The sequence below is a fragment of the Bufo gargarizans genome, chromosome 6, assembly GCF_014858855.1.
Source record: "Bufo gargarizans isolate SCDJY-AF-19 chromosome 6, ASM1485885v1, whole genome shotgun sequence".
NCBI lineage: Eukaryota > Metazoa > Chordata > Amphibia > Anura > Bufonidae > Bufo > Bufo gargarizans.
The window spans coordinates 13,425,380-13,486,327 of NC_058085.1; the positions used below are offsets into that span (position 1 = coordinate 13,425,380).

The window sequence follows — 60,948 nt, forward strand, 5'->3', positions numbered from 1 at the left end:
ACCTTAATCATTTTGTGGTCAGAAACCCCAGACAACAAATGCTGACAGTTTTTAATCTTAACCCCTTCAGATAACAGCACTAGGTCTAATCTAGATTTCACTGTACCATTCTCTGAAATAAAGGAAAATCTATCAGATTTATCCACCATCAAACCAGCATCTTGGTAATGTAAGTCTTGAATTATTTGATTCAGAACCTTAGAAGTACTATCTAACTTACTCTCTGCCACACCATCTCTATCTGCAATAAATCTGATGCAATTGAAATCCCCTGCCACTATGGTAGGTATTCTCGCTGGCAAATGAAATTTAAAAAACTAAAAAAAATTAACACAATCTTTTTTTACGGCTGGTGCATATATATTACAAATCCGCAAACTCTGTCCTAGAAAATCTACATCTAAGATAATAAATCTACCTGGGACTACAATTTTGAAATCTCTAACGATAATGTTGTTATTTTTTTATCAAGAAACCCACCCCAGGGAGACCAAAAAGAATCACCATATTCCCATTCAGTTTTCATAGGAGCACATTCCTGCAGACAGAATAAATCACAATTAATTTTCCCTAATTTATCAAAAATACCAGCTCTTCTCTCAGAACTTCCAATACTCCTCACATTCCAAGAAGTCATCATCAAAGTCATAGTGACTTATGAAAAAAACTTACAATCCATCATTAATTCTTAAGATATCACTTAAACTGACTTGTTCTCATAAAATTATCCACATCCTCATTCTCCAAATATCCTTTTACAGGCAAACCCTGAAAGACTGTGTCATACTCCTATCACGATCGGCGTAACTGTCACATACGTGACACGGAGGGAGGAACAGAGGGAGGCCCTGCCCTAGTGAGAGGGAAGGTGGTGACCCCTGACTCACCTTGCGTCTGGCACCTGGCTGCCCTGTCGTCCCTAGACGGGTTCCTCACCCGTACGCCGATCACGTGCCTAAAACCCTGGCTTTCCCTAGGATGAGCCCTAGATAGTGAACAGGGCGGTGGGAACACTAGTCCGCACCACTAGCTCTAGAGGAAAACACCAAGGGGAGGACAGACAATACAAACTAAACATATAATCCCAGGTGGGCAACAACAGGAGACAACAAAAGCCCAACAGGGATCCGGAGGATAGCACTCTGGAACAACAACCAGATTCTCAGCTCCAGTGGGTCAGTATAGATGTCCAGGCAGGAAGCTCTATAACTGGCAACAAGAGAAGTGTGAGAGGCGAATATAAGGAGTTTGGGAGTGGCAGACAAGAAACAGCTGAGGAGGAGAAGCTACGGATCCCTGAGTGAGACAAAAAGGATAGCAAGGCAAACACAGAAAACAAACACTAAGAAACACCGTGATCTTTAGGCATAGAGCGCGCAGCCACCCGCTGCGACTTCCTGACCCCGGGTATAACGGAGTCAGACGTGGCTCTTGACACCCTCGTGACAGTACCCCCCCTTTCACGAGGGGCCTCCGGACACTCAGGACCAGGTCTCTCCGGATGAGAGACATGGAAAGCCTGAATCAACCTGTTGGCGTTTACCTCTGACGCTGGAACCCACATTCTTTCCTCGGGACCGTAACCCCTCCAATGCACCAGATACTGAAGAGAGCGGCGGACCCGACGAGAATCAACAATTCTGGATATTTGAAACTCCAGATTACCATCCACAACAACAGGAGGAGGTGGCAGCGGTGATGGTTCTAGAGGTGGAACATACTTCTTGAGCAACGACTTATGGAAGACGTTATGGATCTTAAAAGTCTGAGGTAGCTCCAGGCGAAAAGCCACAGGGTTAATGACGGCTACAATTTTATAAGGACCAATGAACCTAGGACCCAGTTTCCAAGAGGGAACCTTCAACTTAATATTCCTAGTAGACAACCACACATAGTCATTCACTCCTAGGTCCGGACCTGGCGACCGTTTCTTATCGGCCATGCATTTGTATTTACCACTCATATTTTTCAAGTTAGCTTGCACCTTCTGCCATACCGATGAAAGAGATGAAGAAAACCGTTCCTCTTCGGGAACCCCAGAAGACCCCCCCTCTTTGAAAGTACAAAATTGGGGATGAAAACCGTATGCACCAAGAAATGGTGACTTGCCAGTGGATTCCTGACGGCGATTATTTATGGCAAACTCGGCTAACGGTAAATATGATGACCACACCTCTTGGTTTTCAGACGCAAAACACCTTAAATATGTTTCTAGGTTTTGGTTGGTACGCTCAGTCTGTCCATTCGACTGAGGATGGAAAGCTGAGGAAAAGGATAAGTGTACCCCTAAACGGGTACAAAAAGCTTTCCAAAACTTAGAAATAAACTGGGTTCCCCGATCCGAAACCACATCGGAAGGGACCCCGTGAAGCTTCACGATTTCACTGATAAACACCTGAGCAAGAGTCTTAGCATTAGGAAGTGCGGGTAGCGCAATAAAGTGTACCATTTTGCTAAACCTGTCTACTACTACCAAGATAACTGTTTTACCCGCAGACAAAGGTAAGTCAGTGATGAAATCCATTGATAGATGTGTCCATGGTCTATTGGGGATGAAAAGTGGCAATAAAGACCCTGCTGGACGTGTATGAGAGACTTTCGCGCGTGCACAAGTAGAACAAGTAGACACGAAATCTATTACATCCTGACGCAACCTTGGCCACCAAAAACGACGAGACAATAGCTCCAAGGTTGCTTTACTACCTGGGTGCCCAGCAAGTGCCGAATTATGATGTTCCTTCAATAACTCAAGACGCAGGTTTAACGGTACAAACAATTTCTCTGAGGGGCAAGAGGCCGGGGCGTCCCCCTGGGCCTCTAACACCTTTCCCTCTAGAACAGAGTGTACAGCCGAGACAACCACTCCTCTTTGTAAAATAGGTACCGGATCACTAACATTACCCCCTCCAGGGAAACTACGAGACAATGCGTCTGCCTTGGTATTTTTTGCCCCAGGACGATAGGTGATTACAAAGTTAAATCTGGTAAAGAATAGCGACCACCTAGCTTGTCTAGGGGTGAGACGCTTAGCCGATTCTAGGTACAGAAGGTTTTTGTGATCCGTAATTACCGTGACGGGGTGGATTGCTCCCTCTAAGAAGTGACGCCACTCTTCAAACGCCAGTTTAATCGCCAACAGTTCCCTATTTCCAATATCATAGTTCCTTTCTGCTGCAGATAATTTTTTGGAAAAGAAAGCGCAAGGACGCCATTTGCCAGGAGACGGACCCTGAGACAATACAGCCCCCACTCCCACCTCCGACGCATCAACTTCAACAATAAAAGGCTGGGAGACATCAGGTTGAATTAGAACAGGTGCCGAGGTAAATCTCTCTTTTAGAGAGGAAAATGCAATTTTAGCGGCGTCAGACCATTTAGAAAAATCAGTCCCCTTCCTAGTCATGTCAGTAAGGGGTTTAACGATCACTGAATAATTTTTAATAAACTTTCTGTAGAAATTTGCGAAACCCAAAAACCGTTGTAGAGCTTTAAGGTTCTCAGGAAGATCCCAATCTAAAATTGCCTGGACCTTCCCAGGATCCATACGGAAACCTGAAGCAGATAATAGATATCCCAGGAATTGTATTTCCTGAACGGCGAAGACACATTTTTCAATTTTCGCATATAATTTATTAGTCCGTAGGACCTGCAGTACTTGCCTGACATGTACTTCATGTGTTTTCAGATCAGCCGAATAAATTAAGATATCATCTAGGTATATGACTACAAACCTGCCGATGAGATGACTAAAAATATCATTAACGAAATGTTGGAAGACAGCAGGGGCATTGGTCAGACCGAAAGGCATGACTAAATTTTCGTAATGCCCCTCAGGGGTGTTAAAAGCTGTCTTCCACTCATCCCCTTCCTTGATACGAATCAGATTGTAGGCCCCCCTAAGATCAAGTTTGGAGAACCACCTAGCACCCGCAATCTGATTAAACAGGTCAGGAATGAGAGGAAGAGGGTATGGGTCTCGGACGGTTATCCGGTTTAGCTCACGGAAATCTAGGCAAGGACGCAGGCCCCCATCTTTCTTTTTAACAAAGAAAAACCCTGCAGCCACGGGTGAAGAAGAGGGTCTGATGTGTCCCTTGGCCAGACTCTCGGAGATATAATCTTTCATGGCTTGTCTCTCGGGACCCGAAAGATTATACAACCTGGACTTGGGTAATTTTGCACCGGGAATCAGGTTAACCGGGCAATCATAAGGACGATGAGGTGGTAGCTTCTGACAACCCTTTTCAGAAAAAACGTCCTCAAAGTCCGAAATAAATGTAGGTAGGGAAGCTATGGAGGCGATTAAGCAATTGTTATTTAAGCAATTCTCTCTGCAATGCTCACTCCACTCCAATATCTCCCTGGCCTGCCAATCCACCACTGGATTGTGCGCTACCAACCAGGGAAGACCCAATACCACAGGAGAGGGAAGGCCCTCCAGAACGTAACATGAAAGACGCTCCTTATGGTGGTCCCCTACCCGAAGATGTAAGTTATGGACAACGTGAGTGAGGTTTCTCTGAGACAGAGGAGCAGAGTCAATAGCGAATATGGGAATGGGTCTCTGCAGCGTACAGAGAGACAAACCCATAGTGCGGGCAAAATGGGCATCTATCAAATTTACCCCTGCACCACTGTCTAGAAAAAAAGAAATAGACTCCGTCTTAACACCAAAAACAATAACCGCTGGCAACACAAATTGAGATGTTCGTATGGAGGAAACGTATACCCCCCGGCTGACATCCTCCGCACAGCCTGGGGTTAGTAGTTCCGACGGTCTTTTGTTTTTGGGAAAGGAGGGACAGACATTAATGAAATGACCCTTCCCCCCACAGAAAAAACAAGCCCCCCACCTACGGCGAACCTCAGGAGGACGGACCTGACGAGAAGTTCCTCCTAGCTGCATAGGCTCATCCAAGTCCGTACAGACTAACTGCTGCTTGGGAGAGGTTACCGATTGCTCAGGAATTTTCGATCTCTCCCTAAGACGTCTATCTATCCTGATAGAGAGGGACATAACAGCATCAAGGGAAAGGGGAGTCTCATACAGCGCCAGCGCATCCTTAACCCTTTCAGATAGCCCAGAGCAGAACTGACTCCTGAGAGCCGGGTCGTTCCACTGAGTATCCGTAGCCCACCTGCGGAACTCTGAGCAATATTCCTCTGCTGGCCGATCTCCTTGTAGGAGTCTCCGTAACTTCGACTCAGCCAGGGCGACACGGTCAGGGTCATCATATATGAGACCCAAAGCCCCAAAAAATCCCTCCACTGACCGGAGAGCCTGGGAACCAGGGGGTAACGAGAACGCCCAGGATTGCGGGTCCCCCTGAAGCAGGGAAATAACAATCCCCACCCGCTGTTCTTCATTACCTGAGGAGTAAGGGCGCAGCTTAAAATATAATTTGCAGGCCTCACGGAACAACACAAATTTGTCCCTTCCCCCAGAGAATCTGTCAGGAAGAACAACCTTGGGTTCTGTAACAACCTGGTTACCCATAGCAACCGCTGGGCTTACGGTCTGCTGCATTTGCTGCTGCTGTTGGAGGACAGACGCCTTCAATCCTGCCACCTCCAAAGACAGGCCTTGAAGCTGTTTTGCCAAAGCAGCAATAGGATCCATATTGGATTCTAAGTAGAGAAAAAAAAATTAAATAATTTTTTTTTTTATTTTTTTTTTTTCTCAAAAAATAAGGGCCAGTTATAATATCACGATCGGCGTAACTGTCACATACGTGACACGGAGGGAGGAACAGAGGGAGGCCCTGCCCTAGTGAGAGGGAAGGTGGTGACCCCTGACTCACCTTGCGTCTGGCACCTGGCTGCCCTGTCGTCCCTAGACGGGTTCCTCACCCGTACGCCGATCACGTGCCTAAAACCCTGGCTTTCCCTAGGATGAGCCCTAGATAGTGAACAGGGCGGTGGGAACACTAGTCCGCACCACTAGCTCTAGAGGAAAACACCAAGGGGAGGACAGACAATACAAACTAAACATATAATCCCAGGTGGGCAACAACAGGAGACAACAAAAGCCCAACAGGGATCCGGAGGATAGCACTCTGGAACAACAACCAGATTCTCAGCTCCAGTGGGTCAGTATAGATGTCCAGGCAGGAAGCTCTATAACTGGCAACAAGAGAAGTGTGAGAGGCGAATATAAGGAGTTTGGGAGTGGCAGACAAGAAACAGCTGAGGAGGAGAAGCTACGGATCCCTGAGTGAGACAAAAAGGATAGCAAGGCAAACACAGAAAACAAACACTAAGAAACACCGTGATCTTTAGGCATAGAGCGCGCAGCCACCCGCTGCGACTTCCTGACCCCGGGTATAACGGAGTCAGACGTGGCTCTTGACACCCTCGTGACAACTCCTCAGGGAGACCAGACAAAGCATCAAACCTATTCTCATGTTCAAATTTTAATTTCTTATGCACAGCTCCTCCTGACCACTCCCCTTCCTCCTCCCCTGCAGACTTAGAAATGCTTCTTTGCCCAGGTGTTATCCCATCCTCTGAATCAATACCACAGAAAGTAGATGGGCTAACCGGGCTAACCATATTCAAATCTCCCTAAGTCATTGCCCCTAAAATCTCCTGAATCATTATTTCTACCCCATCATCCACCTCTTACAGCTCATCATTATGATGGGGATCTGTTCCAAGATCCATATGGACACCATCCTCACTATTTAGAGGAGTTTCCATCACCGCATCACCCCCCTTTTATCTACCAGAGGGAGAGGGGCTCCAGCATTACACCGATCTGCGGAGCTACCCTCCTCTGCATCAATCCGTAACATTTCGCACGCCAATTCCTTTCTCCTCATACCTTCTTTCACCTTTACCTTTAGCACAAGATCTCGCCATGTGTCCTGCTCCGTCACACACTCGTTCCTTTATGCAATCAATGACTTGTGCCCTGCTTTCCCACAATTTTTACACACAACTCCTTTATCACAAAGGTCTTTTGTATGTCCATATTGGTTACAATTCCGGCAGTATGAGCTTTGCCCCTCAAAAAAACAGTAACCTCTTTCACCACCAATAGTAAAGTTAGCAGGAGGACAAATATAACCTTCTAAACCAGCAGAGTCCTTTTTGAAGACAACAAGAAATTTCCACTTGCCATTATGCATCCCCCACTTGTTTAGCATTTTATCTCCACCATCGACAGTCTCACAGAATCTATAGAGATATGCTTTAACTATGTCTATGTTGATTCTGGGGTTGTACATATGCACTATTAACTTTCTCCGAAATTGTTTGAAGCAAGGCTCCACGTCAACCTTCTGTAGAATGGGATCTCTACTTGCCAAGATTTTGCTTACTGCGATCAAACAATCAGCTTTAGAGTACAAAGTTAAGTCATATATCCCCTGGGAGGGAAAATCCTGCAAACATTCAACATCCTTTGCTTTCAATTGCAGTACCTTGAAAATTATGTCCTGCACAATCATCTTCAGGGATATCTCTTTCTTGTAATCAGGCTTCACCTGGAATCGGATAGTATCCTGTCCGCCCCAAAAAGATGCCATCTTGCCGCTTGTAAAGGTATCCCAACCCGGAAAAACATCCAGGGGCCCCTCCCGAAAGGAGGACCCTATGAAGACACCCTCTGACCAGACCAAGCAAGGTACTCCCCTAACTGATCTAGCCAAAAGGCCGAGAAGCGATAACCCGCTCGGCCTCGACAACGGGGCCGCTTATCCCAAATGTAGAGCACTTCTCAAGGCAACAGCCTATAGGCCCCAGCCACAGACACAGTACGGGAGGCTTCTTTCTCTCAAAAACCAGGGAAAACGTGCGTCCTACGCTCAGGAATCACCAGCATGCTCCTCTTCAAGTTCACCATCTGCATAGCTCCGCCCACCACTTTTGGTCACGCCTTTTCTTCGCACGCAATTCCTGGTAACAAAGCACGCCAAGCAGAAAAACTGATGAGGAATGAATGGAGAAGTAAAAGTGAGTGAGAAAAAAAAAAAAAAAAAATTTGCATTGTTGATTGTGATTAGAGTTGAGCGAACACCTGGATGTTCGGGTTCGAGAAGTTTGGCCGAACTTCCCGGAAATGTTCGGGTTTGGGATCCGAACCCAACCCGAACTTCGTCCCGAACCCGAACCCCTTTGAAGTCAATGGGGACCCGAACTTTTCGGCACTGAAAAGGCTGTAAAACTGCCCAGGAAAGGGCTAGAGGGCTGCAAAAGGCAGCAAAACGTAGTTAAATCCCTTGCAAACAAATGTGAATAGGGAAATGAATAAAAATAAAAAATTAACCAATATCAATTGGAGAGAGGTCCCATAGCAGAGAATCTGGCTTTATGTCAGCAGAGAATCAGGCTTCATGTCATAGCAGAGAATCAGGCTTCACGTCACCCAACACTGGAACAGTCCATTGTCATATATTTAGGCCCCGGCACCCGGACAGAGGAGAGAGGTCCCATAACAGAGATTCAGGCTTCATGTCATAGCAGAGAATCATGCTTCACGTCACCCAAAACTGGAACAGTCCATTGTCATATATTTAGGCCCCGGCACCCAGACAGAGGAGAGAGGTCCCATAACAGAGAATCAGTCTTCATGTCATAGCAGAGAATCAGGCTTCACGTCAGCCAACACTGGAACAGGCCACTGATGTAGGCAGTGACAGACATGACCTTCGTCAGGCCACCATCTCAACACCTAAGAATGGGACATATCCATGCCTTCAGTGCATACACTGCTCCAGTGCCATTAAAGGAGAACACTTCACTCATCCATATACAGGGGAAAAATTTAAAATAAATGGCTTTTTTACCTGTAACAGCAACTTCGTGGTCTATCTCTTGAAGTGCCCCTGTGGACTTGTGTATGTCGGTGAAACGTCCATGAGGATGAAAGATCTTTTCTGCAAACATAAATCCACTATTAGAACGAAAAATGTATTACTTCCCATCCCATATCATTTTGAGAAACACCGACATGCCATCTCCCAGCTGCGCTTCCAGATAATAGAGCACGTATCCCTCCCCAGGAGAGGAGGAGACCGGTGTAAAATGCTCAAAAAACGAGAAGCCTATTGGATTCACCGCCTGCAAACCCTAGAACCAAAAGGATTAAACCGTGATTATGATTTAAATAGTTTTTTGTAAGATACAGTGTGCAGTAACCCTTTCAACATGTTCCCTTTCTCTTTCTTCCACAGAGAACTTGATTCCTATCCCATGTCATTTAGTGCTTTAACAGGGCGTAAGTTTGACCACGCAATATTGTAGTATTATTGCATGTAGTATTTTGCATCAGAGCACTGAGAATTCATGATGCTCTATTTTTCTTCCTCTTTTCTTTATTAGTTTGTTACAGTTGGTAACATTCAGCATTTAAGAATATGTTACTATATAACTCCTTACAGCAGCATGCAACACTACATAGCATGGTTCCTTGTTAACTAATGATAGCCACTTATTCGTCTATCTGTTAAGCCATTATCTCTGCATTGTTGTGTTCTTTGTTTACGACGCTGCCATGGTTACCTACGCCACTTCCGGCTCCATCGCGGGCTATTTAAATTTGTTTGTAACCTGTATCCATTATGTTTGACAAAGGCTATCAGTAGCCGAAACGCGTCACTTACATGTATGTGACCATTAAATTCATTTGAAACTACTACTAGAGAGAGTGCTGGTCCTTCTCTATACAAGGAACAGGCCACTGTCAGATATTTTTAGGCCCCGGCACCCAGACAGAGGAGAGGTTCATTCAACTTTGGGTCGCCCCGCAATATAATGGTAAAATGAAAATAAAAATAGGATTGAATGAGGAAGTGCCCTGGAGTACAATAATATATGGTTAAGGTGAGGTAGTTAATGTCTAATCTGCACAAGGGATGGACAGGCCCTGTGGGATCCATGCCTGGTTTATTTTTATGAACGTCAGCTTGTCCACTTTGGCTGTAGACAGGCAGCTGCGTTTGTCTGTAATGACGCCCCCTGCCGTGCTGAATACACGTTCAGACAAAACGCTGGCCGCCGGGCAGGCTAGCTCTGGCCACGTGGACAATTTGGAGACCCAGAAGTTGAATAGGGCCGAACCATCAGTCAGTACGTAGAGGGGTGTGCACACGAACTGTTCCATCATGTTAGTGAAATGTTGCCTCCTGCTAACACGTTGCGTATCAGGTGGTGGTGCAGTTAGCTGTGGCGTGTTGACAAAACTATTCCACATCTCTGCCATGCTAACCCTGCCCTCAGAGGAGCTGGCCGTGACACAGCTGCATTGGCGACCTCTTGCTCCTCCTCTGCCTTCGCCTTGGGCTTCCACTTGTTCCCCTGTGACATTTGGGAATGCTCTCAGTAGCGTGTCTACCAATGTGCGCTTGTACTCGCGCATCTTCCTATCACGCTCCAGTGCAGGAAGTTAGGTGGGCACATTGTCTTTGTACCGTGGATCCAGCAGGGTGGCAACCCAGTAGTCCGCACACGTTAAAATGTGGGCAACTCTGCTGTCGTTGCCAGGCACTGCAGCATGTAGTCGCTCATGTGTGCCAGGCTGCCCAGAGGTAAGGACAAGCTGTCCTCTGTGGCAGGTGTATCGTCATCGTCCTGCGTTGGGCCCGAGCTGCGTTGGGTGCCACCCCGCTGTGACCATGCTTCATCCTCATCCTCCTCCACCTCCTCCTCATCCTTGTCCTCCTCGTCCTCCTCGTCCTCCAGTAGTGGGCCCTGGCTGGTCACATTTGTACCTGGCCTCTGCTGTTGCAAAAAACCTCCCTCTGAGTCATTTCGAAGAGACCAGCCTGAAAGTGCTAAAAATGACCCCTCTTCCTCCTCCTCCTGGGCCACCTCCTCTTCCATCATCGCCCTAAGTGTTTTCTCAAGGAGACAAAGAAGTGGTATTGTAACGCTGATAACGGCGTCATCGCCACTGGCCATGTTGGTGGAGTACTCGAAACAGCGCAACAGGGCACACAGGTCTCGCATGGAGGCCCAGTCATTGGTGGTGAAGTGGTGCTGTTCCGCAGTGCGACTGACCCGTGTGTGCTGCAGCTGAAACTCCACTATGGCCTGCTGCTGCTCGCACAGTCTGTCCAGCATGTGCAAGGTGGAGTTCCACCTGGTGGGTACGTCGCATATGAGGCGGTGAGCGGGAAGGCTGAAATTACGCTGTAGCGCAGACAGGCGAGCAGCGGCAGGATGTGAACGCCGGAAGTGCAAACAGACGGCCCGCACTTTATGCAGCAGCTCTGAAATGTCGGGGTAGTTGTGAATGAACTTCTGCACCACCAAATTCAGCACATGCACCAGTCAAACCGGCTAGTCCCAGAGCTGCAACGAGATTTCGCCCATTATCGCACACCACCAGGCCGGGCTTGAGACTCACCGGCAGCAACCACTCGTCGGTCTGTTGTTCTATTTTATTATTATTTATTATTTAAGCGCCATTCATTCCATAGCGCTGTACATATGATAAGCGGTGCACATACATAACAGACAATTGTACTAATCATAAACAAAATGAGTTACAAACTGGTACAGAAGGATAGAGGGCCCTGCCCGTGAGGGCTTACAATCTACATGGTATGGGAGAAGGACACAGTAGGTGCGGGTTAAGTTGGTCATGGCGGTATAGAGGCAGCAGGGTCATTGGTTGTAGGCTTGTCTGAAGAGGTGGGTTTTCAGGTTTCTTTTGAAGGATTCCACTGTAGGTGAGAGTCTGATACGTTGGGGTAGCGAGTTCCAGAGTATGGGGGATGCACGGGAGAAATCTTGGAGTCGATTGTGGGAAGAGGCGATAAGAGGAGAGGAGAGAAGGAGGTCTTGTGAGGATCGGAAAGTGCGTGTGGGGATGTATCGGGAAAGTAGCTCAGAGATGTAGGGAGGGGACAGGTTATGGACGGCCTTGTATGCGTTTGTCAATACTTTGAAGTGGATTTGTTGGGCAATGGGGAGCCAGTGAAGGGATTGGCAGAGGGGAGAGGCAGAGGAGTAATAAGATGAGAGGTGGATTAGTCGGGCAGCAGAGTTGAGGATAGATTGGAGGGGTGCGAGGGTGCTAGATGGAAGGCCACAGAGGAGAATGTTGCAGTAGTCTAGGTGGGAGATAATGAGGGCATGTACGAGCATTTTCGCAGATTCGAAGTTAAGGAAAGCACGGATGCGGGAGATGTTTTTGAGTTGGAGGCGGCAGGTGGTGGAAAGGGCTTGGATGTGCGGTCGGAAGGAAAGGGCAGAATCTAAGGTCACTCCAAGGCAGCGGGCTTTGTTGACTGGGGATAATGTGCAGCCATTGATCGTGATAGATAGGTCTGTTGGGGGGTTGAACAAGATGGGGGAAAGATTATGAATTCTGTCTTATCCATGTTAAGTTTAAGAAAGCGAGAGGCGAAGAAGGATGATATAGAAGATAGACATTGTGGTATTCTTGATAGTAAGGTGGTGATGTCTGGATCAGAGAGGTAGATTTGTGTGTCATCAGCATAGGAGTGATACTGAAAGCCATGGGACTCTATGAGCTGTCCCAGGCCAAAAGTGTAGATTGAGAAGAGCAGGGGTCCTAGGACAGAGCCTTGCGGGACACCAACAGAGAGGGCATGAGACGAGGAGGTGGTGCGGGAGTGGGAGACGCTAAACGTCCGGTCTGTGAGGTATGATATGATCCAGGAGAGAGCCAGGTCAGTGATGCCAAGAGATGAGAGAGTGGTCAACCGCGTCGAAGGCAGAGGACAGGTCAAGGAGAAGGTGGACAGAGTATTGTTTCTTGGTTTTGGCTGTCAGTAGGTCATTGGTGACTTTGGTAAGGGTAGTCTTGGTCGAGTGGTGGGTTCGGAAGCCGGATTGTAGGCGGTCAAAGAGGGAGCAGGAGGAGAGGTGGGAGGACAGTTCTGAATGTACATATTGTTCAAGTAGCTTTGAGGCATACAGAAGAAATGATATGGGGCGATAACTGGACAAGGAAGATGGGTCAAGTGAAGGCTTTTTGAGGATGGGTGTAATGGTAGCATGTTTAAAAGCAGAGGGGAAGACACCAGAGTTTAGTGATAGATTGAAGAGATGGGTTAGGGCTGGGATAAACACTGCGGTGAGGTTAGGGATGAGGTGGGATGGGATCGGGTCAAGTGCACAGGTGGTGAGATGTGATCTGGAGAGTAGAGTGGAGAGTTTTTCTTCTGTAATGGTGGAGAAGCGGGTTTTGGGGGGAGAGGACCGAGCAGTTGTGTAGAGGGTCTGTGGGGACTGTGTAGTAAAGCTTTCTCTGATGTGGACTTTCTTTTGTTTGAAATATTTGGCAAAGTCCTCAGCTGAGAAGAAAGGAGAGGGTGGGGGTGCTGGGGGACGGAGAAGGGAGTTAAAAGTGCTAAAAAGTTGTTTAGGGCTGTGTGACAGGGAAGATATGAGAGATGAGAAGTAGGCCTGTTTTGCATCAGCGAGTGAGGATTTGAATATGAGAAGGGATTGCTTGTATGCAGTGAAATTATCTATAGAAGGGGATTTTTTCCATTGTCGCTCAGCAGCCCTGGAAGCTTGTCTGAGTTTCTTGGTCAGGTTGGTGTGCCAGGGTTGTCTGTTGATTTTCTGGATTTTGTTATGTGTGAGGGGGGCAACAGTGTCCAGAGCTGTACTTATTGTGGTGTTGTATAGGGAGGTAGCAGCTTCTGGGTCTTGGAGGCAGCAGATGGTAGAGAGTGGGAGAAGAGAGTCAGAAAGCAAGTGAAAGTCGAGATGTTTAAGGTTCCTGCGGGGGTGTGCTGGTGTGTGGATCGGGGGGGCTACAGAAGAGAAGGTGAGTAGGTTGTGGTCGGATAGGGGGAGAGGCGAGTTAGAAAGGTTAGATAGGGAGCAAAAGCGGGAAAAGATCAGATCCAGAGAGTGACCATCTCTGTGGGTAGGAGCTGAAGACCACTGTGATAGGCCGAAGGAGGAAGAGAGTGACAGGAGTTTAGAGGTGGCCGAGTAGCAGGTGTCAATAGGGATGTTGAAGTCACCCATGATGATAGTGGGGATGTCGGCAGAAAGAAAGTGTAGTAGCCAGGTGTTGAAGTGGTCAAGAAAGATGGTGGCTGGGCCTGGAGGGCGGTAAATGACAGCTACTTGAAGGTTGGAGGGAGAGTAGATGCGAACAGAGTGTACTTCAAATGAGGTGAGCGTAATGGAGGGTGGCAGTGGAGTTGGGCTGTAGGAGCAGGTGTCTGATAGGAGAATACCAACTCCTCCACCATGTTTGCAGCCGGGGCGGGGGGTGTGAGTTAATTGCAATCCACTATAAGAGAGTGCAGCAGGGGAGGAGGTGTCTGAGGGTGTCAGCCATGTTTCTGTGAGACCCAGAAAGGAAAGGTTTTGAGAGATAAGCAGTTCGTGAATGTACGACAGTTTGTTACGGACAGAGCGCGCGTTCCATAATGCTCCTGCAAGAGGAGCTAAAGGGGCAGGGGTCAGAGGAATGGTAATTAGGTTTAAGGGGTTGCAGGAATTTGAAGAAAGAGATTTGTAGTGGGACATGAGGATTTGGAGAGATATCACCAGCAGTAAGGAGAAGCAGAGAAAGTGTTAATAGGTGAGAATAAGAGAGGGCATGAGGTGTCTGTGTGTGTTTTGGAAGGAAGTGTTTTATGTTTGCAAACAGGTTTGTGCAAGCTATCAGATAAGAAGGTAAGATGGAAGAAGAGATGAATAGTTCCTTGCTAGGTGAATGGATGTGGGGGTATTTCAGGAGGTTGTGGAAAAGTAGGAGGACTAAGAGGAAAAATTTAAACATTGTTCGCATTGACTATGTCTAATTACCGGTGGTCCCCTCTGGTCCAATTCTGGTATAATTCAGTCTGTGCACTCAAGAGTTGCACTTTAGAGATGTTGCATGTACCACAACTCCTGTGCGGTGTGGGGCCTGTCCCCCAAACATATGAGTTTCAGAATGGCCTGCTGACGTTTACCCCGGGCTGTGCTGAAGTTGGTGGTGAAGGTGTGTGGCTGACTGGATGAGCAGGTGGAAGAAGAGGAGGAGGAAGCCGAGTAGGAGGAGGAGGCAAAGAATGTTGCCCTGCGATCCTTGGCGGTGGAAGGACGTGCGCCAAACAGCTCTCCGACTGGGGCCCAGCCGCCACTACATTTACCCAGTGTGCAGTTAGGGAGATATAGCGTCCCTGGCCGTGCTTACTGGTCCACGTATCTGTGGTTAGGTGGACATTGCCACAGATGGCGTTGCGCAGTGTACACTTGATTTTATCGGATACTTGGTTGTGCAGGGAAGTTCGGCTCTCTTGGAGAAGTAGTGGCGGCTGGAACAACATACTGTGGGACAGCAAGCGACATGAGCTGTTTGAAGCTGTCTGTGTCCACCAGCCTGAATGACAGCATTTCATAGGCCAGTAGTTTAGAAATGCTGGCATTCAGGGCCAGGGATCGAGGGTGGCTAGGTGGGAATTTACACTTTCTCTCAAATGTTTGTGAGATGGAGAGCTGAACGCTGGCGTGTGACATGGTTGAGATGCTTGGTGACGGAGGTGGTGGTGTTGGTGGTACATCCCCTGTTTGCTGGGCGGCAGGTGCCAATGTTCCTCCAGAAGCGGAGGAAGAGGCCGAGGCGGCAGCAGCAGAAGAGGTAGCAGGGGGAGCCTGAGTGACTTCCTTGTTTTTAAGGTGTTTACTCCACTGCAGTTCATGCTTTTCATGCAGGTGCCTGGTCATGCAGGTTGTGATAAGGTTCAGAACGTTAATGCCTCGCTTTTGGCTCTGGCACAGCGTGCAAACCACTCGGGTCTTGTCGTCAGCACACTGTTTGAAGAAGTGCCATGCCAGGGAACTCCTTGAAGCTGCCTTTGGGGTGCTCGGTCCCAGATGGCGGCGGTCAGTAGCAGGCGGAGTCTCTTGGCGGCAGGTGTTCTGCTTTTGCCCACTGCTCCCTCTTTTGCTACGCTGTTGGCTCGGTCTCACCACTGCCTCTTCCTCTGAACTGTGAAAGTCAGTGGCACGACCTTCATTCCATGTGGGGGTCTAGGACCTCATCGTCCCCTGCATCGTCTTCCACCCAGTCTTCCTCCCTGACCTCCTGTTCAGTCTGCACACTGCAGAAAGACGCAGCAGTTGGCACCTGTGTTTCGTCATCATCAGAGACATGCTGAGGTGGTATTCCCATGTCCTCATCATCAGGAAACATAAGTGGTTGTGCGTCAGTGCATTCTATGTCTTCCACCGCTGGGGAAGGGCTAGGTGGATGCCCTTGGGAAACCCTGCCAGCGGAGTCTTCAAACAGCATAATAGACTGCTGCATAACTTGAGGCTCAGACAGTTTCCCTGATTTCCAATGGGGCTGGATGTGACAGACTGATGGGCTTGGTTTTCAGGCGCCATCTGTACGCTTTCTGCAGAAGACTGGGTGGGAGATAATGTGAACGTGCTGGATCCACTGTCAGCCACCCAATTGACTAATGCCTGTACCTGCTCAGGCCTTACCATCCTTAGAACGGCATTGGGCCCCACCAAATATCGCTGTAAATTCTGGCGGCTACTGGGACCTGAGGTAGTTGGTACACTAGGACATGTGGCTGTGGCAGAACGGCCACGTCCTTTCCCAGCACTAGAGGGTCCACTAACACCACCACGTCCGCGTCCCTTACTAGATGTTTTCCTCATTGTTACCGTTCACCACAATAAGAAAAAAATTATTTGGCCCAATGTATTGAATTCAAATTCAGGCCTTTTTTTTACAGACACCTATCTGGCTATCTATTTAGGTACCATATTACACTAATACAGGCACAGCAGTAACAACAGATTTAGCTGAATATAAATTGTAGGCGTAGTATTTAGGCGCTGGATGACAGGTATACAGGTATACGACAGAATTAGACTTGGAAATGCACGGTAGCATGTGAAGTTATTGAGAATGACCCTATCCGCACCTTCAATCTAATATACCCTTTTATGGATAGATTTAAAGTAGGCCTGATACAGCAGAAACCACTGATTTAGGGAATTGCTAAGTTGGGAATTGTATTTCAACCCAGAACAAAAATTGTGCTTTGACGGACACTAAATAACTTGACCAGCTATAGCAATAACCACAGATTTAGCTGAATATAAATTTGAGGCTTATTATTTAGGCGCTGGGTGACATGTATACGTTTACGGACAGAATTAGACTTGGAAATGCACGGTAGCGTGTGAAGTTATTGAGAATGACCCTATCCGCACCTTCAATCTAATATACCCTTTTATGGATAGATTTAAAGTAGGCCTGATACAGCAGAAACCACTGATTTAGGGAATTGCTAAGTTGGGAATTGTATTTCAACCCAGAACAAAAATTGTGCTTTGACGGACACTAAATAACTTGACCAGCTATAGCAATAACCACAGATTTAGCTGAATATAAATTTGAGGCTTATTATTTAGGCGCTGGGTGACATGTATACGTTTACGGACAGAATTAGACTTGGAAATGCACGGTAGCGTGTGAAGTTATTGAGAATGACCCTATCCGCACCTTCAATCTAATATACCCTTTTATGGATAGATTTAAAGTAGGCCTGATACAGCAGAAACCACTGATTTAGGGAATTGCTTAGTTGGGAATTGTATTTCAACCCAGAACAAAAATATATCCTTTGCCAGACAGCAGACAGTATTACAATTGGCTGGCCACAGCTGAAACACCAGATTTAGGGTACTGCTATTTTGGCAATTGTATTTCATCCTCAATAAAATAGCAAGCCCAGCCAAGCACCTGATGTAGGATATAGCAAAAAAATAACCATACTATTGATGGTTAAATGGACTTGGTGGCAGCTTGTGCTGGCGCACCACAAGACACAAAATGGCCGCCGATCACCCCAGAAAAAAGTGATTGAAAATCGCTCTGGGCAGCCTAAAAACCGTGAGCAATTAAATAGCAGAAGTTCAATGATCCACAGCTGTAGATCGATCACTGAATTAAGTGTTTTTGATGAGTTAATCAGCCTAATCTCGCCCTAACAGTCGCAGCTGCAACCTCTCCCTACACTGATCAGAGCAGAGTGACGTGCAGCGCTACGTGACACCAGCTAAAATAGAGGCTGGGTCACATGCTGCACTGGCCAATCACAGCCATGCCAATAGTAGGCATGGCTGTAACTGCCTCTTGGGGCAAGTAGTATGACTCTTGTTGATTGGCTGCTTTGCAGCCTTTCAAAAAGCGCCATGAAAGCGATGAACACTGAACCCGAACCCGAACCCAGACTTTTACAAAAATGTTCGGGTTCGGGTCCGTTTCACGGACACCCCAAAATTCGGTACGAACCCGAACTATACAGTTCGGGTTCGCTCATCCCTAATTGTGATGTCACGGCCCCATTGTTGAGTATTCCATCAGGGCCCTTGTGATGTCATCCACTGACCTGACCTTACTTGACCTCTGACCTGACAAGCCTCTTGTGACACGTGCAGTGTTCCGTCCATTGGCCAGACAAGGTAGGTCCAGCTGTTGCTGATACATAGGAAGTGCTGGAGTACTTTTTAGCCTCCATGCCTGATATTCCTCCATACTATCGATTTTTTTCTTTTAAGGCCTTTTCTAGCCAAGGATGCACTTGATAATTAGATTTGAAAATCTCTGTTTCTTTTGCATAATTTGCTATGACGATATTTCGTACCTTAACTCTCTCTTCTGCAGTATATTCTGTATCCAGAACTTTCCTTTCCTTTTCCAATTCTGCAGATTTCATTATTTTTTCTAATGTTATTTCCTCCTCCATCTTATTTTCATCTTCAGAGGCTGATATATCTAACCCCATTTCCTCTAGTACTTTTTTTTATTTTCTTCTTGGCTGGTTCCCTCTCGACTGGATCCTTCTTGACTGGTTTCTTGTTCCTTCTTCCTTCTTTTCTTTTTCTTTCTCTTTCCCTAATGTTTTATACTCTTTTTTTTTTTTCTTCTTCTGACAGTTGCGGGCAAAATGTCCACTTTCTTTGTAGAGGAAACAAAGGAGTTGCACTCTCCAGGCCTATGATCTTCTTTTCCACATAATACACATAACTCTTTTTCGCAAGCTTCTTTTCTATGTACGTGCATCTTACATCTTGTGCAGAAACTCATCATTCCATTATAGAATAAATCCCCAGTCACTCGTCCAATTTTAAATCTTGCATCTGGAAAAATGAACTTTCCTGTTCCTTTTTCTACTTCTTTTAAGGAAACATTAAACCTCCACTTGGAAGTCCAATAACCGTATTGGTTGTAGATCTTCCCCAAAGAGACTACTTGATCACAAGAGTTATTTAAAAAAAACAATAATCTTGTCTTCCTCGATATATGGGGAGTACATATTTACAACAATAATTTTTACGTTGCTCTGGAAGTGAGTCTTTACTCCTCCCATCTCCATAGGAAACTTGAATACAGCTCATCACTATGCAGAACGACGTTGTGACACCCTCTTTTTGGATAATCCATCATGGCAAGCACATCGTCTTTCCCAATTTTCGGGATTTCTCCCAATAGAATTTTAAATTTTTATTTTCTTAAGCCCGAAAAGCGTGCTTTCTACACCCGTGCAACAAAATCGTACAGCGTGCCACACAAAAATCGTGCTCAGGTCGCGGTCTATCGCAGGCCCTCTCCGAAGAGAAGAGCCCCCCACAAACCATTCCCAATCCCTCCGGGGCCGTTAAGCTCCTGCAAGGGACAGAGACAAGTGGCAACCCTCAGCCGAAGCCGAGGGTATGCCCATCTATGCTCCCGGCTTTCGCCTAGGCTGCCACCCAGGGCGTCAGCCAGGAGCTCTACAAAGGTCTGGACTCTCCCCGGAGGGAGAGCCCAAGGGGTTTGGCAGGGGGGTGAGGAACCAATATGGCCACACACACACCCTCAGACCTCAAGGAGGGGGTACCCGTAAGGGCGCCACAACCCTGAAAATCCTGAACAAACAAACGTGTAAAAGTGCACATAAAAATAAATAAGTGAATGAGTGCCATTAAGGCCCGGACATTCGGACGGAAATATAAAAATTTCTCTCTTGTCAGGGCCGAAGCCGAGCCAAGAAGAGTGTTATGCTAAAATGTGAGAAAGGGAAGTGCGTGCAAATGTGCCATCACTCAAAGGGATCCCACCCTCTGTGAGTTCCGGCACCCTAGGGTCACTACTCCTGGGGCACTATTGCGCTTCGGGCTTCCAAACAACTCATCCCTCTGGCTTCGATCCAGCAGAGCCCTTAGTCACCTAGCAAGGGTAGCTTAAAACCCAAGCCGTACACGCTAGGGATGCTGTGTGGTTCACTGCTCTCCTCCATACCGTACTGCAAGCCCTCAGGTATGCCCTGTACGGATGGAGTTTACAGGCTCGACCGGACTGATAAGAACAGATTTTTTTTATGTTTTTTTAGAAAACTTAAGCAATACAATAAATCAAACAATCATATTCCACAGATGAATATTCCACATACTACAAGCTTTCTTAATACCAAACTTTTTCTTATCAAGCAAATAGTACATATAAATTTCACTTAGGAACAACTTAACACAATTTTTCCCATCTATACAATCTTTTTTGAAAACAAGGATATTTCTCACTTTCCTTTCCAAAGCACACTTTTGGCACAATTAATTAGAATATTCTTTATTTTTCTTTTGCAAGGCTATTATTCTTACCATACAAAACAACTTCATGGTCTAAAAAGTTTAACCCTGTAACAAACTTTAATAAAGAACCAATATCTCTCCAAAATGATCTTGCATAAGCACAGTTCCAGAATAAGTGCAGAATTACCTCATCGCTACCACACCCTGCTCTTGGGCAAACAGATACTTGACTCATACCTCTTCTATACTGAAAGTCTCTGACAGGAAGGCATTTGTGTACTATCATCCAAGATAGGTCCTTGTGTTCATTTAATAGATATGTTTTATTCACCATCTTCCATATTTGCAAGCATCGAGTAGAAGTAAAGTTTGATATACTGCACACTTGTTCTTTTTTCCCTAAAAAACCCAATAGCTTTCGCAGATCTTTTAACACGGCAATACCTATATTGTTAAGCTTATACATTTTTCCAAAGTTACATATTGTTTAGGTGGCACTAGTATTACAGGCGCAGTAAGAGGGATACGTAACCACCCTCTTCTTCGAAACACATGCCCTGCAGCATATCTAAGAAAAAAAGACCACTTATTATTTAAAGAAATACGCTTAATACACATACTAAAAAAATCTAAGGTAAAGACATTTTTTAATATTCGGAACTTGCTTTCCTCCATTTCCTGCTGCTTTATACAAGTATTCCCTTTTCAACTTTTCAGCTTTAGATCCCCATATGAACTCATAAAATTTCCTTTGAATTTGTTTACAAATTAAATCCTTAGGAGGAAAAACTGCGCTCAAGTATAACAAAATTGGAATTAACACAGACTTAATAATTAGCACCTTACCTTCTAGAGTAAGTTTCCTCATGGACCAAAAGTTTATCTTTTTTTGCACTTTTTCTTTGACTATCTCCCAACTCTCATTACCTTCATTTACTATATCAAAAATAACCCCCAATATTTTAATTTTATCACTCTGAATCTTTAGGTTAGGAACTCTGATCTCTTTCCACTCACCAATACAGAAACATTCACACTTAAGTAAGTTTAACTTAAAGGCTGAGCCTTCACAAAATAATTCTGTGATTCTAACAGCTCTCTCCAGGGATCTTGAATCTTCACAAAATATCGTGACATCATCCATATAGCCGCAGGTTTTAAATCTAATACTACTACCTGGCACTTGAACACCTCTAACCACCTTATCCCTGCGCAGAGATGCAAGTAATGGCTCAATTGAACATATAAACAATATAGGCGACAAGGGGCAACCCTGCTTAACCCCTGACCTCAAGACAACTTCCTCTGATAGTGCTCCATTAACTAATATCCTACTAACAGAACCTTTGTACAGTAAAATAATCTTTTGAATGAGCGACTCTGGCAATCCCAACTCTTTAAACACCATCCACAGGTATGTATGTGACACTCGATCATATGCTTTCTGAAAGTCGAGAGAAAGTATAGCTAAATTTTGACCCCTATCTTGGTGATACCATATAATATCTCTAATGACATTTAGTAGTTCATTCACGCTTCGACCAGGCACGCTGCATACTTGATCCATCTGAATTATTTTATGCAAAACAGGCTTTAGACGATTTACTATTATTTTTGCTATAATTTTATAGTCTATATTCAGCAGCGTGATCGGCCTCCAATTCTCTAATTTTTTTAGATCACCTTTTTTTGGGATTAGAGACACTACCCCACTTCTCCAAGATACCGGTAACAAGTCACAACTAAAGGCTTCTTTAAATATTGCAAATAAGTCTTCTTTAAGAATATCATAGAACACTCTATAAAACTCTATTGGGAGCCCATCTGAACCAGCCGATTTATAGCCAGAAAAACTGTCTAAAGCCACTTTAACCTCATTTGGCTCTAGTTCTTTACAAAGCACCTCCTGATCCCTCCTATCTAACTTATTTTCCAAGACACTCAACACATCACCTGTAAGGGAAATATCAATTAGTTTATCAATGAAAAGCTCCTGATAGAATCTCCTTGCTTCATTAAGCATACCTTCATTGGTTTTTTCACCTTCCAGTTCATACACCGGTGTTTTCCTCTCTACCACCTTTTTAAAAAAGAACCACGTACATTTTTCACCTTTTTCCATGTGCTCTATTTTAGAGTTATAAATAATTTCTTTACCCTTCTCATCAATAGTCTCCTGTATTTTGTTTTTTAGTTCAGCTATTAAGTCATCCATATCAATACCAGCTTCCCTGAGTTTAAGATAGGCCTGAAGCTTAATGTTTAAATCTTTGAACCATTTTTGTTTCTTTCTAGCCTTTTGGACTCCAATTTTAATAAATAATTTTTTAACCTCAACCATGCAACATTCCCACCATTCTAATATTGAAAGGAAATCTTCTTTTCTACCTTGCAGTTTTTTGAACAAAACAACAAAATCCCTCTTAACCTTGTCATCCTCTAAGAGGGAGGTATTCAACTTCCAAAACCCCTTTGCTTTGCACAACCCAGGCAAATTTATACTCACAATTAACATTTTATGATCTGAAAATATGTTTGACTCAAGTTTTACATTTTCATACTGTATACTATTCAAAACAAAAACAAAGTCTATCTGTGATTTGTATAGTGCATTCTCCCAGGTATACCCCGGATCATTGCTGTGGATACCTTTCCATACATCTTTCATACTAAAGTCCACAACCAAATCACTTAATTGTTTCTCTGTCTTTTCCTTTCTTGCAGTGGTGCTCCCAAATCTTGCTTCTTCAGGTAATACACAGTTAAAGTCCCCCGCCATGATCAATGACGAAGATCCAGGTAAATAATACTGTATTTTATTGAACAAGTCCTCTCTTTCGCCCTTGTCAAGAGATGCATATATATTTAGGAGTCTAAACTCAATATTATTTAACTTAACTCTTATCAACAAGGCTCTGCCTGGAACAATTTCAACAAAAGACATAATATCATAATCATGAGTTTTAAACAATACTCCAATACCTGATGATCTGTTCTCATTACCTCCTGACCAGACAGAGGGTCCGCAAGTCCAATCAGATCTGAGGAACGAATAATCTGGATCAAAGTCAATCGCACATTCCTGCAGAATAAAATCTCAACACAGACATTGGATAGGTACGCAAATAAAGCAGCCCTTCTTTCTGGGCCCTTTAGGCTCCTCACATTCAACGAGGAGATAAATATCTTCAGGGTCATCCTTCGCTATCAGGCACGGAACTCATACCTTTACCAGATGAATCCCACCGAATATTCCTCGGATCTGACGGAGGTATCTGCGAATCACTTTCATCCGCACTCGCCCTTGAAAAGCCCCTCATAGCTTTAACTCTCAGAGGAGACTCCACATATTGTTTCCTTTCATGCTGTTCTTCTAATTCCATGGCATCTTCACCTCTTTTACCCAACCCAGGGACCCCCCATTTCAGCTTCAGGTTCCCCAGGGCGGACAGGAGGTTTTGCTTTATCTGGAACCTTTTCATCAGGAACAGCCGTAGACTCCGCAGGCTCTTTATTAACTGCAGCAGTTGTAGTTTTATCAGATGATTTAGAAACAGACTTTCTTCTCTCAGGAGCACTGGCATCAGCACCCCTTGTAGTTGACGGCCCAGCAGTTTCCATGTCCTCAACCACAGGTCTTTTTGTGGACACTATATTAGCCCAAGAACGCTTAGGGCACGCCTTGAAAAAATGTCCCGGATCATTGCACATGTTGCAAATAATGGCCTCTTTGCAGTCAGCTGCCACATGACCTCGCTGATTACATTTTCGACAAACTGGACTCTCCTTGCAATTCTCTTGTGTGTGTCCATAAGTTTGACACTTTCTGCAGTAGTATGTCATTCCTGGATAGACCAAAATAGCCACGATTCCGTCCAATATGAAAGACTGCAGGAGGGCGACACAAACCCCCAACACACGATAAATCTTCCATGAAGGAAACAAGGAATCTGTATTTACCAGTCCAGAGTCCCAAATGATTATATACTTTATGAGCCTGCTTAACAGTCTTGCAGTATTTCTCCAAGAACATTGCGATATCAAATTCACTTACATGAGGATCATACATGGAGACTACCACCGGAACGTCCTCAGCAGAGTACAAAAACACAAAACTCAGTCCTTGTAAATCTTCCTTATCCCCATGCAGACATACTGTTTCTACTATTTGGTTGCAGGCACCAGAACCTGTTAAGGTAAAGTAAATAAGTCCAGGCCGAGGGTCTTTCAGACATAGAATATCCTCACGATCAATCCTCAGAGCTCCAAGCAGGACTTTCTTGACAAAGAACTCCAGATCCACATCCTTCTTCTTCTCTTCCACAACTTCAATACGGAAAGTGTTCTTCACACGGGTCTCTCCCGGTTCAGCGAACCGTAGGGATGCTTTCGACACTGCCATCTCGATCGCCTTCCTTCCTAGACTCTCAGCTACGTCCGGGCATGCCTTGATCGTAGCCAAAAGGCCGAGAAGCGATAACCAGAAAAGGGTTCACCCTATAGGCCGATGGTCCCCAATGCAGAACACTTGTGAAGGCGATAGGCTACAGGCCCCAGCTGCAGAGACAGTCCGGAAGGCTTCTTTCTCTCACAAACCAGGGAAAACGTGCGTCCTACGCTCTGGAATCACCAGCATGCTCCACTTCGTGTTTTTTGTATCTGCATAGCTCCGCCCACCACTTTTGGTCACGCCTTTTCTTCGCACGCAATTCCTGGTGCCAAAGCACGCCAAGCAGAAAAACTGATGAGGAGTGAATGGAGAAGTAGTGAAGGAAGAAAGGAAAAAAAAGGGGGCATTGTTGATTGTGATGTCAGGGCCCTTGTGATGTCATCCACTGACCTGACCTTACTTGACCTGACAAGCCTCTTGTGACACGTGCAGTGTTCCGTCCATTGGCCAGATAAGGTAGGTCCAGCTATTGCTGATACATAGGAAGTGCTGGACTACATTTTAGCCTCAAGTTATCCAGTTCAAAAGATTCACAAGAGGTAGACACAGGCAAACAAACTTTACTTATTTACTAACTAAAGCACTAGAAAAGCAAATTGGTTACAACCTGCCAACTTGCTACAAAAGGGTCAATTCCCAGGAACAACTCAGCAGCCCGCCCAGGTGTGCACAACAGGCCCAAATCAAACCCAAGGTGAGTGGTACTGCAATACCAGGTCAATGCGTGGAGTGGACAGAGCAAGCTCTTTTTCCATCTCCCTGTTCGAAAAATCCATTTAATATATGGTCCCCAGATAGGGGATGTATCAGATATTAAACTGATAAGAACAGATTTATTTTTTTCCTCAGTAAATAGACATCAATTCGTCAAATCAGTTCACTTCCCAGTGACTCAGACCTAATGATGTCTATAAAACATCACAGGAACCTAACAATCACAAAAAAAACAAGAAAATAAAAATAGTCAAGATTTACTCACGTACACTTTCCAGGAGGATACCTTCCATATTTTCTCAGCTTCAAGTTCTCCAATCCTTGAAGAAGAAAATCATAAAAATCCTGGATAAAAATACTTCAGAACATTCCTTTGGAGATAAAATCAAATTTTTAAAAACCACAAGGTTCCTAGTGTCCCACAAAACTTCTTTTAAAACTGAGAACAATAACCAACAGATTTGTGAGCTTGATAACATTTTAAAATCTTGACCAATAAAAACCTTTTCATAACTAAAATTCCTCCAACCCGTAAGTGCAATAAAAAACTCCTTTAAAATATAAAAAACTTCTTTAACGTAAAAACAGTCCCAAATCACATGATTAATATCTTCGATGCCTCCACAACCTTCCCTAGGGCATCTCTCTGTTACTCTCAATCCTCTAGAATTCTAAAAGGATCTGGTTGGGAGGCATCCATGAAAACAGAGCCATGCAACATCCTTTTGTTTATATGAAAGACCTAAAACGTTAAAAAATTTCCATACTTTTGCTGCCTGTGTGGTATTACAGAATGGAACATCACATTGTATTTCATTTTTTCTACCAGCTTTAATAATCTCACTTTTCTCAGTCTTAGTGTGCTTAAACCGTATTGATCATAAAAAGTCCTGAGTATCACATAAAACTTTGGAATCACAAACACCCTTGGTTTACTCAGTTCTTTTTCACACCAGCTCCACTTTATCAATATCCATCCTGCTAGATACCTACACATAGCAGCACTTTAACATTTTAAAAATCAATAAAAAATAATGCATCCGAATAAAAAATTCTATATTAGGAAAGTCATACCCACCAAGCTCAGTCCTACTCATCACCATCGTCCTTCTTACCTTCTCCATCTTAGGCCCCCCAAAAAACACAAACAGTCTTCTCGTTATCCTTCTGAGCCACAGCTTCCCCGGTGGTAAAATAATTGATGTATATAAAAGGAGAGGTAAAATTACAGATTTAATTATTAAAAATTTTCCTTTTAGAGATAAACGCCTAAGCTTCCAAAAATTCTACTTCTTCTCCACCTTCTTTTCTAATGCTGCATGGCTCTTAAAACTTTTGTTATCTTTTTCAAAAACTATGCCCAATATTTGTGCATCCTCTTTTTTGGGTATTCCATCAACTTTGACATCCATCTGTTTCCCGTAATTTACAAATTTACATTTACTCCAATTAATACTCATGCCTGCCATGCTGCAAAAAATCCTTATGTGCAAATGAATTCTGTTCAGGTCCGCTTGGCTTTGGCATGCAAACACAGCATCATCCATATACCCGAAGGCTTTAACCTTTTTCCCTGAACCTCCGGGTATAAAAAAAACATTAATACACTTGTCTTTTTGGATAGATTTTAAAAGCGGTTCCGTTGCACAAATAAAAAGAATTGGAGAGAGAGGGCATCCCTGTCTAACTCCAGACTTTACATCTATTGCTGGACATATCTTCCCATTTACTAAAATATGACTAAAAACATCCTGGTAGATACCTTAAATCACATTTAAAATTTTCAAAGGGACCCCCATCTTCTCCAATGTGCTAAATAAAAGCTTATGTGATACCTTATCATACGCTTTTTCGAAAGCTGTGGTTTAAAAAAATAAGGGAATATCGTTAAAACCACCATAATAAATAATATCTCGTATTAAAATCAAATTATCAGAAATTCTCCTACCTGGAACAGCACAGACCTGGTATTCACCCACCATATAGGAAATAACATCACTGAGTCTACTAGCAATAATTTTGGCTATAATTTTATAATCACTGTTTAGTAATGTTATAGGACGCCAATTTTTAATATCTTTCTCATCTCCTTTCTTATGAATCAGAGTAACAATGCCTTTTTTCATTGAAGAGGAAATAAAACCATTATTAAAAACAAACTGTATCACCCGACTCTTCTTTCCCTATAATATCCCAATAAAAACAATAAAATTCTGCCGGAAGGCCATCACTGCCGGGAGTCTTTCCTTTCGCCATCCTCTCCACAGCAATTCTGACCTCCTCCTCATTAACATCTTCAATCAATGAAGCTTTTTTCTCCCTTGGGATATCATCAGATAAAGCATCACAGTAATCTTTAATTTCAACATCTGTAGCCTGGCTCATGTTATTAAAAAGTGCCTCATAAAAACCACAAATATTTTTGATCATTGCTTCACCAACCACTTCACCGTCAGGAGTTAAAACAGACTTAAAAACACCTTTAGCTTTAAAACTCTTTTTAAAAAAATACCTAGAACATTTCTCATCCTCTTCCAAATGCTGTACTTTTGCTTTATACACAATATTTTTACCTTTCTCCACCAATTATTTTTTCCTCTCCTCTTTTATTTCCTTAATCTCATTATCCACCTCCAAACCACAATTCCTCAGCTTATACAGTGCTTCAAGTCTAGAAATTAACAATTCTTCTTTTCTCTTTCTTTCTTGCTCCCTATTAACACAAATACATTTAAAAAACAAAGCAAACCTCACCTTGGCCCAATCCCACCAATCCAATACACAGAAAAAACACTTCTGCTGCCTAACACAATATAAAAACATTTCTCTAAAAGCATCTTTCACTTCAACTTCTTGCAGCAAGCTGGTGTTGAGTTTCCAATAACCTCTACCAAAAGACACAGAACCCCCTCAACACATATCTCAGCAGTCACAATTTAATGGTCTGAGAAGCTGGTCATCATGTGGTCACTTCCATCCCTTCAGAGACCAAGATATAGTCAATTCTTGACTTGGACCACCCACTATCTGCAACATATTTAAATCTTGCCTCTCCATCAACCATCAGTCCAGCATCCCTGAAATGCAAGTCTTTCACCATTTCATTTAGCAATGCAGAAGTCACATCAGTCTTCACTTCTCTTATACAATTAAGATCGCCTAAAATAATAGTAAAATCTCTGCCAGGCATAAAAAGTTTAAGAGCTTTTAAAAAAGACACACGTTCCTGTTTATCAGCTGGCGCATAAACACTAAAAACTCTAAAACGCTGTCCTAAAAACTCCAAACTTAAAAGAATACACCGCCCAGGCACCACAACTTTAAATTCTAAAACATTAATACTATTATTTTTAATTCAAATTCCAACACCTTCATTCTTGTTGTCTGTACATGGCGACCAAAAGGATTGACCAAAAGTCCATTCAGATTGATGAGGTACAGATCTAATCATACACTGCTGTAAACAAAATATATCTGCTGTAACATTCACCAATGAGTCAAACACGGCTGCCCTCCTAGTGCTAGAACCAATACCTTGCACATTGAGAGTAGCAACCACCAAGCTCATTAGTAAAACATAAAAATTACACACAGCCATGATACTACTTGAAGGAAGCCTGACTCAATACTCTTCTTTCCAACAGGATTCCTATATCAGGCGATCCTGGTTCAGAATCCCTGCTCCCCTGAAAGAAACCAGAGACAAAAGGGTCATTCTGATTTCCAGACCAACTCCCATCCTCTCCTCTTTTGCAACGCTTTGAGTCAGAAGTAGAGTACCTTTCCTCCACTTCCAACTCGTCCTCACTCTCCACTCTCTGCCCAGGAGTTAAAGAAGCATCCGACTCATTCTCCACCTAGCATTCCATCTCCTCCCCTTCACCAACTACATGATCCGGGCACTCCTCACACTCACTTGCCTCACTGCTAGAGATTACTTCTCCCAGCACAGTCTTAATAACAGCTACGGCCTCCTGGGATCTCACCTCCTTTTTTTTTATTTTTTTATGCCCCACCCCTTTTTTTGAATTTCCCTCCAAAACAGCTTTTCCCTCCAAACTTCCACCAGCTACCTCCTCCATTTTCTCCTCTGGAATCACAACATGCTCCCCACTTCCACTTCACCATCCATGCTTACAGTATTTTGCACAATTACACTTGTACCACCTTTAACTTTATCAGCATAAGAAACACCATTCCTGTTCTGCCCTGTTCTGCCCACCTCTACCCCTTTTATCCTCCACAATATTCAGCCTGGGATTGCCTGGTACTAAAATACATATATTTTTTTTCCAGATGATCACCACTTCCACACACATCACAAAATTTATTTTCCTTACACTCTTTCACATAATGACCAGATTTACCACAGTTTCTACAAATTTCTCCCTTCTCAGGACACTCCTCTTGCAAATGCCCATAGGTAAAACAGTTTCTACAATATTTCAATTGCCCTTAATAATAGCAAAAACCCCTCTCTCCACCAATAGAAAAAACAGCAGGAACCGCACAATTTTTTTCAAACCTTAAAAAAATCTTCTCTTTCCGTTCAGGTATCCATGCTTTTTGATTAGTCTTCTATCAAAAGTCACTTCATCACAATATCTCGCCAAAAAAACACGCACAGTATTATCATCCACCTTAGGGTTGTACATATGCACTATAATAGCTTGTTTTACCATTTGAAATGATGGCACGATCTTCGCATGTTCAAGAAAAGCCGGTCTTTTCTTCTCCTTCATCCTAACTACATCCATATAGATCCGCTGACATAATCCCTCGGAAGAGATGGTAAGATCATAAATTCCTTGCTTTGCAAAATCCTGCAGAGCCAACACATCCGTTACCTTTAAATAAGGGAGTTTCTTTCCCCCACAATCAGGTCCAGTCCGATCGTCAGCCGAAATCCTTCTTCCACCTCCAATCTCACGGTGTCCTCGCCTCCTCGAGACATTTTGAATTATGTAGGCTCACTGAAGCGCTCAACCACGATCGCACTCGAACGATATCCCAGGGCCCCCGGCAAGGAGGACGCGAATACTCCTTCCAACCACGACCAAGCCGAGAAAACCCAACTTGATCGTAGCCAAAAGGCCGAGAAGCGATAACCAGAAAAGGGTTCGCCCTACAGGCCGATGGTCCCCAATGCAGAACACTTGTGAAGGCGATAGGCTACAGGCACCAGCTGCAGAGACAATCCGGGAGGCTTCTTTCTCTCACAAACCAGGGAAAACCTGCGTCCTACGCTCTGGAATCACCAGCATGCTCCACTTCGTGTTTTTCGTATCTGCATAGCTCCGCCCACCACTTTTGGTCACGCCTTTTCTTCGCACGCAATTCCTGGTGCCAAAGCACGCCAAGCAGAAAAACTGATGAGGAGTGAATGGAAAAGTAGTGATGAAAGAAAAAAAAAAAGGGGGGGCATTGTTGATTGTGATGTCACGGCCCCATTGTTGAGTGTTCCATCAGGGCCCTTGTGATGTCATCCACTGACCTGACAAGCCTCTTGTGACACGTGCAGTGTTCCGTCTATTGGCCAGACAAAGTAGGTCCAGCTATTGCTGATACATAGGAAGTGCTGGACTACATTTTAGCCTCCAAGTTATCCAGTTCAAAAGATTCACAAGAGGGAAACACAGGCAAACAAACTGTACTTATTTACTAACTAAAGCACTAGAAAAGCAAATTGGTTACATCCTGCCATCTTGCTACAAAAGGGTCAATTCCCAGGAACAACTCAGCAGCCCGCCCAGGTGTGCACAACAGGCCCAAATCAAACCCAAGGTGAGTGGAGTGGAGGTCCAAACACTTCATTCAGGTGATAAGCCAATTAACCCAACAATTAAGCCATCAGTCTTAATTGGATTTGGGTGTGAGGAGAGGTGACTGGCTGGCTGGGTTGCTTGGTGCTGGAACAAACCCACACACAGCTGATGCAATTAGGTGATTGACAGGCTAGATGCAGCAGGTATGCAGAAAGCAGCACAGCACAGCCCTGACAGAGGAGAAGCTGAAGTGCACTTCCTGAGGCAGGACACAGCAACTTTCCACTTGCTTGCTGGAAGGATACTTACAAACCATCTCTCAATTTCAGTCTGTTTTTTTTTATACTGGATTAGAAAGGGTGCATCGGTCCTGGAGGTACTGCAATACCAGGTCAATGCGTGGAGTGGACAGAGCAAGCTCTTTTTCCATCTCCCTGTTCGAAAAATCCATTTAATATATGGTCCCCAGAAAGGGGACGTATCAGATATTAAACTGATAAGAACAGATTGTTTTAATTTTTATTTAAAATATGCAAAAAACACTCGACATAAACAATAATACGGGAAAATGTCAGAGAAAACAACTCTCAATACATAAAATAGACATTATGGTACATAATAAACATTTCAAAACTCTTCATAATAAACATAATGACTTATAACTTTGAATTCCTGAGAAAAAAGAAGACAAAAAATTAATCATCTCAGACAGAATTTCCATTTTTTATATTTCCAAATGCCTTCAGCATCATCAATACCCAATTTTGCTCGATCATTGAGCACATTTAAAAATAACCTTCCGCGGATCATGCCTAGACTTTCATTAACCTCAATCATACTTTGCTTAAACACAAAAATATTACGCACATCCCACAGAACTTCTTTCACACAACTTACAATAAACCACAACACTCTCGCTTCCTTTGTACCCAAACTACACAATCCATACATCATCATGTAAAAAGATAACACCTCAACCCCAGTCAAACCTTTTATTAATTTTTCCATACCTTTCCAAACACTCTTGGCGTATTCACACTCCCAAAATAAATGAATATAATTCTCACATTCTCCACAACCATCCCTTGGACACACCTCACTTTTCGCCAATCCCCTCCTCCGCTGAAATTCTCTTGTTGGTAGACACTTATGGACCGTCGCCCATGACAAGTCTTTCTGTCTATTAGTTAGCTCTTTATCGCATACTTTTGTCCACACTCTCTTACTTTCAACCTCTGTCAAGCCATCCACACATTCAACAGTCTCTCTATCTTCTAACATTCCCATTATCTTTCCCTTTTCACACCACTCATCCCTAGTCACATTGTTTAACTCATTCCTTCTAATACATCTATCTATCCTAGCATAGAACCAGGGAGGGTCACACCCAGTGGGTACCCTCAAGTTTCTAGTCATCTATTTATATTTTAACAACACTCTCCCAGCCAGGTATGTCAACATACAGCCAAACACATTCTCCTTTTTACTAACAATCATACAAAAACTCACATACTTCACAGCCAAAAACCTATCAATATCTATCATACCTTTCCCACCATTCACCATATTCTTCACCACTTTCTCTCTTTTTAACTTCTCTATTCGCGAATTCCAAAGAAATAAAAATACAATTCGAATCACTTTTGTTAGAGTTCTATTCTATCGGGGGGGAGGGAGGGGGGGGGGGAACATAGTTAACATTCAACAAAATAGGTAAAATAACAGCCTTAATAACCAGTATTCTTCCTTCAATAGATAAAGTCCTTACAGACCAAAAATTTCTTTTCTTTTGTACTTTAGAAACCACCCCTTCCCAATTTGCCTTCCCAAATAAATCAGTATAAAAAATCACTCCTAACACTTTTATGCCATCTTCTATTACCGGCCACACGCAAATATCATTTTCCATCCATTCCCCCAAAAACTTGCACCCACTCTTGTCCACATTTAATTTGAAACCACTCATCAGACAAAAACATTTAATCAACAATTTAGACCTTCTAACCGCCGCCATAGACTTTATCACGCCTAATCATTTCTAACAATGGCTCAATTGCACAGATGAATAGAATTGGAGACAGGGGACAACCCTGTCTCACACCAGACCTAACACGCACTTCCTTGCTCAAAAAACCATTCACCTGAATCTTACTCACAACACCTTTATACAAACACCCAATCCATCCAATCATCTTCTCAGGCACTCCCATTTTCTCTAAGACTTTAAACATAAACTCATGCACAACTCTATCATACGCTTTCTCAAAATCCACACCTTGTTTTCTAGTTTTACAATCATACAATACATCCCTCAAACCAGCCAAACGCTCAGAAATCCTCCTACCTGGTACAGCACACCATTGTTCTTAACCGACCATACACTCTACCACACTTTTTAATCTATTCGCTATCACTTTAGCAATAATTTTGTAGTCACAATTTAGAAGCGCTATCGGCCTCCAATTTTTCAAGCATTTCTTCTCACCTTTCTTATACAATAACACAATTATACTTTCTCTCATACTTTTTATTAATTCCCTTTTTCCCAACACCTCCTTACATACATTCCACACATCATCTCCAATCATCTCCCAAAACTTACAATAAAATTCAACAGGCAGCCCATCACTCCCTGCCACTTTCCCTTTCCTCATCCCATTCACAGCAATTTCTATTTCACTTTTCCTAACATCACTATCCAAAAACTCTTTATCTACTGCATTCAAACTACCCTCAACATAACTCAGACACTCACCTTCCAAACTACAATCACGCTCCTTTTCTGAAAACAACTCAGAATAAAATTCCCACACTTCATTCAACTCTTCCTCTTTCTTCATAACTTCCACACCATCCTTTCTCAACACACTCACCATTTCAGTTTTTTTATTGAAAGCTTTTTTTAAAAAGAATTTTGTGCATTTTCATCTTTTTCTTTAACTTCCACTCTTGCTTGCGCAATAACACTCTTTCCTCTTTCTTCTAACATCCTTTTCACAATCTCATTCGTTTCCACAATATCCCGCGCTACATCCATACCTAAACGCCTCAATTCATACAAATACTCTAACCTTCTCTGATACTTTTCATATTCTTCTTTTACCTTTCTACCTTTCTCACATCCTTTCTTAGCAAAAAATCTTAGTTTCTTGTTTCACCCATTCCCACCATTCAGACACACTATAGAATTCACCCTTCCTTAACTCCCAGATCATGTACCACTCTCTATACTGCTCACACACACTCTCATCCTCTTATAAAGACACATTCAACTTCCATACACCCTTTCCATATTCATACTTACCACCACTCTCTACCACACACTCAATCCAGGCATGATCCGTAAAAGGGACCCTTCTCCTTTTAAACTCCTTGACGGACAGAGACCTGGAAACAAAAACAAAATCGATTCTAGATGAGATATTCCCAGTGTTACTGAAATAAATAAAACCAAAAGAACCATCGTCTTTCTCCTTGAAAGCATCTTTGAGATTAAATAAACTGACCAATTATTTTAACTGTTTTCCCATACTATCCTCCCCACCCTCCCCACTCTCCCCACCACCCCGCACATTACTCCTATCCCCTCTATCTATTATGCAGTTAAAATCCCCAAGTAAGAAGGTTTTTTCCCTCCCCCAAGAAAAAAAATACAGCCTTTCAAAAACCTCCCCCCTCTCCTTCCTCCCAGTCGGTGCATAAACGTTAACCTAAACACTCCCCCCGAAATTCAAAAAACACCAGCATCACTCTCCCTTGGACTACATGGGTTACCTGTTTGACATGAAATCCCCTCCCCTTGAACAAGACCCCCACCCCACCACTCCTCCCTTGGGATACAGACCACACAGCTTCCCCACCAGCCCAATACAGCATCCGTTGGTTCTTCACGTAAATTGCATTCCTGCAAGCAAAGAATGTCAAAAGAATAATTTGAAATAAGGTCAAAAATAGCAGATCTTCTTACTGCAGTGCATATAGTTCGCACTTTAAGGGAACCAACAGAAAAAAACATCTATTACACATAAGAAAAGTAAATCTTCACATTACTTCGCCCGCTTCTTACTCGGATCGAAACCCTTCCCCCAGGCCCTTCTTTTGGCATGGAAGGACCTGCAAAGTCCTCATCTGGGTCCTGATAGCCCATCGTTGTAGCAAACTTCTTAACAGAACCATCTTCCAGATAACCAGTGACAGAAGACGAGTCCGAGTCTATGTGACCGGCAGGAGAATCTCCCCAATCCCAACCCTCTGAACTCAGATATTCCTCAATTTGTTGGGAAAGCGGAACTTGCTTTCTTTTAAGGGACACCGACTCATCCATCATTTACCTGTGACCTTGGGCACCTTCAACTCAGTAGGCAGTGCCCTATCTCCTCCAGGGTTCAGCATATCCAAAACAGATTCTGCAGACACCTCCACCATCTCTAGAATAACAGGATCATCCACAGGAACATCCACAGGAATCTCCTCAGGAGGAGGAGGGGTAGGTGGAGGGAGAGGAGGAGGAGGACGAACATTCTTCACAACAGCGGCATAAGATCTAGCCTGCTCTCTGGACTCTCCTCTGACCACCTCTAGGGTTGCGCAGTCTCTGGCCAGATGTGAATCAGCGCCACATAAGTGACATCTGCGGCCTCTGTCACACTCTGAGGCGACATGGTCAGTTCCCAAACTGTTTCTACAAACAGGACCTTTTTCACACCCGTCTTTAGTATGCCCAAAACTCAAGCAATTTCGGCAGAATTCGGGCTGACCTGGGTATCGTATATACCCTCTATTCACACCAATAGTGAAGCTTTGTGGAGGGTGAGACAAACCGCCTATCCCGTTGGGGTCTCGGCGGAACTCCACCATCGCAGTCATCATACCTTTGAAGGTCCCCAAAACGTTCTTCTTCTCCTTCAATTCTGAAAAAGAACAGTACCTCTGTAGAAAGGCCCGTATCTCATCATCGGGGACAAACGGGTTATACGTGTGGACCATCACGGGTACTCTTTCTTTGATGTCGCTTGTCACAAAACGGATCCCAATCAGCTCCGGTCGACGACTCATCTCTTGGCTCCTCCTGTAACACGTGTCCAAGTCGGTCCGCGCTGCAAAGGTGACGTAGTAAAATCCTTGCTGGGGGAAGCTTTGCACATAAAAGATGGAAGAATGCGGCATCTTCAGCACTCCCTCGATCACCGTCTGCTGGACGTGGATAAGCCCGTACTCTCTCCTCTTCTCCTCTGCGATGAACAGCCGAACTGTGTTAGGCGCCTTAGGTGCTCCAGCCATAGCTCGACACACACCTCTAGCTAAGATCGCCTTCTCGTTGCTTGGGGACTAATCTGACTGCCCAATAGCAGCAGGGGGGTGAAGTCCGGGCTATAAACCCGAACAATCCCCCCAGGCCGAGCAGCCGGGTACCCCAAGCATCTTAGACCAGACCAAGCAAGCAGGAGCTACACTTGATCTTAGCCAAAAGGCTGAGAAGCGATAACCAGAAAAGGGTTCGCCCTACAGGCCGATGGTCCCCAATGCAGAAAACTTGTGAAGGCGATAGGCTACAGGCCCCAACTGCAGAGACAGTCCGGGAGGCTTCTTTCTCTCCCAAACCAGGGAAAACGTGCGTCCTACGCTCTGGAATCCCCAGCATGCTCCACTTCGTGTTTTTCATATCTGCTTAGCTCCGCCCACCACTTTTGGTAACGCCGTTTCTACGCACGCAATTCCTGGTGCCAGCACACCAAGCAGAAAAACTGATAAGGAGTGAATGGAGAAGTAGTGAAAAAAAAAAAAAGGGTATGCATTGTTGATTTGTGATGTCACGGCCCCATAGTTGAGTGTTCCATCAGGGCCCTTGTGATGTCATCCACTGACCTGACCTTACTTGACCTCTGACCTGACAAGCCTCTTGTGACACGTGCAGTGTTCCGTCCAGCTATTGCTGATATATAGGAAGTGCTGGACTACATTTTAGCCTCCAAGTCATCCAGTTCAAAAGATCCACAAGAGGGAGACACAGGCAAACAAAGTTTACTTATCTACTAACTAAAGCACTAGAAAGGCAAATTGGTTACATCCAGCCAACTTGCTACACAAGGGTCAATTCCCAGGAACAACTCAGCAGCCCGCCCAGGTGTGCACAATAGGCCCAAATCAAACCCAAGGTGCGTGGAATGGAGGTCCAAACACTTCATTCAGGTGATATCAAAACACTTCATTCAGGTGATAAGTCAAATAACCCAAACAATTAAGCCATCAATCTTAATTGGATTTGGGGTGTGAGGAGAGGTGACTGGCTGGCTGGGTTGCTTGGTGCTGGAACAAACCCACACACACAGCTGATGCAATTAGGAGATTGACAGGCTAGATGCAGCAGGTATGCAGAAAGCAACACAGCACAGCCCTGACAGACGGAGGAGAAGCTGAAGTGCAGACTCCTGAGGCAGGACACACCAACTTTCCACTTGCTTGCTGGAAGGATGCTTACAATCCATCTCTCAATTTCATTCAGTTTTTTTTATACTGGATAAGAAAGGGTGCATCGGTCCTGGAGGTACTGCAATACCAGGTCAATGTGTGGAGTGGACAGAGCAAGCTCTTTTTCCATCTCCCTGTTCGAAAAATCCATTTAATATATGGTCCCCAGATAGGGGACGTATCCGATATTAAACTAATGCTTTTCTGCAGGGGCATAAACACAAAAAATCCTACTTCTAATCCCCAAAAAGTCTATTGTTAAACAAACTAAACGACCAGGAACTATAATCTCAAAGGCCTGAACTAAAATGTTATTATTTTTAATTAGGATCCCTACTCCCTCATTTTTATTCCCACTACTTCCCTAACGTCCAATCACTTTAGTCTGGAGCAATCTTTATCGCACATTCTTGCAGGCAAATTATGTCGGCGTTAACTTATCTGACCTTAAGGTAGTCAAAAATCCCCATTCTTCTATATTCAGCACCAATGCTTCTTACATTCAGAGAGGCAATCACCAGACTCATGATGAGTATTATAAAGGTTTTACCAGCCATAGTAATTTCAGTGTTGGAATTCTAATCCTCCTACTTTTCTATACAACTCTGCACTTACATCAGGCGACTCCGGCCCGGAATCCCTGCAGATCATCAAAGGGCCAGGAGAGACGGGATCCTCAATGACTTCGGACCAGTCATCCCCTGTCTTCAACCTCTTACTAGAGTTTGGGACCTCAGTCCCATCCATCTCTATTGACTTATTACCTCCATCATCATCATCTCTTTCTTTTTGAAATTGAGTTATTCCGTCATCACTTCTTCTCCCCTTGATACTCCATTTCTTCTCCTTCACCCACCACAGGGTTTTGACAATCCGGCCCTAGCACAGGCTCTGCGATGAAGTGGTCTCCAAACACTGTCTCATACACTGAGGGAGAGGCTCTAGCAGGTTCCACAACTACTCCCTGCTTTCTGTTGCCACTCCCCTTTGCAGATGAGGTTCTAGCCCCCTTATCACTTCTCTTCCCCTGTGCTCTCTGGGACTTGGCTTTGCCTCCTACTACGGACCACTCCTCCCCTGCTGTGCTGTTCCCCTCCCCCTCATCAGTCACACTCACTGCAGCAGTGTTTTGTCTCAAAGTATTACCACCAACCCCCATCCCTCTTGCCACCTCAGCATAAGTTGTTTGTTTGTCAAACCACATAGGACATTTTTTTGCAAGGTGCTTACTATCACCACACAAGTCACAAACCCTTATTTCTTGGCAATCAATTATTTTGTGACCAGTTTTACCACAGTTTCTGCAAACCTCCCCTTTCACAGGGCAATCATCCTGCACATGGCCAAACACATTGCATTTTCTACAGAACTTCATTTGCCCATCATAGAAACAGAAACCCCTCTCTCCTCCAATTGAAAATACAGCTGGGATACATTTAAAGCCCTCTTTAGCACTCCCAGAAATTTTAAATTTAACTAAGTATTTTCTCTTTCCATTCAAAAAGCCATGCTTGTTCCTCAGCCGGCCCATGAATTGAACATCTTCACAATAGTTATTTAGAAAGGCTGTAACAGTACCATCAGATACCTTGGGATTGTACATATGTACGATTACAACCTTGGATCCCTGCTGGAATAATGGCTCCAAAACAATCTTCTCCACTACTGCGGATCTCTTATCCTCTTTAAGCTGAGTCAGTTCCACATACATCCGCTGGCAGACACTCGAAAAAACAAACATGATATCATAAATGCCTTGCTGTGGAAAAACTTGTAGAGCCAATATCTCATCTACCTTCAAACTTGTCAACTTCAGCACATCCAAGACGATCTGGTCAACTCCAATCTGCTTCCGGTCCTCCTCATGCTGGACATAAAGCCGGATACTGTCCTCGACACCTCGAGACGCTATTATGATTCAGATTTCGCAGGCAAATACACCCACAGTCACTCCCGAAACACCCAGGGTCCCCCGCAAGGAGGACCCTGACTATTCCTCTCAGCAAAGAACCAAACCGAACAAATCTGATCTTTGCCAAAAGGCCTAGAAGTGATAACCAGAAAAGGGTTCGCCCTACAGGCCGATGGTCCCCAATGCAGAACACTTGTGAAGGCTATAGGCTACAGACCCCAGCTGCAGAGACAGTCCGGGAGGCTTCTTTCTCTCTCTCACAAAACGGGGAAAACGTACGTCCTACGCTCTGGAATCACCAGCATGCTCCTCTTCGTGTTTTTACTATCTGCATAGCTCCGCCCACCACTTTTGGTCACGCCTTTACTGCGCACGCAATTCCCGGTGCCAAAAACGCCAAGCAGATAAAATGATAAGGAGTGAATGGAGAAGTAGTGAGAGAAGAAAAAAAAGGGAAAGTGCATTGTTGATTGTGATGTCACGGCCCCATTGTTGAGTGTTCCGTCAGGGCCCTTGTGATGTCATCCACTGACCTGACCTTACTTGACCTCTGACCTGACAGGCCTCTTGTGACACGTGCAGTGTTCCGTCCATTGGACAGACATGGTAGGCCCAGCTGTTGCTGATGCATAGGAAGTGCTGGACTACATTTTAGCCTACAAGTCGCCCAGTTCAAAAGATCCACAAGAGGGAGACACAGGCAAACAAACTTTACTTATTTACTAACTAAAGCCACTAGAAAAGCAAATTGGTTACATCCAGCCAACTTGCTACTGAAGGGTCAATTCCCAGGAACAGCTCAGCAGACTGCCCAGGTGTGCACAACAGGCCCAAATCAATCCCAAGGTGCGTGGAGTGGAGGTCCAAACACTTCATTCAGGTGATATCCAAACACTTCATTCATTCAGGTGATAAGCCAATTAACACAACAATTAAGCCATCAATCTTAATTGGATTTGGACTGTGAGGAGAGGTGACTGAATGGCTGGCTGGGTTGCTTGGTGCTGGAACAAACCCACACACAGCTGATGAAATTAGGAGATTGACAGGCTAGATGCAGGTATGCAGAATGCAGCACAGCACAGCCGTGACAGAGGAGAAGCTGAAGTGCAGACTCCTGAGGCAGGACACAGCAACTTTCCACTTGCTTGCTGGAAGGATGCTTGCAATCCATCTCTCAATTTCATTCTGTTTTTTTTAGACTGGATTAGAAAGGGTGCACCGGTCCTGGAGGTACTGCAATACCAGGTCAATGCGTGGAGTGGACAGAGCAAGCTCTTTTTCCATCTCCCTGTTCGAAAAATCCATATAATATATGGTCCCTAGATAGGGGACGTATCAGATATTAAACTGATAAGAACAGATTTTTTTCCTCAGTAAACAGACATTATTGTACTAATCAGTCCACTCTAGAACGTGGCTCAAACCATATAATGTCAGATCTACATCATAGGAACCCTACTAAAAATAAAACAAAAACTACATAAAGGTCAAGATCTACTCACAAAATTGTTCCATTGGGATACCTTCCATATTTCTTCTGCTTTGTCTTCTCCAATCCTTTTTCTATCCAGTAAGAATATCACAAAAACTCTGGATAAAAATATTTTCACACCTTCTTTTGGAGATAAAAACACTTTTTTTAAAACTATTAAATTCCTGATATCCCATAAAACTTCTTTAAAAAAAGTAAACACCAATCAACTGATACGCGAGTTAGATAAAACCCTAAATTCTTGACCAATAAATACCTTCTCGTAACTAAAACTTTTCCATCCTGTCAGTGCAATAAAAAAAACTTTAAAATATTAAAAACTTCTTTAGCATAAGAACAGCCCCAGAATAAATGGTTAAGATCTTCTATGCCTCAACAAGCTTCTCTGGGACATTTGTCAGGCACCTTCACACCCCTCGAGTTCATAAAAGACCTTGTTGGGAGGCATCCATGAAAACAAAGCCAAACGACATCTTTCTGCTTGTTGGAAAGGCCTAAAACATTAAAAAGTTTCCATATTTTTGCTGCCTGTGTGGTACTGCAGAATGATATTGGATTTCTTCTTTTCTCCCAGCTTTAACAATTTTGCTTTTTTCAGTTTTACTTAGGAGACCTAGTCCATGTTGATCATAAAAGGACCTGAGCAACACATAAAATGTTGGTATAACAAGCGCCATTGGTCTACCCAGTTCACTTTCACACCATCTCCATTTTATGAAAATTCATCCTGCCAAATACCTACCCATAGCAGCAGTTCTATTATTGCACTTTAAAATCTTAAAAACCACTAAAAAATAATGCATTCAAATAAAAAAAATCCACATTGGGAAAATCATATTCACCAAGCTCTGTCTTTGTCATCACAGCAGTCCTTTTAACTTTCTCCATTTTGGACCCCTAGAAAAACACAAAGAGCCTTCTTGTCATCCTCCTTATCCACAATTTCTCAGGCGGCAAAATAATTGAGGTATATAAAATTTGAGGTAAAATCACAGCTTTTATAATTAAAATGTTCCCTTTTAAAGATAGCTGCCTTAATTTCCAGAAACACCATTTTTTTTTTCCACTTTTGCTTCTAGGATTGCATGGCTCTTTGTACCTTTATTATCTTTTTCAAATATTACCCCTAAAATCTCCGCTTCCTCTTTTTTGGGGATCCCAGTCACATTAACATCCATTTGTTTCCCAAAGTTCACCAACTGACACTTACCCCAATTCACACTCATCCCTGCAATGCTACAAAAAATCTTCAGGTGCAAGTTCACTCTATTCAAGTCCGCTTGGGATTGGCATGCGAAGACCACGTCATCCATATATCCAAATGATTTGATTCTTTTTCCAGAACCTCCAGGCAAGAAAATCCAATCCACACATTTGTCCTTCTGAATGGATTTTAAAAGTGGCTCCACAGAGCAGATGAAAATAATTGGGGAGAGAGAGCATCCCTGTCTGACTCCAGACTTGACTTCCACAGCAGAACTAACATTCCCATTTATTAAAATGTGACTAAAAACATCTTTGTACATACCTTCAATCAAATTTAAAATTTTCATAGTTTTCTTCTTCAGTGTACAAAACAAATATCTATATGGGACTTTATCAAAGGCTTTCTCAAAATCTGTTGTTTCAATAAATAAAGGGGTATTATTAAAACCAGCATAATAAATAATATCTCTTAATAAAATCAAGTTATCGGAGATCCTCCTACCGGGGACTGCACAAACCTGGTACTCTCCTACCATAAAACCAATCACCTCACTAAGCCTTTTTGCAAGAATTTTAGTGATAATTTTATAGTCACAATTAAGTAGAGTTATTGGACGCCAGTTCTTAAGATCATTCTTATTACCTTTTTTATGCTTTAATGTAACAATCCCTTTCCTCATCGAGGGAGAAAAAATCCCATTATTAAAAACGTACTGAACAACCTCACACACCTTTTCCCCTAAAATATCCCAATAAATTAAATAAAACTCAGCAGGGAGGCCATCACTTCCAGGGGTCTTCCCTTTTGCCATCCTCTGCACTGCATTCCTGACCTCCTCCTCACTGATATCCCCTGTCAGAAAATCCTTCTCCTCTTTTGGAATATTGTCGGATAAGACACTACAGTACTCTTGCATCTCCTTATCAGAAGCCTGACTCTCATTCTTAAAAAGTGTCTTATAAAAACCACAGATATTTTGAATCATCTCATCACCATACACTTCACCTTTAGGAGTTAAAACAGACTTAAAAACACCCTTAGGCTTAAAACTCTTTTTATCTATCTATAATATCTGGAGCATTTCTCATTCTCTTCAAGGTGTTGAACTTTAGATTTGTACACTATGTTTTTCGCTTTTTCCTTCAACTCCTTCTTTCTCTCCTCTTTTATTTCACTAATCTCCCTATCCACCTCCCAACCACAATTTCTCAACTTATAAAGCGCTTCAAGCCTGGAAATCAAAATGTCTTCCTTCTTTCTCTTTTCCTGTGCTCTTTTAATGCAGACCTGCTTAAAAAAGAGAGCAAACCTACTCTTGGCCCAGTCCCACCAATCTAAAATGCTGGTAAAACCCCTCTGTTGCCTGACACAAAATAAAGACATTTCTCTAAAAGCATCCTTAACCTCCACTTCTTGTAACAGAATTACATTCAGTTTCCAGTAACCTCTACCAAACTTTACAGAATCTTTAACACATATCTCAGCATAAACCACTTTATGATCTAATAGACTGGTCATCATATGGTCACATTTGGTCACATCCATCCCTTCAGAAGTCAGAATATAATCTATCCTTGACTTGGATCGCCCACTGTCCGCCACATAAGTATATCTCTCGTCTGCCTTGACCATCAGTCCAGCATCCCTGAAATGCAGATCCTGTACCATCTCATTAAGTAAATTAGAGGTCACGTCTGTTTTAACCTCAGAGGCACTCTGTCTATCCTGTATACTTATTATACAGTTAAAATCACCTAAAATAATAGTCACATCTCTGCCAGGCATAAAAAGTTTAAGAGCTTTTAAAAAAGACAAACGTTCACGTTTATCCGCAGGTGCATAAACGCTAAAAACTCTAAAACGCTGCCCTAAAAACTCCAAACTTAAAAGAATACAACGCCCTGGCACCACAATTTTATATTCCAACACATTAATACTATTATTTTTCAATAAAATCCCAACTTCATTTTTATTAACAATACAAGGTGACCAGTAAGAATTACCAAAAGTCCATTCTGACTCATGGGGTGCAGATCTTATAGCACACTCCTGCAGGCAAATTATATCTGCTTCCAAACTTGCCAAATAGCTGCTCACCTAGTGCTGGATCCAATCCCACGCACATTTAGGGTGGCAACTACCAGACTCATGAGTAAAAAAATATATGTACTTCCAGCCATTTTACTGATTTAAAGAAGCCTGGCTCAAACTACTACTACTCAAACTACTACTTTCCATCAATAAATTAAACTCGGGTGATCCTTGATCAGGATCCCTGTCTCCCTGACTGAATCCAGGATAAACGGGGTCATCCTGGTTCCCAGACCAAGCTCCATCTTCACCTTTTTTATATCTTTTTGTTTCAGCAGAAAACTGTTCCTCAATTTCTATGTCCTCCTCACTATTAACTCTCTGTCCAGGGGTTAAAGGAGCATCAGAATTACACTCACCCACTTGACACTCCATATCTTCCCCCTCTCCAATCACATGATGCGGGCACTCTTCACTCTCCTCACTGCTAGAGATCTCTCCAAGCATATCAACTTCCTCCTGGGGCCGTCTCTTCTTCTTCTTTTTCCCAACCCTTGGCTCCGCCCCTTTTTTGAATTTCCCTCCAAAACTTATTTTCCCTCCAAATTTCCCTGAACACTATCCTCCATTTTCTCCTCCATACCACTTCCACCATTCTCATCAAACAGTCTCATTTTCCACATTTGAAACATTTTGGACACACTTGTTCCCCCTTTTACTCTATCTGCATAAGTACCACCTCTTTTATCCTGGCCACCTCTTTTATCCTTTGGAATATCAGCATGCGATTGTCTAGTACTAAACAGATTACATTTCCTAGCCAAATGGTCTCCACTCCCACAAACATCACAATACTTCTTCTCAACACAATCTTTCACATTATGATCTGTTTTTCCACAGTTCCTACAGATTTGCCCCTTCACAGGACATTCCTCCTGTAAATGCCCATAGGTAAAGCAATGCCTACAGTACTTCAACTGACCCTGGTAAAAACAGAAACCCCTCTCTCCACCGATGGAAAAAACCGCAGGAACCGATATATCTTTTTTAAATCTTACAAAAAATTTTCTTTTTCTATTTAAATAACCATGCTTGTTTGTAAGCCTCCTATCAAAATTAACTTCATCGCAGTATCTTCTCAGAAAAGCACTTACAGTCATGTCATCCACTTTGGGGTTATACATATGAACAATTATTGCTTGTTTTACCATTAGGAAAGATGGCGTAATCCTCACGTTTTCCAGGAAACCTGGTTTCTTCTCCTCCTCCATCTTGATAAGATCCATATAAATCCTTTGGCATAAACCCTCAGAACAAACAGTCAAATCGTAAATTCCCTGCTTAGGGAAATCTTGCAGTGCAAGTACATCCGTTACCTGTAAGTAAGAGATCTTCTTCAGCAACTCTCCTAAAATCCGGTCCAATCCGATATTCGTTCTAAATCCATCTTCAACCTCCAGTCGAATCGTGTCCTCAAGTCCTCGAGACATTTTGAAATATAGCGCAGGTTCACAGCAACGTTCACCTACAGATCACACTCGCCAATACCTCAGGGCCCCCCGCAAGGAGGACCCCGATTATCCACCCTCTGACCACAACCAAGCAAGGCACCTTTCGATACTATACTTGATCGTAGCCAAAAGGCCAAGAAGTGATAACCAGAAAAGGGTTCACCCTACAAGCCGATGGTCCCCAATGCAGAACACTTGTGAAGGTGATAGGCTACAGGCCCCAGCTGCAGAGACAGTCCGGGAGGCTTCTTTCTCTCACAAACCAGGGAAAATGTGCATCCTACTCTCTGGAATCACCAGCATGCTCCTCTTCGTGTTTTTCCTATCTGCATAGCTCCGCCCACCACTTTTGGTCACGCCTTTTCTTCGCACGCAATTCCTGGTGCCAAAGCACGCCAAGCAGAAAAACTGATAAGGAGTGAATGGAGAAGTAGTGGAAGAAAAAAAAAATATGCATTGTTGATTGTGATGTCACGGCCCCATTGTGTTCCATCAGGGCCCTTGTGATGTCATCCACTGACCTGACCTTAATTATTAACATCGTTAAAGACCTCCAAGCCCAAAAATCTATTTTTTTCTTGATTTTCTCACAAACTATCTCCCAACTTTGTTTCCCATATAAATCCTTATCAAAAATAATACCTAACACTTCAATCCCCCCTTCCCTCACCGGCCAACCACTTTAATTCAATCTCCCTCCACGCCCCAAAAACTTTACATACACTCTTATCTACATTCAACTTAAATCCACTGGCCATACAAAAACATTCAATCAGTAACTTTGCCCTTCTTAATCCCGCCTGCGACTTACATACCATTGTCACATCATCCATGTAACCAATCACTCTTATATCTCTCCCTCCACTACCAGGAACTTCCACCACTCTCATAACTTTATCTTTTCTAATAACCCCCAACAAAGGCTCTATCACACAAATAAACAAAATTGGGGACAGAGGACAACCCTGTCTCACCCCTGACTCAATCCTAATACTGTTACTCAACCAACCATTCACCTGTACCTTACTAACAACACACTCATACAGTATCCCTATCCAACCTACCATCCGTTCTGGCACACCCATTCTCCTCAAAACATTAAACATAAAATCATGCTGCACCCTGTCATATGCCTTCTCAAAATCCACAGCCACTACCGCAATTGATTGCTTCCTTTCATCACAGTCATACAATACATCCCGCAACCCCATTAAACTCTCACTAATCTGGCGTCCTGGAACCGCACACACCTGTTCTTCCACTACCATATTCTCAATCACTCTCCTTAACCGATTTGCAATGACTTTGGCTATAATTTTATAATCACAATTGAGAAGCGCCACTGGCCTCCAATTTTTTAAGTCCTTTTTATTCCCTTTCTTAAACAATAACACTACTATACTCTCGCTCATACTTTCAGACAGTCTTCCTCTATCTAACACCCATTTGCACACATCAAATACATGCTCTCCAATCAAATCCCAGAAAGTACAAAAAATTCAACAGGCAAGCCATCACTCCCAGCCACTTTCCCTTTCTTCATACTTTTCACCACATTCACCACTTCCTCTATTTTAATCTCTTCACTCAACCACTCCCTATCCTCTCTATCCAAATGTTTCTCAATATTATCCAAACAATCACCTTCCAAAACATACGCTCTATCTTTTTTTGAAAATACATCTACATAAAACTTCCACACCTCATTAATCACATTATCCTTACCTCTCACTTCTGTCCCATCCTTATCTAATACACTCTCCATTCTCACTTTACTTCCATACACTTTTTTAAAGAAAAATGTTGTACACTTCTCATCCTTTTCTTTCACAACCAATCTTGTCTGAGCTATTATTTTCCTCCCACGCTCCTGAAGCTTCTGTCTTACAGTCTCTTTAGTCTACTGAATCTCCCTTTTCACATCCATTCCACCTCTTTGCAATTCTTCCAAATACTGCAGCCTAACCTGCCATCTTTCATACTCTTCACGTTGACTCCTCACTTTCTGACAACTTTTCTTAATGAAGATTTCTTTTGTCTCAGCTTTTACCCATTCCCACCATTCAACCACACTCTCAAACTCCTCCTTTTTATTCATCCTTTTCCTAAACCAATCGCAATAGCTTTCACGCACAGACGCATCTTCTAACAAAGAAACATTTAATTTCCACACACCCCTCCCATAATCATACTCCCCATTTATACTCACTCTACATTCAACCAAGGCATGATCCGTATATGGCAATCTTGTTACAGTACATTTTTCAATCTCCATGTACCTGGAACAAAAACAAAAATCAATTCTTGAACATATATTACCTTTGTCACTAAAATAAGTATAACCTTTAGATTCATCCCCTTTCTCTTTAAAGGCATCACTAAGCCCAAATAAAGAAACTAATTCCTTCAGTTGTTTTCCACTTTTGTCCATTTTGGACCCACTACCTAACCTGTCCCCAACTAAAACACATTCTCCCTCCCACCTAAAAAAAAGTATAATCTCTATTAATTCCTCCCTCTCCTTTCTATCTGGAGGAGCATACACATTAATTACCTTGAAATGTTCTTTTGAATGGAGAACTAACTGAAATTGCTCTACCTTGAGCTATATGAGTAACATTATGTATAACAAAATCATTCCCTTTAAACAAAATCCCTACCCCCCAATTTTTTTTTACCACCAATCGACCACACGCTTGGTCCATAAGACCAGGAAGCACTCTGAGGTTCATCTTCCAGATTACAATCCTGTAAGCATAAGATATCACATGCATAGGTAACCAAAGATGCAAAAATCGCTGCTCTTCCATTCGCAGATTTTATCGACCTAACATTGATTGTCCCGATTTTTAGCAGCATGAGTCTTCCTGGAAAAAGAAAAGGTTAAATGACAGAAAAAAACATCAGGACTTTCTTTCTTTACCTTTCTTAGGGAGTCTCCCTCTAGCTATAGTTCCTGTGGCAGAGGGACCTGGGCCCTGCACCCCTTTCATGTCTCCCCATTCCTCCATGCTTTTCTTTACCTCCGCCACACTTCTTTGAAACCCCAAAGTCCTTGCTACTTTTCCACATGGTCTTACCCCCCCTTGTTCCTGGAGAGAAGTATCCGAATCCAACTCAGAGGTGTCATCTCCTCCAGAACTTTCGAACTCCCTAATTTGTTGACTTAAGGGGACCTCCACAGTCTCTGCAGGCTTTCTTTTCAGCGAAGCTTTCTCTACCTCCGTCTCAGGTCCATCAGCAGACTCCTCCACCACAGGGTCATCAATAGGATCCGGGTCCACAGCCGGGTCCTCTCCTTCTGCTCTCAGGGGGTCTGGAGCCAGACCAGGGTCCGGGACATCCTCCTTCCCCCCCGCCTCTACATCCGAGGGAACCTCAAGACAAGACTGAAAGATCACAGCAGGTTCTCCACTCACCACACTTGCCCAGGATCTCTTGCCAGGAGTCAGGTTCACTTTAGGACAATTCCTTGCCAGATGTTCAGAGGAGTTGCAGAAGTGGCAATTTCTCACCTCATCACACTCTGCAGTCCTGTGGCCTGTCTGAAAACAGTTCCTGCAAACCACTCCAGAGGTACAGCTCTCTTTTAAATGTCCAAAAGAAAAGCAATTTTGACAAAACTCTGGTTGTCCAGGGTAAAATAAATGTCCCCTGTTTGACCCAATGGAAAACATCTGCGAGGGGTGCATCATCGCACCTACCCCTGCTTCGTCATAACGGAACTCCACCCAGTACCTCCTGAGCCCGTTAAAGGTTCCCAATACATTTTTCCTTTTCTCACCCGGAGACACATATTTACAGTACCTTTGCAGAAATAGGACGATTTCCTCCTCCTTAATGAAGGGATTGTACATTTGGACGGTCACCGGGGTCCTTCGCTTCTGCTCTCTTTCCTGGGTCACCACAAAATTAACGTCCTTCAGCTCCGGACGATCAATGAGCTACAGACTCCTGGCATAGCAAGTGCGAAAAGAATCCTGAGAAACAAAGGAAACATCGTACATATCCCTTGACTGGAAAAGCCTGCATGCAAAAAATCTCCTCCCGGGACATCTTCAAGGTTTCTTCAATAATCTTCGCCTGGATCCTCACAACCAAAAATGACGACCCCTGGTCCCCCGAAACATACAGCCGCAATGTATTTTGCGCTGTCGACGGCACCTCCACCATGCTCCGCAACAAAGGAAACCTTGTCCGCAACTATAGCCTACTCTAAGGGAATCGGTCCAGAAACCCTATAGCAGCAACCTCCCAACCCTAGAAGGGAAGAGAGGAAGGCCGAGTGCTGGGTTTCCCTAGTAGTCTGAGGGTTAGTCCAACTACCCTTTAGCAGCATGGATGCAACCACTAAAGGAAGTCACACAAGGCCGAGTAGCTGGGGCCAGCTCAGATGCCTCTGGCTAAGACCACACTTGATCTTAGCCAAAAGGCCGAGAAGCGATAACCAGAAAAGGGTTCGCCCTACAGGCTGATGGTCCCCAATGCAGAACACTTGTGAAGGCGATAGGCTACAGGCCCCAGCTGCAGAGACAATCCGGAAAGCTTCTTTCTCTCACAAACCAGGAAAAACGTGCGTCCTACGCTCTGGAATCACCAGCGTGCTCCTCTTCGTGTTTTTCCTTTCTGCATAGCTCCGCCCACCACTTTTGGTCACGCCTTTTCTTCGCACGCAATTCCTGGTGCCAAAGCACGCCAAGCAGAAAAACTGATAAGGAGTGAATGGAGAAGTAGTGGAAGAAAAAAAAAAGTTGCATTGTTGATTGTGATGTCACGGCCCCATTGTTGACTGTTCCATCAGGTCCCTTGTGATGTCATCCACTGACCTGACCTTACTTGACCTCTGACCTGACAAGCCTCTTGTGACACGTGCAGTGTTCCGTCCATTGGCCAGACAAGGTAGGTCCAGCTGTTGCTGATACATAGGAAGTGCTGGACTACATTTTTGCCTCCAAGTCATCCAGTTCAAAAGTTTCACAAGAGGGAGACACAGGCAAACAAACTTTACTTATTTACAAATTAAAACACTAGAAAAGCAAATTGGTTACATCCAGCCAACTTGCTACAAAGGGGTCAATTCCCTGGAACAACTCAGCAGCCCGCACAGGTGTGCACAACAGGCCCAAATCAAACCGAAGGTGTGTGGAGTGGAGGTCCAAACACTTCATTCAGGTGATATCCAAACACTTCATTCAGGTGATAAGCCAATTAACCCAACAATTAAGCCATCAGTCTTAATTGGATTTGGAGTGTGAGGAGAGGTGGCTGGCTGGATTGATTGGTGCTGGAACAAACCCACACACAGCTGATGCAATTAGGAGATTGACAGGCTAGATGCAGGTATGCAGAAAGCAGCACAGCACAGCCGTGACGCAGGAGAAGCTGAAGTGCAGACTCCTGAGGCAGGACATAGCAACTTTACACTTGCTTGCTGGAAGGATTCTTGCAATCCATCTCTCAATTTCATTCTGTTTTTTTTTATACTGGATTAGAAAGGGTGCACCTGTCCTGGAGGTACTGCAATACCAGGTCAATGCATGGAGTGGACAGAGCAAGCTCTTTTTCCATCTCCCTGTTCGAAAAATCCATTTAATATATGGTCCCCAGATAGGGGACGTGTCAGATATTAAACTGATAAGAACTGATTTTTTTTTTAAATTATTTTATTATAAATAAAGTTCAATATACAAGTCTTACATAACAAATGTTCAAAGTAATGTAACTCAAATACATTTTACACAAAAGTCATATAGGAACTCAATACAATATATCCTCTGAAAAAAAACTGAAACTATCTTTATTTATCATAAGATACAACATAAACATTCCCTTTTATTGACAGACCCTTTTCTTTATTCTCCATAAAGGGACCAACTAGCTGAAAAAAGGAAAGACACAAATTAGTTCTGTTTTCAAATCCAATCTTTCAACTTTTTATGTTTCCAGATGCCTTCCGCATCTTCAAAACCACACAATCCAAACATCATCATATTTAAAGTTAACATTTTAATCCCTGTTAGGCCATCAACCATTTTACGCATACCACTCCACACAGACCTGGCATAGCCACACTCCCACAACACATGCACATAATCCTCTGTCCTCCCACATTTTTCTCTAGGACATACCTCACTTGTCACCAACCCTCTTCTTCTCTGAAATTCTCGGGAAGGCAAACATCTCTGCACACTCATCCAAGCCAAATCTTTCTGTTTATTCGTCAAGCTTTTATCATACACCTTTTTCCACGCTACTTTACATTCATTCCCAGTAAGACCCCCAATATCCTCCATAATCTCTCTAGAATCAATTTTATCCATCGCATTCACACTTCCCAAATTATTTCTCCTAATACACCGCTCTATCCTTACATAAAACCACGGACTAGTAAAACACACAGGCACTCTTAAATCTCTCACCTCTAATTTACACTTTCGCAACACACTCCCTGCCAAATATCTCATCATACATCCATACACACTATCTTTCTTACTGACTCTAATACAAAAACTAACATATTTCACAGCCAAAAACACATCAATATTCATCGAACCTTTACCACCATTCATCTTCTTTTTCAACACTTTCTCACGTTTCAACTTTTCCATTCGCGAGTTCCACAGGAACACAAAAACTTCCCTCACGATCCTCGCCAGACACCTGTCAGGAGGTGGAAAAACAAAGTTCACATATAACAAAATAGGTAAAATAACAGACTTAATAATCAAAATACGACCCTCTATTGATAAAGTCCTTAAAGACCAAAACCCAACACCCTTTCCCAGGACTCTTTCCCATATAAATCCTTGTCAAACACAATTCCCCAAATCTCAATACCACCCATTCGAATAGGCCACTCACACCCCTCATGACCAGCTCAAGCACCAAAAAACTTACATCCGCTCTTATCCAAATTCAGTTTAAAACCACTCATCATACAAAAACATTCAATCAACAACTTCGATCTTCTCACTGCAGCCATAGATTTACACACAACCGTAACATCATCCATATATCCAATCACACGCAAATCCCGACCACCACTTCCCGGAATCTCAACACCACGCATCAACTTATCACGCCGAAACATACCCAACAAAGGCTCAATCATGCAAATAAACAAAATGGGGGATAAGGGACACCCTTGGCGTACCCCCGACTTAATCCTGACATCCTTACTCAAAAAAACATTCACTTGTACCTTGCTCACAATATCACTATATAAACACTTAATCCAACCGATCATCCGAACAGGCACACCATCCTTTCTAACACCCGAAACATAAATTGATGCACCACCCGGTCAAACGCTTTCTCGAAATCTACCGCAACCACAGCCACACCCTGCTTCCGATCCTCGCAATCCCATAACACATCTCTCAAACCCAACAAACATTCAGAAATCTGGCACCGCACACATCTGTTCTTCACCTACCATACAGTCAACCATACTTTTTAACCTATTTGCAATCACCTTTGCAATAATTTTGTAATCAACATTCAAAAGCGCAATCGGTCTCCAATTTTTCAAATATTTCCGATCGCCTTTCCTAAACAATAATACTCTCACGCATACTTCTCGACAACACCCCATTCTCTAACACTTCCTTACATACTTCCCATACATCATTGCCTATTAAATCCCCAAAAGTGCGAAAAAATTCTGCAGGCAGACCATCACTCCCAGCAACCTTTCCTGTCTTCATCCCATTCACCGCGTCTTCTACTTCACTCATTCTTATATCTTTTCCCAAGAAGTCTCTATCTATCTCATCCAACCTTTTATCCACATAACCCAAACACTCCTGTTCCAAAGAGACCTCCCTCTCTTTCTCAGCAAACAAATGCGAATATAACTTCCATACTTCATTCAATACCCCATCTTTCTCGCACACGTCCACCCCATCACTTCCAATTACCTTCACCATTTCTGTCTTTTTATGAAAAGCGGACTTAAAAAAGAACTTCGTACATTTCTCATCCTTATCCTTCACATTCACTCTAGCTTGCGCAATTATACTTTTCCCTTTTATTTCCAAACATTTACTCACATATTCACACGCTTCATCAATCTGACGCCCAACATCCATAGCTTCACGCCTTAACACCAATAGGTATTCTAACCTCTTCTGCCATCTTGCATACTCTCTCCTTTCCCTCCTAGCATTCTCCCGTCCCTTCCGAATGAAAAAACATTTAGTCTCCATTTTCACCCATTCCCACCATTCACTCACACTTGCAAACTCCCCTTTTTTCGCCACCCATCTACCATACTGCGATCTATACTGAGCTAAGACCCTCTCATCATCCAACAAAGACACATTCAATTTCCATACTCCTTTACATACCACCACTTGTCACCAGGCACTCAATCCAAGCATGGTCCGAAAAAGGCATCTTCCTTCTCTTAAACCTTTGGACCTGAAAAGATTTAGAAACAAAAATAAAATCAATACGGGAACAAATATTTGCTGCACTACTAAAATAAGTAAAACCAAAAGACCCATCATTACTTTCCTTACACCCATCTTTTAAACCAAAGAGAGAAACTATTTCCTTCAATAATTTCCCTGACGCATCTAAACTAACCCCAGCTCCCCTAACACTAGTTCTATCATCAGATGAAATAATACAGTTAAAGTTCCCCACCAGGAAGGTATCCTCTCACCCACCTAAAAAGAAAAACAATTTATTAAACAAATCAATTCTCTTCTTCCTCACCGTAGGAGCATAGACATTTATCAACTTATATTCATTATCCCCATAGGAAAATTGAACTAAAACAGCCCTCCCGGGGGCAATATGTGTAACATTCTTAATAACAAAGTTAGATCCCTTAAATAGGACCCCCACCCCACCGTTTCTCTCCTGTGAGACAGACCACACTTTAGGACCATAAGGCCATGTGGCCCCAGTAGGCTCTTGTTCAAGTCCACATTCTTGCAGGCAAATGATGTCAAACCTTTCTTTGGATATCATATCAAGAATGGATGCTCTCCTCTCAGGAGTCCGAATGCTACGGACATTTAGGGAGCCTACAGTCAACGGCATCTAAGGGTATAAAATGATGTTAAGAAACAACAAAGCAAAGACACAAAAACATTACTTATTCCTATTTTTTTGGGACCTTCCCCTCCCCCTACGACTTGGAATGCCCACCCCCTGCAATATAGTGTCCTCAGCTGAATTTTTGGAACTCAGAGTCCTCACCAACTTAGGTACTTGAAAAGCATCATCTTCGGGATAATCTGTACCTCCAGGAGAAATTTAAGATACAGACTTAATGGCAAATAACAATTTAGGATAATAAAGGGCGACCACCTGAGTCAGACAGAAAAATTATGTATTAAGTGGTCGAAATTAAAACTTAACATTTAATTAATATATTTAGAAAATTGGTCCCAAGTAGAGTTGAGCGAACACCTGGATGTTCGGGTTCGAGAAGTTCGGCCGAACATCCCGGAAATGTTCGGGTTCGGGATCCGAACCCGATCCGAACTTCGTCCCGAACCCGAACCCCATTGAAGTCAATGGGGACCCGAACTTTTCGGCACTAAAAAGGCTGTAAAACAGCCCAGGAAAGAGCTAGAGGGCTGCAAAAGGCAGCAACATGTAGGTAAATCCCCTGCAAACAAATGTGGATAGGGAAATTAATTAAAATAAAAATTAAATAAATAAAAATTAACCAAAATCAATTGGAGAGAGGTTCCATAGCAGAGAATCTGGCTTCCCGTCACCCACCACTGGAACAGTCCATTCTCAGATATTTAGGCCCCGGCACCCAGGCAGAGGAGAGAGGTCCCGTAACAGAGAATCTGTCTTCATGTCAGCAGAGAATTAGTCTGCATGTCATAGCAGAGAATGAGGCTTCACGTCAGCCACCACTGCAACAGTCCATTGGCATATATTTAGGCCCAGCACCCAGGCAGAGGAGGGAGGTCCCGTAACAGAGAATCTGTCTTCATGTCAGCAGAGAATTAGTCTGCATGTCATAGCAGAGAATGAGGCTTCACGTCAGCCACCACTGCAACAGTCCATTGGCATATATTTAGGCCCAGCACACACACAGGCAGAGGAGAGAGGTCCCGTAACAGAGAATCTGGCTTCATGTCAGCAGAGAATCAGTCTGCATGTCATAGCAGAGAATGAGGCTTCACGTCAGCCACCACTGCAACAGTCCATTGGCATATATTTAGGCCCAGCACACACACAGGCAGAGGAGAGAGGTCCCGTAACAGAGAATCTGGCTTCATGTCAGCAGAGAATCAGTCTGCATGTCATAGCAGAGAATGAGGCTTCACGTCAGCCACCACTGCAACAGTCCATTGGCATATATTTAGGCCCAGCACCCAGGCAGAGGAGGGAGGTCCCGTAACAGAGAATCTGTCTTCATGTCAGCAGAGAATTAGTCTGCATGTCATAGCAGAGAATGAGGCTTCACGTCAGCCACCACTGCAACAGTCCATTGGCATATATTTAGGCCCAGCACACACACAGGCAGAGGAGAGAGGTCCCGTAACAGAGAATCTGGCTTCATGTCAGCAGAGAATCAGTCTGCATGTCATAGCAGAGAATGAGGCTTCACGTCACCCACCACTGCAACAGTCCATTGGCATATATTTAGGCCTAGCACACAGGCAGAGCAGAGAGGTCCCGTAACAGACAATCTGGCTTCATGTCAGCAGAGAATCAGTCTGCATGTCATAGCAGAGAATCAGGCTTCACGTCACCCACCACTGCAACAGTCCATTGGCATATATTTAGGCCTAGCACACAGGCAGAGCAGAGAGGTCCCGTAACAGACAATCTGGCTTCATGACAGCAGAGAATTAGTCTGCATGTCATAGCAGAGAATGAGGCTTCACGTCAGCCACCACTGCAACAGTCCATTGGCATATATTTAGGCCCAGCACCCAGGCAGAGGAGAGAGGTCCCGTAACAGACAATCTGGCTTCATGTCAGCAGAGAATTAGTCTGCATGTCATAGCAGAGAATCAGGCTTCACGTCAGCCACCACTGCAACAGTCCATTGTCATAAATTTAGGCCCAGCACCCAGGCAGAGGAGAGAGGTCCCGTAACAGACAATCTGGCTTCATGTCAGCAGAGAATTAGTCTGCATGTCATAGCAGAGAATGAGGCTTCACGTCAGCCACCACTGCAACAGTCCATTGGCATATATTTAGGCCTAGCACACAGGCAGAGCAGAGAGGTCCCGTAACAGACAATCTGGCTTCATGACAGCAGAGAATCAGTCTGCATGTCATAGCAGAGAATCAGGCTTCACGTCAGCCACCACTGCAACAGTCCATTGTCATAAATTTAGGCCCAGCACCCAGGCAGAGGAGAGAGGTCCCGTAACAGAGAATCTGGCTTCATGTCAGCAGAGAATCAGTCTTCATATCATAGCAGAGAATCAGGCTTCACGTCACCCACCACTGTAAGAGTCAATTTTCATAAATTTAGGCCCAGAACCCAGGCAGAGGAGAAAGGTCCCGTAACAGACAATCTGGCTTCATGTCAGCAGAGAATCAGTCTTCATATCATAGCCTAGAATCAGGCTTCACGTCACCCACCACTGTAAGAGTCAATTTTCATAAATTTAGGCCCAGAACCCAGGCAGAGGAGAAAGGTCCCGTAACAGACAATCTGGCTTCATGTCAGCAGAGAATCAGTCTTCATATCATAGCAGAGAATCAGGCTTCACGTCACCCACCACTGCAACAGTCAATTGTCATAAATTTAGGCCCAGCACCCAGGCAGAGGAGAGAGCTCCCGTAACAGAGGATCTGGCTTCATGTCAGCAGAGAATCAGTCTGCATGTCATAGCAGAGAATGAGGCTTCACGTCACCCACCACTGCAACAGTCCATTGGCATATATTTAGGCCTAGCACACAGGCAGAGCAGAGAGGTCCCGTAACAGACAATCTGGCTTCATGTCAGCAGAGAATCAGTCTGCATGTCATAGCAGAGAATGAGGCTTCACGTCACCCACCACTGCAACAGTCCATTGGCATATATTTAGGCCTAGCACACAGGCAGAGCAGAGAGGTCCCGTAACAGACAATCTGGCTTCATGACAGCAGAGAATCAGTCTGCATGTCATAGCAGAGAATGAGGCTTCACGTCACCCACCACTGCAACAGTCCATTGGCATATATTTAGGCCTAGCACACAGGCAGAGCAGAGAGGTCCCGTAACAGACAATCTGGCTTCATGTCAGCAGAGAATCAGTCTGCATGTCATAGCAGAGAATGAGGCTTCACGTCACCCACCACTGCAACAGTCCATTGGCATATATTTAGGCCTAGCACACAGGCAGAGCAGAGAGGTCCCGTAACAGACAATCTGGCTTCATGACAGCAGAGAATCAGTCTGCATGTCATAGCAGAGAATGAGGCTTCACGTCACCCACCACTGCAACAGTCCATTGGCATATATTTAGGCCTAGCACACAGGCAGAGCAGAGAGGTCCCGTAACAGACAATCTGGCTTCATGTCAGCAGAGAATCAGTCTGCATGTCATAGCAGAGAATGAGGCTTCACGTCACCCACCACTGCAACAGTCCATTGGCATATATTTAGGCCTAGCACACAGGCAGAGCAGAGAGGTCCCGTAACAGACAATCTGGCTTCATGACAGCAGAGAATCAGTCTGCATGTCATAGCAGAGAATGAGGCTTCACGTCACCCACCACTGCAACAGTCCATTGGCATATATTTAGGCCTAGCACACAGGCAGAGCAGAGAGGTCCCGTAACAGACAATCTGGCTTCATGACAGCAGAGAATCAGTCTGCATGTCATAGCAGAGAATGAGGCTTCACGTCACCCACCACTGCAACAGTCCATTGGCATATATTTAGGCCTAGCACACAGGCAGAGCAGAGAGGTCCCGTAACAGACAATCTGGCTTCATGTCAGCAGAGAATCAGTCTGCATGTCATAGCAGAGAATGAGGCTTCACGTCACCCACCACTGCAACAGTCCATTGGCATATATTTAGGCCTAGCACACAGGCAGAGCAGAGAGGTCCCGTAACAGACGATCTGGCTTCATGTCAGCAGAGAATCAGTCTGCATGTCATAGCAGAGAATCAGGCTTCACGTCAGCCACCACTGCAACAGTCCATGGTCATAAATTTAGGCCCAGCACCCAGGCAGAGGAGAGAGGTCCCGTAACAGACAATCTGGCTTCATGTCAGCAGAGAATTAGTCTGCATGTCATAGCAGAGAATCAGGCTTCATGTCAGCCACCACTGCAACAGTCCATTGGCATATATTTAGGCCTAGCACACAGGCAGAGGAGAGGTTCATTCAACTTTGGGTAGCATCGCAATATAATGGTAAAATGAAAATAAAAATAGGATTGAATGAGGAAGTGCCCTGGAGTCCAATAATATATGGTTATGGGGAGGTAGTTAATGTCTAATCTGGACAAGGGACGGACAGGTCCTGTGGGATCCATGCCTGGTTCATTTTTATGAACGTCAGCTTGTCCACATTGGCTGTAGACAGGCGGCTGCGTTTGTCTGTAATGACGCCCCCTGCCGTGCTGAATACACGTTCAGACAAAACGCTGGCTGCCGGGCAGGCCAGCACCTCCAAGGCATAAAAGGCTAGCTCTGGCCACGTGGACAATTTAGAGACCCAGAAGTTGAATGGGGCCGAACCATCAGTCAGTACGTGGAGGGGTGTGCACACGTACTGTTCCACCATGTTAGTGAAATGTTGCCTCCTGCTAACACGTTGCGTATCAGGTGGTGGTGCAGTTAGCTGTGGCGTGTTGACAAAAGTTTTCCACATCTCTGCCATGCTAACCCTGCCCTCAGAGGAGCTGGCCGTGACACAGCTGCCTTGGCGACCTCTTGCTCCTCCTCTGCCTTGGCCTTGGGCTTCCACTTGTTCCCCTGTGACATTTGGGAATGCTCTCAGTAGCGCGTCTACCAACGTGCGCTTGTACTCGCGCATCTTCCTATCACGCTCCAGTGCAGGAAGTAAGGTGGGCACATTGTCTTTGTAGCGTGGATCCAGCAGGGTGGCAACCCAGTAGTCCGCACAGGTTAAAATGTGGGCAACTCTGCTGTCGTTGCGCAGGCACTGCAGCATGTAGTCGCTCATGTGTGCCAGGCTGCCCAGGGGTAAGGACAAGCTGTCCTCTGTGGGAGGCGTATCGTCATCGTCCTGCCTTTCCCCCCAGCCACGCACCAGTGATGGACCCGAGCTGCGTTGGGTGCCACCCCGCTGTGACCATGCTTCATCCTCATCCTCCTCCACCTCCTCCTCATCCTCGTCCTCCTCGTCCTCCAGTAGTGGGCCCTGGCTGGCCACATTTGTACCTGGCCTCTGCTGTTGCAAAAAACCTCCCTCTGAGTCACTTCGAAGAGACTGGCCTGAAAGTGCTAAAAATGACCCCTCTTCCTCATCCTCCTCCTCCTCCTCCTGGGCCACCTCCTGTTCCATCATCGCCCTAAGTGTTTTCTCAAGGAGACATAGAAGTGGTATTGTAACGCTGATAACGGTGTCATCGCCACTGGCCATGTTGGTGGAGTACTCGAAACAGCGCAACAGGGCACACAGGTCTCGCATGGAGGCCCAGTCATTGGTGGTGAAGTGGTGCTGTTCTGTAGTGCGACTGACCCGTGCGTGCTGCAGCTGAAACTCCACTATGGCCTGCTGCTGCTCGCACAGTCTGTCCAGCATGTGCAAGGTGGAGTTCCACCTGGTGGGCACGTCGCATATGAGGCGGTGAGCGGGAAGGCCGAAGTTACGCTGTAGCGCAGACAGGCGAGCAGCGGCAGGATGTGAACGCCGGAAGCGCGAACAGACGGCCCGCACTTTATGCAGCAGCTCTGACATGTCGGGGTAGTTGTGAATGAAC

The 60,948-nt window shown here is 44.1% G+C and overlaps 3 non-coding genes and 2 pseudogenes across 3 annotated transcripts; all 5 read right to left on the bottom strand.

The window, feature by feature from the left end:
• Nucleotides 1-25,640: 25,640 nt before the first annotated feature.
• On the bottom strand, nucleotides 25,641-25,827 carry LOC122942825. The gene has a single exon (XR_006390733.1). It is a non-coding gene; the product is annotated as a U2 spliceosomal RNA (small nuclear RNA).
• Nucleotides 25,828-31,800: 5,973 nt separating this feature from the next.
• On the bottom strand, nucleotides 31,801-31,990 carry LOC122942648. The gene has a single exon (XR_006390614.1). It is a non-coding gene; the product is annotated as a U2 spliceosomal RNA (small nuclear RNA).
• A 5,978-nt stretch (nucleotides 31,991-37,968) lies between these two features.
• On the bottom strand, nucleotides 37,969-38,143 carry LOC122942839 (annotated as a pseudogene).
• A 2,894-nt stretch (nucleotides 38,144-41,037) lies between these two features.
• Nucleotides 41,038-41,217, bottom strand: LOC122942712 (annotated as a pseudogene).
• A 10,345-nt stretch (nucleotides 41,218-51,562) lies between these two features.
• LOC122942783 lies at nucleotides 51,563-51,750 on the bottom strand. The gene has a single exon (XR_006390707.1). It is a non-coding gene; the product is annotated as a U2 spliceosomal RNA (small nuclear RNA).
• Nucleotides 51,751-60,948: the final 9,198 nt, after the last annotated feature.